The sequence below is a fragment of the Eublepharis macularius genome, chromosome 1, assembly GCF_028583425.1.
Source record: "Eublepharis macularius isolate TG4126 chromosome 1, MPM_Emac_v1.0, whole genome shotgun sequence".
Lineage (NCBI taxonomy): Eukaryota > Metazoa > Chordata > Lepidosauria > Squamata > Eublepharidae > Eublepharis > Eublepharis macularius.
In genome coordinates, this window is record NC_072790.1 from 80180926 (window position 1) to 80253014 (window position 72089).

General features: G+C 42.3%; 1 protein-coding gene across 1 annotated transcript; it reads right to left on the reverse strand.

Moving 5' to 3' along the window:
* Positions 1-10040: 10040 nt before the first annotated feature.
* TBX18 (T-box transcription factor 18) lies at positions 10041-40938 on the reverse strand. Its single transcript, XM_054978551.1, has 8 exons — positions 40436-40938; positions 38148-38343; positions 35679-35780; positions 32347-32518; positions 25516-25683; positions 23728-23792; positions 17891-17985; positions 10041-11123 (listed from the first exon to the last, which is right to left on the reverse strand). The coding sequence occupies exons 1-8, from the start codon at positions 40707-40709 to the stop codon at positions 10399-10401; spliced, it is 1797 nt and encodes a 598-aa protein (XP_054834526.1). The 5' UTR covers positions 40710-40938; the 3' UTR covers positions 10041-10398.
* Between the last annotated feature and the right edge of the window lie 31151 nt (positions 40939-72089).

Consider the following 72089-nt stretch of genomic DNA (forward strand, 5'->3'; position numbering starts at 1 on the left):
AATGAACATTAGAAAGTTTTGTGTGGCAATGGTTCTTATTGTTTTTCTATGAACAGCTCTGAATTTTTTTCCAGGTAGGGCCCCATTCCTGTTCTGTTAGTCTTTGTTAGGAAGCAAAAGGAAGTTCTTAACTGTCTCCAGCAAAATCAAGGAGTTAGATTTCATAATATTTGAGTCAGGTGGCCTTATAGAATAAGATCCCCTTTGAGATCTGACCTCATAGACCATGTACAGTCAATAAAAACATTTAAATTAAATTTGCTTTTAAAGTGGTCCCTGGCCCCAGGGAGGCCTGTCTAGCCTCAACCAGAGCCAGGGCCTTTTCAGTTCTGGCTCCAACCTGGTGGAACGCTCTGTGCACTGAGACCAGGGCCAGGCATGGTTTGTTATCTTTCCGCCAGGCCTGTAAGATGGAGATGTTCTGCCAGGCGTATGGCTGGAGCTGAGCTGGGCCCCCACTGGCCAAATAGAGGAGAAAGGGTCCTCCGTACTAGAAAGTATCCACTGCCAATTTTTTAAAGCAATTTTTAAGTGAATGGTTGGGTGACAGACTTGAACTGGTTAATTCTGTGCTGCTCTTTTGTATTTTTAAAATATATATATTGTATTATTGTTGGTTTAAATTGTTTATATGTAAGTTTTATTGAAATGCTTTTATGAAATGCTTTTCCATCCTGAGTCTGCCAATGCAGGGAGGGCAGAATAGAAACTGAAACAAACAAACAAAGAAAGAAAGTGTAGATGGAGCAGTTCTTGCTGTATTGTTTTGAGGTCACTAGAGGATAGAGGTCCTCATGGGACATGTGGAACACTTTGAAAAGGACAGTCCAGCATATGGCAGGCATCAGGACAAAGAGGAGGGGGTTTGAAGGGCCACAAAAAGCTTTACATCAAAATGGGTCCCCTAGGTTGTGCTGGACTATAGTACTAAAGAGTGTAGACTGAAGATGCTATTTTTCACTAGTCCGTCATGCATATAACTCTCTTGAAACAAACAAACAAACAAACAAACAAATGCAATAGAGAGAAATATAGTCCAGGTCTCATCATATCTCTTCCCACTCTAAATATTTACACAGGGGGCATGCAAAACTATGAATCCTGTATGGGGTAACATTGGGCTTGAAAGAGCAGTTCATTAACAAAGGACATTGGTAGTTGTGGATCCTTCACATACCTCTCACAGCACTCCTGTCCAACTCTGGAATTTTGGGGTCAAGGGACCTGTGTAGTCTTATGGCCATGCAGATGAAAGGGGTGCAGTGTGGATGAGGAAGGAGACAAAATTACCTTCCATTGACAGAGCTGTATGGAAAGAAGGGGGGGAGATTTCACATTCTCCCCCTGCCTTACTACAGTCCTTCCAACATACATGCCTTATTAACCCACATGGATCCCATAACCTAGGAATCAAAATTCTTGGGAGATAGTTTCAGGTAGGTAGCCATGTTGGTCTGCAGTAGAACAGCAGGATTTGAGTCCAGTGGCACTTGAGAAACCAACAAGATTTTCAGGGTAAAAGCTTTTGAAAGTCAAAGCTCATCTGAAGAAGTGAGCTTTGAGTATTGAAAGCTTATATCCTGAAAACTTGTTGGTCTCTATGGTGCCACTGGACTCACATCCTAACATTCTTGAGGGAATGGGAGAGGAATGTGAAGAAAAATAAACATGCTCCATGTGACCATAGACCACTGGATCCAACTTAGTCTCTCATGAGAGCCACCCTGTAGTCTGACATGGTACAGTCCAGATATAGGTTTGGATTGCTACAGCCCATTCTACCATCTCAGGAGCCTACCATATTTCTGCTTATGCCAGTCATGTTGAACCTTTGTGTGGTCTGTACCATTTCAGATCACAGTTGCAAAGGGAGGGGTGTCATAACACAGTTCCACCCCTCCAAAAAGAACCTGCTCATATAATATTATCAAAAAGTTGAGAAAGCTAGGCTTTTTCTCTCTGATGTCTAATTTTCTATGTGCTGAAAGCTTATTTGTAAAGAGGACTATTGAAATGTTTGACTCCCTCAGCAACCATCAGAAGTAGTTGTGGTAGCGCTGACAGAGGTTTACCACCAAATCAGATCCCTACTGGGAGAATGGCAAGAAAAAAGCTTTTAAATAAACACAAATCCAGAACTAGGCCTGAGAGTCATTGAAGCAGATTTATGCTATGAAAACGGACCACACCAACTAGCTATTCACATTTGCATCAAAATATAAGAGCTGGAAGGATGTGCAGGATTGCAGCTTATGTGCCATGAAACCCAAACCAGAAGCTGAGATTTTTGTTTTCATAGAAAAGGAACTTATTTTCATGGAACACACTTGAAAGGGAAGCATTCATGTGAGCAGTTTTTAAAGTGCAACTCAACCCTGGTATATCATTGGAATTTAATATAAATAATCATAAGTTTAATAAAAATCTTCTAGTAAATTTACATGAGCATCTAGTTGACTGCGGTTGGAGGCAAGCATGTCTCCAGCCAAAAAGTCTTCCAACTAAAGAGTGTTCCAGCCCCCAAACCCCTGTATATATGTATATTTGTTAATGGATGTATATATACTTGTTAATTCATATGACTATACTATATATATATATATATATTACTCTGTCTGTCTGTCTGTCTGTCTGTCTGTCTGTCTGTCTGTCTGTCTGTCTGTCTGTCTGCTTGCCTGCCACTTTTGGAGCCTTTATAAATCTTACATATACATTATATGGTTTTAATCATATAATGTTGGACTGTGAAATTCATTACATACATGGTAGAAAGACAAATAGTTTGTGGGAGGAAAATACACTAAAGCTAGATTCATTAATTAAGGTAATTTTAGCTTGGGTTAAAATGTCTCAGCCCTTCACTGAAACTGGGGTGCTGAGTAAATCAACAAAGTAAATTTCTAGCCAACTCAGGTCTTGGGAAAATCTATTTCATTGTGTTTCTGGGATGATATTATTGTTCTTTGGTAGTTTATCTACTATCTCGATGGGAACAACAGTCCACTTTTAATAAAGTGACTAAAATACCGTAATAAACACACAGCTTATATCAATAGCATCAGATTTCTGTATGTTGTATTTGTGTGTGGTTTAATTAGATGGAAGGATCACCAGGAGAGGCTTGTGTCATAGTGATTCTTTAAAGTGAAACCATAGATCAAAGTTCATAGCTGCCAAATATACAACTTTCAAAACAGGCTCAAGTGCCACTATTAATCACGGCTGCTGGAGGATTTGATGACAAAGATTAAACTGCTGTAAAGGATACTGCTGTGCATCAGATTCTTGCAACTGTCATCAAATACTTTGCCAACCATTAACAGGTCAAGAAAGTTGTCCACCATTCACTACTGGTCCCCCTCCTGCCTCACCCATATCTATTAAGTAGTCAACAGCACAGCAGCCTAGGGAAAGGATCTGAAAATGTACATAGATATTATCACCATTAAGGATTGGCTTTGTCTCAGCGGATGAACATGTGTTTTGCATGCAGAAGGTCCCAGATTCAGTTCCCATCTTCAACTTAAAGGGTCTCAGGTGGCTGGTGGTGGAAAAGATTAGATTCACAAATTAAACGGCGTTAAGTACAAAAGCACAGGGTCTTCGCAAAAGCAGACAATCCAATGAAGAGCACATTTTATTACGTCAGCCGTGTTACTTCATACGATGATCCTAAGAGCCACTGAGATGCCAAACATTCAACCTCCGTGGCTGAGAACAAATGGGACCCAAATCTTGGCCACTTCCACATGTTCCAATTTGTTTGGGTTTTCCCTGTCCCAAGGCCATGTCTTCCCCATCCGCTTCAAGAACTCACCTTTCACATGCATCATCTTCATTTTGCAAGTGCTCAAGTACCCCAGCAAAGACTGGGTCTCCCTCAAGGTGCATTGTGTTCTCCCAATTGCTACATCGATCAGGGCCCAGATGGCCACCAACTTGTCCTCTAGCAGGCTGGAGGTACCATTCACTGAGTTAGTCAAGATACCCAGACACACTAGCAGCGCCAAGGGGCCCTCTGTCTTCTTAAGTGCTGGCAGCACACCCAACTCCTCAGCCACCTATTGAAAGGCCTGAAACTGGTCAGCACATGCAGAGTCCCCTACTGAACTGGCAAACAGGAAGTTGTCCAGAGAGTACAAGATGTGTGAAGAGCCACAGTGATCCTTGACCAGCCACTCCAGAAAAATGCTGAGTTTTTAAGGCTGCTCTGGCAATGTTGCAGTGCACCCCATTGGCATGGTCTTGTCAACATACCAACAACCGTTGAACTTGAAGCCTAGCAGATAATGATCGGCAGAGTGCACCAGCAAGAGCTGGAAGGCAGATTGTATGTTGCACTTGGCCATGAGTGTCCCCAGCCCTTACCAAGCAGACCGCATGGTCAAAGAAGGCATACTGGACTGAGCAAGCTTCTTGCATAACGGCCTCCTTGATGGAGGAGTCTTTGGGATATGAGAGGTGATGGATCAGCCAGAATTAGGCACAATGCCTAGTAGTGACACCTAGAGGTTAGTCTGGGGACTAGAGGCGAGTTGAAGAGGCCCGTCACCCTGCCTGCTGCAATTTCCTTCTGACTATGACCATGTGTGGCAAGTCCCTGATGGATTTCAAGTTAGGAATATCAGTGGACACACAAGGAGTGATGCAGGGGATGTGAAAACCTTGTGTGGATCTTTCCCAAATCAGGACTGCCACTTGGTGGTTGGGGTATCAATTTAGGAGAGAACAAAGAGCTGCTGTGTCAACCAATGTCTGGGCAAGTCCCAGCCGCATGTCCTCCACTGACTTCTCATTACTTTGCATAGATGGTAACAGACCCTTGGGCAACATTGGACCTGCCATCAGACCTGGTGCCTGCCCCTCTGAAAGGGCTGCTGGGAAGTGGAATTGCATGGACAAAAGGACCAGAGTGACACCTGCAGCAAACTTGCAACAAGACTTGCACACCTCCCTCTATTTAACTCCCAGCACACCCTGCAACCCAGATCTCGCTTTGGATCACACCTCTCCATCTGAGCCTGCTCACTCCTACTGTATGCCTGAAGGTTGACCTGCACGAGCCATACATTGTCGTTGATCAGATTCCACTGTGCCTTCTCGCAATGCAATGCTTTCAGAATTCCTTGTTCATGTCAATGGCCACCACATCTCCAGTCAAGGAGCTAGCCCATAGCATGTTCCCTAAGTGGCTCAGAGAACAGCAGCATGAATATGTCAGTATAATAGCCATCCAGAATGCGCTCTCTCACCTTCTGGGACAGATGTACCTCAGGTGGTGTCTCCCTAGCAGCAAAGAGAGGCACTATCAGCAGATTTTCAAGAGAACTCCCCCAAGTGGCCTGCAACCTATTCCCTGCCTCATCATCCCTGTACCGCTGTCAATGAGCCTAAACTGTGAGGGCTGGGATGTATGCCACACCCTCCAATATTCCCCATCCTGGTGCACCCCTTCCCCTTCTGATGAAAACTTGCCTGAAGATCCATCAGAGAGGGTGAAATCACAGCTGTGTGCCTGATGCTTCACCTTCTGCAACTTCCTCCAGCCCTTCTTCCTGGTCAATGATCTTCCACACCCAGCCCAGCTGTCAGAGCTGCTGGAGATGAGGGAGGTGCTCTGAGACCTCCCCCTCCTGGCCTCCCCCTCCCCAGAGGTACCCTGGCCATACAGCTGAGGCCCAGCCAACACCCCCAAGGGGTGGTGCCACCACCCTCCCTCAGACAGAAAAGCTGAGCTATGATGTCATCCAACATCCTATCTTCCCAGTAGCTGCCTTCAGATGGGGCCTGCACACCAAACTTGGAGACTTTACCAGCTGCCTGCCCCACACCAGGGGCCGGCACCACCCAAGACTTAGCTGATTGGCCAGCCTGTCCCCTCGTCCTCTGGCCACTAAAGGCTGCTGGTTGGCCAGAGGCACAATTTCTTCTTAGGAGCCATCAGCCCTGTGAAAACACAAGCCGACACTGACCCAAAGCTTGCTTTCCTATAGTTCCATCATTATCATGACATTTTTTACACCTCCCACCACCTTTATGCCCCTCACCTGGAGTCTCAGGCAGAGGTCTGTCACATCACCTTCTGCCTGATCCTTTTAACTAGAGTGATCAGACTGAACTCGGGACTTTCTGCATGCAAAGCAGATCTACCACCAAGCCACAGCCTCTCTTCTTGCTCTTAAAGCTCTTATGAGTGGAGGTGGCTAGATCAGAATCATTCTCCTCAAGATGGAAACAGAACTTCTGTGTGCATTGAATGCATGGACGAACATTCAATCTTGTAAGCTCACCTTGCGGTCTACAGTGATATAGTTCTTTTGCACTGTTCATTAGTGAATCAGTATTCTTAGTGGCATTTAAGGGAGGGAGTCTCTCAAGTCTGACTAAAATCTACACAAAAGTGCTGTTTTCTAGATTTGGCTGACACACAGTTCTCAACCTACCCTCACATCTTTTGGAATGAGTTTAGACATGCAATAGCAAATAGCAGGGCACTCTCAGGGGCTAGTCAGCTCTGCAAGCCATTCATTCCTGTGTTCTAAAATAAAGTCCTTGCTGGTTGGCTGTCAGTATTAGAATCTTCATATGCTCTACATTTATCACATCCTTCACCTTCAAATGACAGAGAGGTCAGACAGCAACAAGTTTAAACATTATTTCTCATATCTTTCCGGTATTTGCCATTGGACAGTACAAATCACGTATTCATCTTTTACACTTGGGACAACAGACATTTGGGTAAAAATGACTAAGAATAATTGAGACCTTTTCAGGAATCCTGGCTTCAGCGGCAACCGTAGTTTGACAACCCTCTATCCTAGCTTGTGGGACTGCAAACCCCCAAGAACTTCCAGCTGGTTGCATTTATATACTAATTTTAGCAGCACATTGAAACCAGATAGATCTTTGCATTTCTTTCCCCCCATGACTTGTTTTTGTTTCTATCTTTTCCACCGTTCATGCATACAAGGTTATAGAGTCTATCCACAATTTCTTTCTATAGTATTTTGGTTATGAATTTTTTGTCACAGTTCAAGGTACAAATGCTAGCTATCCGAGTTTTTCTTTCTTCAGGACAATCCTTGTTGAAGACAAAGACTGTATCGCTGAACACACTTATGGGAGAGTAAAAACCAATGAAGCTCAGTGAGTCTTGATTCAGAACAAACATGTGTAGGACTGGGCTATTGGAATGGTTAAGTTCAGGGAACACAAATTGCCTGGCTGGCATCTAAAATACAGTTTTTGCCTTGTCAAAATACAACATCTGCAGGAGAAAACCACAGGCAGATATGTAGTAAAAATCTCCCAAAAGAGAAATGCAGACCTATGACGCTTCTCTGAAGAGGGTGCAGCAGATTTAATTATTTAAAGCAATTTTATTTTCAAAATTTAATAAAAGTATTTTTAGATACACACTTTAATATCATTTCTGTGGCATTTAAAAACAAAATACAGCTATATATATTTACGGATATACTGCATATTTGGTATTCATTATATTCTACGAAAAGCTGAATTTTGCAATCATGAGCCATTTACTATTTACAATAGGAACTGAAAGATGTTTTAAACAATACTATGTCTTTATAATATATGACATATTGCAAAAAGGCCAGATAAAGGAAATCCAAAAGAAGTTACAATGCAGATACTGTTATAACCTGTGTATATATACCCGGCTGGTTCAAATGTGCAGCAAGGCAGTGGGATCTACATCACCGTCATTCATTTTCTTTAACATACATTTTTTTTAAGATGGCAACTTCCAATTTAAAATCATCTGTCTAGAACCAGATATATATATATATCATTACATCTATTTCAAGCTTTACGTAACAGATTCCAATTTCGTTACAGCAGGATCCAATATAATCACCAATTTTGTGCTAATATTTTCACGTATTTTTGAAAAATTTAAGAATATAGTAGCATCTGTGGAACAAATACAATACTGCTTGAAGTGGTGAGATAGTTATTTGAGATATAAACGTTTTATTACAAACAGGTAAGATGAACTGAAACAGCAACATTCTAAAAGACCCCATCAGACCAGAATTTTGGTTTGAAGAAACCTTAACTTTTGGTCTGCTGTGTTTTTTCCCAGTCATGGTATAAACATTTCTGCCAAGCTAACATTAGGAATAAAATCCTTATTTTATTGTTCTAGAGGAATCCTATTCACGCTATAGTGTAAGAGTTCAGCACTGCCACAAATCAGGCTTTAGGTGGGGGGGGATCCTTAGCATGCTTTCCACTGATGGAAGGTTGATTGTCCCTTTGCAGACTTTGCTGCGTACAATGCTCCTGGGGGGGCACAATTTCAAGAACATAACTGGTAGCAATGGGAGGGGGAGTCAGGAAATAGAAAAATAAATATGCTTCCACAAATAAAATGGAAACCTCCACCATCAAGGCATATTGAGGTGTCTAAGCACACCTTGTATTGACCAGGCTCCAAAAGACCATGTGTGCACTCTTCAGGGGATGTTCAGTCCCCCTTCTCAATACTGTATCTGAAGAAGTGAGCCGTGACTCATGGAAGCTCATACCCTACTACAAATTTTGTTAGTCTTATAGGTGCCAGTTGGCTCTTGCTGTTTTCTACTGCTACAGACAGACTAATACGGCTTCCCATCTTGATCTTTCTCAATACAGTCCCTCTTCTCTGTGCACCATAAGACATGGCTGAAGATTCAGTATTGTCTAAGGCAACACCTTTTGCTTGTATAGGGGGTTTCTGAATCAAAACAGGCGTGCTGGATTGTGGTCTGTTTAAATTTTCCTGTCAAAATAGTAAAGGTTAGACTACAGCCAGCAAGTGCATATTCTAAAATTCAGAATCATTCATTGGTACGACTTGTTGGAATTTATTAAAAAGTTAGTAAGAGTCTACTCAAGACAGGAAGCTGCTCCCTCAGCTGCAGTTTTGCAAGGCCAATTTAGAAATGTCTGGAAACACTACATGGAAGAACTTAATATGTAACACAACTGTGTATTTATTCCACCTATACCCATAATGCTTTCTTTTTGTTGAACTACAGTCACAATTAATATTTGAATGAAAAATTCAAAATATATTTTCATAATGTAGCCTCACTAGTTCCAATCAAAGGATTTCCAGTATTCAAGGGGCAAATGCCAAGGACTTGTATACCAAGGTACCGTGCAGGAGAGTAGCTGACCATGAGAGTAGCAAGAATGTATACTCTGCATATACCTGCCTCATGAGCTTCGTATTTAAGGTGTGTGTTTCACACTGGTGCTTCTGCATGTGCACAAAAGCATCTCAATTTTTTTTCGTTCTGCCTGCAGCTCCTTGCAGTGCATCAGGTGCCAAGATGCCCGCAAAATTTGGAATCGCATTTTAAGACAGTACAGAACACTGAATGTAAAAAGAAGAAGCTGTAAGGGGTCCCCTGGCAATAAGATTCCAATCATCTACACGTTGGACAAAAGTACACATTTTTATTGTTGCATAAGGACAGGATGGGAATAAATGCTACTCCAACCTTGCCTTCCAGAAGCAACCCAACACTGCTTAGACACCAAGTTTATGGAAATATTTAGCAATCTTGCCTTGTCTTTTACTTTTACAAACCTGTATTTAATACCTAAAATATTAAGTCTCTGTAGAAAATCTTTATATTCTTTTCATATGGACTGAATTTCCCTTAAAATTATTTTGCACAGAAAAGCCAGCCAAACTGCCCTTTGAACTGCTGCATTTAGATTGTCACCACTGCCGTTTGCTCTTCCATGTAAATGATGTGAGGCCAGTATGTGTTCCTCTGCTTTCTAACAGTAAGGGCTCCACACTGAAAATCCACAACACTGTATAAAGCTTGAGAAGGAAAATTATCTGTCCCTTTATTTTAAATATATATCACTGTTAGACTTCTAGATGTAACCTAACCAATGAGCATGTGTTCTCTCTCTCTGACAACAGACAAATATCACATCTTGCAGCATCAGCTCATTGTAGTAGAAATACTTTTAAGGATAGCTGTTATAAATTGGTAGTTTTGTGTGTGTGTGTGTGGGGGGGGGGGTTTCATCTAAATCAGGCCTGAGTGCTGGTTTGTTCGTTACAAGATGTGGAGAATGCTGGAGGAAATCCTGCTTAATTTGTTGCATATGGCCACACGTGCTTTATAAAATGAAGAGAATGCTACCAGGAATCTAAACTGGGCTGATTCTGCAAACAAACTCAGAACTCTCAAGCATATCCAAATATCTGCCCATAGGCAAGTCAAAGGACTCAAAAACTTTCTCTGATGATTTTCCTCCCAACATAAACACCTTATAAGGTACATCACCTTTGTATAATCCAAAAAGGAATACATTGTAAAAACCAATGCACAGTACGTGTTTATTTTTCTTAAAAAAAACGCTTTATCAAACCATATGTGCAGATACTTGAGATGATGACAGCGTTAAGCTTCCTAGGGTCCTAGAGTCAAAGAAATTCTGCTGCCCCCCGCTGCTAAGTAAGTGCATTCCTTCCACAGGGGGCAACATCTGCCGATCAGTCATGGTTCCACTTGGCGACGACCCTAAGAAACTTCCTTGGGAAGAAACAATTTTCTCAGGACTGGCAGCCAGTTTAGGGGATGTGGAGAAGTTGTATCCATAGAGAGCACAAGGGCTGTGCAGTCTGAAAGTGTTGTAAGAGCTCTGATGGGTTTGGTTTGTGGCAAAGGCGTTGCCTGAAGGGGAAGGCATAATATACTGAAGCTGTGGAGACATCCCTGAAATCTGCATTGACAAACCCGTCTGCGGACAGCTAAATGCATCGCTGTCGCTGCCCGTCACAGACATGTTCACAGTCGAACTACTTGATACGCCAACGTAAGAGGGAGTTCTTGGGGTGGCAAAGGTCTCAGTGGTTTGATTGGTAAGCCTGTTGTAGGTTTCAGCCAAGGAAGTGCTGTATCTGTTAAGAGCTAAGCCTGAACGGGTACAAGCTGTGTAGTCAGCTGGAGTAAGGCTGCAGAGCTGGCTAGTGTTGGGCCCGAGATGGAATGCCGGAGAAGAGCAAGGAGACCCAGGCAGGAGATGAGGATGAGTGGCTGGTACTCCATTGCCAGTTCCCTGGAGCAAAGAAGAGGAGCCAGTATTTCCTGGAAGACAGTATCAGAATATAAAGAGTCACAGGGGAAAAAAATAGTTTTTCTATTGCATTTGTATACTGTCCTCAGAGTGAACTAAATGGGATTCTGACAACACCTTAGGTACGTTAGGCTGAAATAATGAGTTGTCCATGGCAATCAAAAAACCATCATGGCTAACAAGGGGTATGAACCCAGATTCCTCCAATCTAAGTGTAAAAACGATCCATTACACAACAGCTACTAAAATTGCTCTTGGTGAAAGGGAATCTTTCCCCTCCCTCGCAGCCTCATGTATCTGAAAATCACAATCCTTAAAAAATTGTACCACAGTACAAGTCCTAGGCATGTCCTCTTTTAGGACTTAAACGAGTTTTTTAGGAAAGTATCTATGAAACCAGCATAATAGATAAAAGCGGCACAGGAACACAGATCGAAGGTTACCACAGCTGTGGTGGGCACAATTCACACGCTGCAAACACCACCAGATATTCAGGGCTCCTATACAAACCTACCCAACTACTAAGGCCTTTTTCCAAGGAACTGCTTCGGGTGTCTCCACCAAACCTTTTTGGCTGTGGCACCAAAACTATGGAACTTTATCTCCAAGGGATATTCATTAGTCCTCTTCTGTTACTGTCTTCTTCCAAAGTGAAGACTTTTTGTTTCATTTGGCTGTCCCTCCTTCCTGCCTATGTTTTAATTACTGTTTTACGAGCTTTTAATATACATTTTAGTTTTAATTGGTTTTTTGATATTTCATAATGTTTCAAGCATCAGCTGCCTTGGTGGCCATGACTGAGCAAAAGAACAGCACATGCATTTTGTAAAGAAAATAAGTATGTATTGGACTAGGCTGTTACTGTACCTCAGAGATTCAGATTTCCATTACACAGCTTCTTATGGAAGTCAGGTTATACTAATTAATGCCCTTCATGGCCTAGGATGCACATGTTCCATGTACCAATTATTGCTCTTCAGATGCCTCTTTCTACCACACCTAAGGCTGCCTGTTTGGCACCTACCAGAGCTTTTCAGCAATGGTTTCCAATTGAGGGGATGAGGTGGGCACTATCCTTAGAAGTTTTCTGAAAGTCACTGTTTGTGATTACTTTTTATGGAGTTTGAGCTGCAACTGCTAAATGGGATGTTATTTTTTATGTATGGCTTTTAGAATTGTAAGCTACTTTGACTTAAAACAGAAAAAACTAAAGTATAAACGTTTTAATTAATTACATGTGATTAGCTTTTATGTCAGATAAGTACAAAGATCAGACAGTCATCTCTCTTTTTTTGTTAGTGTTCTCTTCTCACTCTTTCCTTATCAGCTATGTAATGTTACATAAACCACCTCAAATCTAGGATGTTAACAAGAAACTATCAATAACTATGGAATCTGGATAAGACCTCATGTATCATAGATTGCTCCCCAACACCTGGTAAATAGCAAATAAATAAATTTAAGAGACCACAGGACACACGCACATTCTCTATAGGGAGCCTCTAGCCAAGAAGACATGGAGCTGCCTCATTTATTTACTTGTTTTGTATCCCTCCTTTCTCCCCAATGGGCACCCAGAGTGACTTACATCATTCTCCACTCCTCCATTTTTACCCTCATAAGAACTCTGTGAGGTAGGTTGTGCAGAACTCAAGTTCAAATGCCCCCTTTGCTATGGAAGCTTGATCGGTGACTTTGGGCCAGTCACAAACTCTCAGCACAAAGCCACTGATCAAGCTTCCATAGCAAAGGGGGAGTTGAACTTGAGTCTCCCAGATCCTAGATTTTAGTCAGAAAAGAACACTTGCAGCTAGCAACCTGCCCAATCTCCCACTTCTACTGGTAAAAAATAGGAAACATCAAACCCTCTCCTTTCTGTGCCACGATAGGCCAGCGGATTTAAACAGGGAGTCCTGGGCTGCTGCAAAGCAGATTAGGTGAGGAGGATTCACCCCTCACCATGGAAATGAAACTACAAGGCACAGGGAAACATGGCATAACATCAGGACTCAAAGGTAATATGTATTGACGTTGTCACTATCATAAAGAAACATTATTTAAAAATTCTGCTGCACTGTGTTGGTTGGCAGTGGAGTACTTCTTGCTTGCATGCCATGCATAAAGATACATTTGCCAGCAAATGTATCTTTATGTAAATAAGTGGGGGGATAGAGAGGTGAAATATTATGTATAGTTTTAATATTCTGCTATATATTCTGGTTTTGATATTATGCCTATTCTGTAATGTTACTTTTTAATATTATAATGTACTTTTAATACTTCTATTTTTGATATTATGTTTACTGTCTAATGTCACTTTCTGTTATATATTTTGCTTTTGATATTTTCCCTACAGTTCAGTGCTATTTTCTCTTTTAATAAAATACCTAAAAATAAATAAGTTCCCCACCTTCTTTGGAGTCCGCTGTTTTCTGAGTTTTCATGTGCTTGATAAGAAACTCATTGGATTGATGGGGTTTGGGATGATGCTGTTTTTGGTTAAGTGTTAATAGAGCCTTGTTTCCCCAATCCCACCCCCACACACAAAAGAACAGTGTGTGTATGTGCACAGCTGCCCAACACTCATCTTGACACACACCCTCCCCAAGCATTTCTTTGGGTTCATAAATGTGGAACCTCATTGTTGTGTGCTCTCAAACGCAGTGAGTCGATGGTTTAGAGGGAGGCCTGTGTTCTGTGCAATTTTGTTGCCATTGCATGCAAAAACAGCTGCCTCAGAGCCACATTTCCCCACCCCTCCCTTGAAAAGAACATTGTACATTTGCACATGTGCAGCTAACATCTGACTTGTATGCACATAATGGGCTAAAACTCATGAAAACGAAAATAATCAAATGGATCAGATCCAAGCCTGCACTGCTCCAGCCAGAACAAACAGTAATGGAATGGAATTATTCCAGAACCCCTCATAAGCAAAGCTGAAATTTTCTCGGTGCACACCCCTACTGATAGGTGTAGTAGTTTTAATCCCCAACATTCATTTTTTAAAAAGTCTCTAGTCTCCTCCTTTGCCAAGATATGTCTTCTTCGTATCTCCACAAGAGAAGAGGCTAGAGACTTACTTAAAAAGAAAAGGCTGGGACATCAGAGAAACTGCTACACTTATTGGTACAAGGCAGCATGGTATAGCAGTTAATGTTGGACTAGAAACTGTCCGAATCACCACTCTGCCATCAAAGATCACTGGCTAACCTTGGCCCAGTCACAGTCTCTTGGCCTAATCTACCTCATAGTGTTGTTGTGAGGATAAAATGGAGAAGAGGAAAGCAATGTGCCAATATGGGTCCCTACTGGGGCAAAGGAGGGGTATATATGAAGTATAATAAATAAATAAAAATACAATAGTCTAGTGTTGATTTTTTTAAAAAAAAATCAAAAGTGCCCCAGTGGCGGCGGGGGGGGGGGGGGGGATGATGGCTGCTGTGGGGATAGGGTCAGGGAAAATGACTTCTGTGTGGGCCAGAAAACCCAAATTTTTCCATCCACACAGCAGCCCATCAGACTTTAGTTTGATCTTTCCCAAAGCTTTTGAGCAAAACAGGTTTGAGAAAGATCAGCAAAAAGCTGAGGAACATCGCCCCCAAAGGTTCATGAATGTACCATGATGCTGTGGGGAAACAGGAAAAAACAAAACACTTCTGCAAAACATTGAACTCTATGCAAATAATCTATGTGGAAGACACTTTTGTCCTTGAAAGTTATACATGGCTTCTTGGAAGTGGATGAGAGCCCATTAGCATGATCTTTCATCTCTAAACTAAACTACTTAGAAGGGACATTCATTTTATGCATCTGTTAACCCCAGCAATTAATACAGAAGAAAAAACAGAAAGAATGACCTTAAGGCACTTGAAAATTCTTCAGCATCTCTCTAATGTGGATGTCAGATCCAAAGCTAACTTTCCACCAAAAATATTTCTTGACACACATACTTCTTCCAATTTGCCAAATGTAACCAACCTAGAGCTTTTGCTACCAGTACTTTTACTCCAGAGCAAAGAATTTTTCTGGAAATTCTGAAACAAATAAAACTAGGTATTTTGGAGATATAATTATTTAGAAAAACTAATAGAAGGATGTCACTGCTTGACTGATTTTCTAAGTTTCTGCTGTTCTAAGCAACAAATGACAGCATGAAAAACGAAATCTGAATATTGGGCTAGGTCAAAAACTAGTGAGAATTTCTGAGAAAAGAATTTTTTTTACAGGGGTAGAGATGTTTATTTTAAAAACTACTCCACAAATTACTTAACTTGGCATGATCTTATAGTGACAGCTGTAGACAAAAATGCCTGAGGCATGATTCAAATGAAGTTAAGCACTTTTAAGTCACATTGATTTCAATGAGATTTAAATGCGTGCCTAACTCACCCATTGAAATCCAAAGTGCTTAACTTTGGCTGGATCCTACCTCTGGAGTAAAAAATGTGTGCACTGAAACAGACCAGACAGCGCTCTCACTTTTAGTGGTAGATATCCAATTTTAAAATTGATCTGCCTCCTACTTCGTCCTAGTCAGCTTCACTTCATTAAAGTTTCCTAAACAATGTTTTTGGCAAGCCATGTAACTTTCCAAAAGTCAAATTTGATAGGTCAAACTAAATCTCTTTGCAAAGAAAGCTCCTTTCTTCTATTCAATTTCAAGTCCTGAACTCAATTTTAATTTAGCAATGATACCTTTGCTAAATCTGAATTCAGAAGCACCTATAAAACAAACAAAATTAGTGGTAGAGTATGAGCTTTTGTGAGGCACAGCTCACCTCTTCAGATACAGCGAGAATGGGCATTCTAACTGTATCTGAAGAAGTGAGCTGTGGCTCACGAAAGCTCATACCCTATCACTAATTTTGTTTGTCTTATAGGTACTACTGGACTCTTGCTTTTTTCCACTGCTACAGACAGACTAACACGGCTACCCATCTTGATCTAAATCTGAATTGTCAGCTTGAATAACAACAACAATACATTCAATTTATATACCGCCCTTCAGGATGGCTTAACACCTACACAGAGCAGTTTACAAAGTATGTTGTTAAGGTCTTATAATAAAAGTCTGATCTGAGTCACGCAACAACTGTGGTTTAATAACATTTCCCAGTTAGGGTCACTGCCACCAAGCCAAGCAGGGCAAACCTCAATCAGAAGTGTTCTATAGATTCAAATAATACTGAGTCTTACTGCTCTGCCTTAAAGCATAGCCACAAACAATTAACGCTTACAATAACAATAAATCCAAATATAACAGCCACTTCAGCCATGCTTTACTTTAATCTTAAAAAAAAACATGAAAAACACAAACATTAAAACCAGGCTAAAAACATGTTATGACACCTCCTTCCTTCTGATATATTTGGGATTTGCCATTTGCTTAGAGCCAATCTGTTATAACAGAAAAATGACATTTCAGTGAAACGGGAATCAAAACATAAAAGTCAATAGAAGAAGCCGTAGATTTATGCTTCTATATCATCTTTATTCTAAGGCAGTGTAAATAGGTTGAAATCCTAATGAAGCTTATCTCTACTGAACATCATGGGATGTACTTCTGAGAAAACATACTTAAGATAGCTCCTGCTCTCTCATTTTTATCCTCTGCAAGATGAGTAAAGGTGAGAAGAGTACCTTAAGTCACTTTATGACTAATTGGAAATTTGAACCCAGATCTCTAGCCACTGTAACATACTGGTTCTCCAGCTATATCTGTACACCTTGAGCTTGCATCTTAAACCAAACTCTTAAACCAAACCAAACTATCTTAAGTAGAGGGCACCTTGGTCTGTGCTTGTAGTTTGTCCTTTACGTGTAACTATTTTCTACTGCCCCCTTTTTTCATTTTTTCAGTTCCCTGTTTATTTTTCAGTTAAAAGGTTAGTCCAAATACTTGTTTCAGTTTTTGTAAAAATGTCGTCATGGTCGGAGTGGTTAGAGTGTTGGACTAGGATCTGGAAGACCCCAGTTCGAATCCACGCTCTGTCATAAAAGCTCACTGGCTGATCTTGCCCAATCACACTCTCTTGGCCTAACTGCCTCACAGGGTTGTTGTGAAGCTAAAATGGAGATGAGAATGATGTGAGCTGCCTTTGAAGAGAAAGGCAAGGTATAAAGGAAGTAAGCAGGTAAAAAACTGCCTGGTATACAAACAGTATACACTTCACAAACTGGGATTCTAACATATTAACATATGGAATGTGAATGCAAAGACAAACTGACGGAATAGCAGTTTTCTGGCCTTCTGGCAATAAAACAAATTTTATCAAGGGAAGAGATAATAAAATACCAACTTTTCCCCCTGCAGATTCAAACTCTACAGAATCCTAAACACTTTCTTGTGTTGGCATGGTACGCTGCAAAATGCCAAAGTCATATTTTGCAATGTATGAGCATAGCAGTTACTGTGCTCCAAGTCCTAACGTTTTTTTTGGTGTATTTTTTTGTGCAACAAATTTTGGAGTGGAATTGTAAGAGTGTTATGTATTTAAATATACTGGTGACATGGGGAAATGGTTATTACATTTAATAATCAAGACTGCTTCTCCATATGAGTACTTGCTAAAATTGCTCAACGTCAGTTTGCCATGTTGTAACTAAGGGAAAAAACTGTTGCAGGGGATTGACTGGTCTGATTGAGTTATAAACACAAGGTTCACTTTCCATCTATTCAAATCAATGGACATTTTGATGCTGTTTTAAGCATGATCTATACTGCATGCACAGTGACTAATCTGGTGCCTCCCAAGTCCCTCAATGACACTGATACCTTGTTTAGCAATCCCAGGTATATCTTCAAATGTAAGTGTCCGCAGTGAGGGTCTCCAGAATGCATAAGACTCTACTAAAGCTTCCAATCCCATCCTAGGAAACAGCACAAGAACAACATTTTGTGAGAATAATCTCTAATTTGCTTCTGACGTTTCACAGTGCTTTATGACGTCTTCTCACTCTCTCATTCACATTTTTCCACACACAAGCTCTCCATTTGCATACATACCCTTGCCTTACAGAGTGGGGCTTACTTTTAATAATAAGGTTACAAGTATTTTTATATACAGTATTTTAAACTGAACAGCAACAAGCAACTGGTTTTATGCCCTCATAGTCATTTGCAATGAACTTGTTTGAGAGTAAGACACACAAAAGCCAAAAACACAGGGTGCTGGCTTTCTTCCTTCCTGCTACTGCTAAATCAAATATTTCAAAGGCTAAAAATATATTAAATACCTCCCAAATATTGCTTTTCCATATGAGTACTTCTGGAAATTGCCAGAATGCCATCTTGTACTTAGAATCTAAACAGTGGATACTATATTATACATCTGGCTGACATTTCAATGTTAAAAATACATGGAACTAGAAATGGTTGGGATACGGAACTCATTTGAAATGGATGGAGCACAGTGAGAACTCTTTAGAAACCAGATACCAGCCCTGTTTTGCGCTACATAGGCCTCCTCCAAGAGCTCTGAAAGACAAAAAAGTTAAGCCTACATACCGATACAACCAATGTAATTATGTTTACATCTTAGAGCTGGAAAAAGTGTAGGAAAGAAAAACCAAAATCATCAGAGACAGGAAGCATTTTGATTTTTTTTTTAAAAGTGTACATGATAAAAAGGATTATAGGATTGTGAACAGTGGAGAAAGAGTTGAGACAGAAATATTTCTCCCTTTTCATAGCACCGGAAATCAAGGTCAACCAAATAAATGGATTGCATATTTATTTAAGAGAGATGAAAGAAAAATTCTTCACACAGTGCATAATTAACTTATAGAATTCATTCTCTTTGGGGAAAAATCAAAACTAGAATTATATTTACCATAATAGTTTGAATCAACCAATCTTTTTTCCTGATATGCTTTTTTAATTCAGTGGTTCCAGAAAGATTTCAGAACTGTTGCAGGAAAGAGCTATAAAACATTTACTAAATGTGGACTTTAAAAATAGCATTCATTTTTCCCCCTGTGGTAATGGAGGCTTTTCATTTCTAGTTAAAACAGAGATAAAAGCCCACCTCCTGGAGAAGTCCAGCCAAGGTGATAATTTATACAAGATGTCTTCCAACAATTTCCACATTTTAACACCATCCTAATTTATACTACCAAATGGCTGATTTTATTTAACTAAGCCATCATATTTTTCTCCTGAAGTACTTAAAGAAATTTTCATACCTCCCTGAGTAAAGATTTTTATAGGATCATTTTCTAAGGCCTACATGAAGGATCTAACTATTCTCAGTATATAAATTCTATTTCACATTGCAAAACATTCATCCGGAAAAGAGTGCTTTCAAAGGATAAAGCCACTGGTTTCTACAAAACCATGTGTGAGACTGTAAATAACGTGAACAAAAAATTAAACTTTTTAGTTACAGGTTGCCTAAAGCTTCCTAAAAGAACTATAAAACAGTATTTCTGCCAAGCTATACTAAGGTAACAATTTTCATCTTGATATTGTTACGTATGCAATGCTGCAGAAATATGAACATGGGGGAGGGGACTAGACTCATATTAATGGATTTAGGCTGAGATCCAAACTGCACCAAAACCACTTCCCCATGAGTATGTCCAGCATATGGACTTCCTTGTGTTGCACTGGATACTGTATAAAGCACCCCCTCCCACAATGCCATGTCTAACATTTGGATCACAAACCAGGGCTATGTAGTAGGGGAGGTCTGGTAAATCCATGCAATCCTAAACTACTTACATGAGACCATACTTCACTGATTTTAATGGGATTAATTTCCAAATAAGTATGCTTAGGACACAGTACTGGGAAAGATTGTTGCTTGGAATGCATTAACATCAGTTACTTGTATTGAAGCTATACCAATATATACTAGCTGAGAACCTGACATACTAATGTTTAATTGATTTAGGTTGCAATCCGAACGACACTCCTGGGAATAAGCCCAGGGCCGGTGCCACGATTGAGGTGGTGAGGCAGGTGCCGCAGGTGCTGGGGTGCTGGAGGGGGCGCCGGTGACAGAGGTGCTCGCTACGGAGCTAGCATGCCTGGCCCGTGGCTGCTGCAGCCGGCCAGCCCTGCGCCGCTGCCACACGCCCCTGGCTGGGCGCAGCAGCCATGGGCCAGGCACAGCAGGCGGCCGGGGCGGCCTACGGAGCGCGCCTCCGTGTGCTGCCCCAGCCACTCACCAGCCAATAGGCCCAGCTTTGCTGTGTGATGATGTCATCATGTGGTGACGTCATCACGTAGGCTGGGGGTGTGCTCGCGCACTGTGTGTGCATGCACATGGGGGTGGCCGCGGGCGCCAGAAACCCTGGAGCTGGTGGTGAATAAGCCCCACTGAATAACAAGGGACTTTCTTCTGAGTAGAAATGCTTAGGATTGCTCCCACAGTGTAGCACTTTGCTGAATATACAATAGTAACTTCTTTAAAAAAAATTTTTTAAAAAAAGATTAGAGAAAGTGTGTAATAAAGTTTATACAGGCAGTAGTTGAAGTGAATTTGAGACTTACACTAACTTAAACAATTAGCATCTTTATAACTAAATTATAACAAACAAGCACTACATTTAAAATTAAATTCAACTGATAAAACTTAGCTGTATAATAAATCTCCTTCCTTTTCCTTGTTGCTTATACAAACGCTAGTATCAACTATTTCACTAATCATTCCCTATGCGTCATCTTTTTATTTTTATGCTACCTTAATTAATATTAGTTCTGGGCTAAGTAATCAAAGAAATCTCTACATTTTCCCCAAAATTCAATTATTGGTCTATTGTGTACATAAGCATTTAATTAGGCCATTAAAGCATATTCATGAACCTTATCTATCCACGCTGACACTTCAGGAGAGGCATCAGCTTTCTGTCTCGCTGCATATAACTCTCTAGCTGCTGTCACCATATAACAAAAGACATTTCCAGCATTGACCATTATAGCCTTTAGTAATTTTCGCAATGTCTTTAGGGGTAATATACCATCTGAAAAACATTTTATACCAATTTTCTCTTAATAACTGACAGGCTGTAAATTTTATATCCTTGGTCCATAGGTCGTCCCATAGGTTCATTGGAATAGTTTCTCCAAAATTTTCCATCCATTTTATCATACAGGTTTTGACTTGCTCCGTTTCTGTGTAGTGTTGCAACAATGTTTTATAAATTTCCCCTGAGATGTTTCAGATCTCCAGAAATTAACAGTAAAAATTCAGTTTTTCCCCTTAATTTACAATCTTGTTTATTAAATTGTTCTTTTAATTGTTCCTCAGCACCATTTGGTGATACATCAGCCATGGAATAGATCTAATTTCTTAACTCCTTTCTAATCTCTGGATTTCCAAGTACTGGTTTAGAAGGCTCTCAAAGGAACAATGGGTGACCTTCTTGAATTGATGCTATATTGAAGCAATTTTTGTCAACAGCTTATATGGACTCTTCTAAAAATACAAGACAAATTACATCTTCCTCTAATAGCTAAACAAATTTTCATTTTTGAAAAGTAGAAGTTCTCATGGCTGCAGTGATAAACTGAAAAATTGAGAGTGCGTACTAACTGCTTTGACACCAAAAGTATATATGAAGCCGCTGCACAGTGAATCAAACTATGGCTCTATCTTGCTGAGTTTTGCCTATTCTGATTGGCATTACATGAATAAATGTACCTGCCTTACCCCATTGGTCTATCAAGGTGAATACTGTCTATTTTCCTGGCAGTGGCTCAGGTACTACTATTTCATATTAATTACTACCTGATGCTTTTAACTGGACTGAACATGGGACCTTCTGTGTGCAAAGCAGATGTTCTACCACTGAGTCATGACCTCTCCTCAAGAGCAACATCTGCTTCTTGAAATCTTTTAACTGTAAATATCAACGATTTAACACTAGCCCATATGCATATAAAATATTTTTTCTACTCATCCCTCCCCCACTATTGCTTCTAACAGTCACTTTTCATTCACCAAAGTTCCCTGTCTTGCACATAATTCTTCCATCCTCAAGATTATTAAGAGAGGGCAGCTTGCATGGCAGTTGCTTGAACACGAAGCTACTATTTCTACCAATGCTGACTGCAGTTACTTAAAGTAACGTATTTGATTGATTTTTCACCAATGAATTAGTGTAGAATTTAACTCACCAGAATATTATTGATACTGGGCGTTGCAGTGGTGGTTTTGCATGAAAACATCTAATATTGAAAAAGTTTCCAGCAATTTAAACACATTACATCTTTTCCTATTATCTTCTGCAACAGAGAATTATTACTCCCTGCCTTTTTTCTGGAAACTTTTTTACCTAAGCAGGTCTACTGAGAAGTCTATTCAAACAGGATTACTCCTAGGAAAGTGTTCTTAGGATTGCCTTACTAAAGATTTACAGATTATTATTGTCCTGACTTAAATAGGCCTAATAAAAACCTAGCACATTTACTCTTTTTTCATATGACAGAGTCTAAAACAATGCAGTTTTAAGCTATAACAATTTTGTTTGTTTAATGCAGATTTATTTTAAGTTTATTTTCTGAACGTTTTAAAGTGTTCCTTTTCATTTAGAACTGTAGGGCAGAAGGACAAATTTGATGGCAAATGGTGTGGGGGGGGGGGAGATTTTCACTCACCTTTGTATCTTTCATGAAATAAATCCATTGTGAAATTAAACAAATTACAAATAAAACTAGAGCCCATTATAATTAATCTGCTTTGACTTAATTCTTGTAAAAAACACACCAATCTAGAATTTTTGTTGGTGAAGATCTTCCAGTCTTTACAAACATTTCTTTCTTTTCTCTTGATGCTATAAATATGAACAGCATGCATTAGAGAGGAGGGGGAAATACTGTTCCTAAACCTATCTAGGTAAGCATATTTAACGGCATGTCTGCCCTAAACTTGCAGTCATTCCTGTTCCCCCTGAACTGCAGTTTTGCATAGGGTAAGCAGGCAATGGATCTTTAACACAGAATTCTCAGCATTTTGTTAAACAATCATTGCTGTCAGGATCCCTGGAAGGAAGCACGATAGTTAAACTGATATAAAACAGGTGCAAATTTATAGTGCAGAATACCCTACGGTATTACAATGCTATAAAATTGCTAATGCACCGATGTATTCCCTGTAGGTGTAAACAAAGTGTTGCGCAAAAGAGAGTATTGATAATAAGTAAATATGCAAAACAGCCTAATTCTTTCCAGAGTTAGTAGCAAAAATTCTGAAAACATTTCTGACTGTGATATTACTGCTTTAGTCTCTATAAATCCATACCTAATGCTTATTTTTGAAACGAGGACAATATGCAATTCAGTTTCATGCGATCCATGTTTAGACATGTAACTTTAATCTGCTTTCATATACACGGAACATGGAACAAGGCACTTTCGATGCACTTTGCTACTGGATTTTACTGTTAGTGCATTGAAAGTGGACTGAAAGTTCAGGACTCAGCATGAGTGAAAAAAATGTAACTTAAACAACTTCCTTAATTCTAGTTTGAATGGGAAAAACAAAGTTTCATAATAATTATTCTTACACCACATTAATCTTAATGTTATTTGCAACTTATTATTTGTGTTCTTAGTATGAAATCCCTCATAATTGTTGTTAAAAATGAAATCAGTATTCTAAAACTCACCTGTTACGTCCAGAGTCTCTAAACCCTTTGGCAAAAGGATTCCTATCAATCTTGAGTCGAGTGATCTGTCAAGAAAACACAGTATAATCATAGGAAAGATTATTCACATCCATCTTATACCGGAATGCAAAATGTGTGTGTGTGTGTGTGTGTCTCCTCCAGCTAAATAAAGTTAGCAAGGCACCCTGCAATTATAGAAGTATTGTCTGTTCCCTTTTGCTTCGTCTCGGCCGTTTCCGCACGGCTTACCTCAACCCGAAACACTGCGCAACATGCCGAAAAAAAACGTGGAAGATCGCGTTTTCTTGCGTGAGTTTTGTGCAATGTTAACTTTACACAGGTGACAAAGCATAGAACAATAGTAATAGAGCAACAGTAAACAGACAGAAGTGTCCAAAGCAAGCAGCCTTCCTAAAGCATTGGGAGATGACAACAGAGTCAAGATTCTCTTTTTCAACAGGCACCTTCGTTAATTCAACTGCAAGGCAAAACTTGTTCCGCAGCTGAAAAACTCACTGAAAATCCTCTATTTATGTTACATCTGTCTTCACCCTGTAGCAGTGGAGTCCATGATGAAATGATTTATTTCATACTGCAGTGCTGGCATGTAGATACCACTGTGGTAGCACGGAACAAGAACAAAGGACACAGTCTTGGACCAAAGAATCCAAAAGAATCCAGCTTTTATTTTAAAATGAAGTTCAGAACTATTATGTTGCAAGGAAGAAAGTTTCTGTGCTTAAAGAAGAAAGCATAATTGTATGACTGCAGTGTTTGTTGAAAGACTCGATAGCATAAAGTGAATAAAAAAATATTGGATTATAATAATAATCTCTCACAATTAACTCAAATATATCCCTCAAATTTAGGATCTTGCATCAAGCTGTTCACAGGTATTTTGTATGCATCTCACTGAATACAGCATAAATCCCAGTCTTACTTCTTGCAACTGTTCAGTGTAGATAATGCACCATCACTGAGAAAACCCTGTCTCTGGTCACCAATCACTTTACCTTTGAAGGTGTGAGCACAGAGAGCAAAGCCTCAGAAGAGGATCATAACTGGGGGGGCTGGACAATATGGGTAAGGACAGTCCTTCAAGTATACAGGCCCCATAAAAGAGCCAGCACTTCGAATTTTTTCCGGAAACAGATGGACAGCCAGTGCAGGACTTACAGTGCAGAAGTGATACGATCCCTATATCCAGACCCTGACAGTAGCCTAGCTGCCAAATTTTGAACCAGCTAAAGTTTCCAGGCGGCTTTCAAAGACACACTCACATAAAGCATATTACAGTGATTATAACTTGGATGTGATCACAGCGTAGAGCACTCTGACCAGATTACACTTTTCAGAGAATGGTTGTTCTAGATGCACAGGTGTTCCTGGGTTGTACATATGAGACTGGACATTATGATGATCACTTGTACCACAGAACATGTAAAACAAATGAAAATTTTCACAAGAGCAATTCTGGCAATGGATGTCCCTAATTTTTTCTTTCACAATGACTGAAACAAGGCTTCTTTTTACTCTTCCTTCTGAAGTGCATTTATAGGCTTTTGGAGCAGAATTCAATATGCTTTGTGCTTCCCACCCTTGATTCATTTTCTGAGGACCACAACAAATTCCATTACAGAGACTATAAAACATTACAGAGTCTATTAAACAACTGTCTTTTTAAACTGAAGGTCATAGCAGAAATTTTATCTCCTCCCACCATTTGCCTAGAATTCACTGACAAGCCAATTATCTATATGCATAAATGTAAAACAAAATCAAAGTTACCTGCTGGTTCTGATATGCTGTAACAGTTGTGAAAACTGTCTCAGGAAAAGAGAATGCCTTCACCCCCTCCCCCGAAGGAATGGGTTTGACTGGGGACAGATCATCCCCACAGTCTTTCCGAATGACGTGGACACGAGGCTGATATTTGTGCATAGAATGGAGGATGATCTACAACAACAACAACGAGAGAGAGATTTGTTATAAACGATTCCCTGTTGCTTCAATATCCACAGTATTTTAGGTACATAAAAGTATAGTTTTTCTTGCTTGTATATTGCAAACCCAGATAAATTTGATGTACCACAAAACTCAACTGGGTTCAGATCAACAAAGTCCCTCTGGGAGATGATTTTGTAACTATGTGAAGGCAGAAAACACGGACTAGAAGGGGCTCAGATGGTTGGACTGCAACTGAATTCTTTCCAGGTCTGTCTGGAGATTTTCAGAAGAACTGTGGAATGTCCTGTTTGTTGCTTACTGAAGAAGAAATGAAAATTCAACCGCTCTATGGGCTAAATTTTAAAAAGCCTCAAGGAAAATCAGTGAGGTCTGATTTTTCTATATTGTAAAAGTAAGTGTGATTGTTTTAAAAATCTATACTATTGCTGTCATAAGAATACATATTAATGCTATAAATATTTGTTGTATCTCAAGATTAAGACAATTTACCACTTATTGCTAAGATTACCAACTATCCAGAGAATTAATAATGACCACCACTCATTTTTATGTGTGGATTCAACTACAAATTTGGATTTTCAAGGCAAGAGACAAACAGAAGCAGTTTGCCATTTCCTGCCTTTATGTAGAGACCCTGGGCTTCCTTGGTGGTCTCCCATCCAAGTACTGACCGGGGGCTACCGGCTTCGCTTCCAGGAACTGAGGAGATAAGGCTAGCCTGGGGTGATCCAGTTCATGGCTACAAATATGCATACTGGTAATAAATACCAGGGCAGAACAGAATGAAAACTAGTTAAATGGTTAAAAGAAAAGCTTGATATTCCAAGCCCAAACCCAAATTGTTCTAAAGAGCAAACATTCTAGCAGTCTGGCAGTACAATCCTAAATAGAGTTAAACCATTCTAAGTCTACTGAAGTTCATGGGATTAGAAGGTGTAACTCTGTTTAGAACTGTATTCTGCATGTCTTGGCGGGGGGGGGGACTTACATTCATTTTATATTTTTTATGAAATTGCTTTTAATGGTTCAAAACCAAAAACGTTGTTATTACTTTTGGAGGCCTATTAATACCCATAAAGGTTTCATGGCTACTAGCCGATAGAAAATCTAATTAAGAAGAGGAAATTTTTTAATTTCCTGTTTCATTATTGGCCACAGAATATGAAATCACCATTGTATGTCATCCTTCCCACTACCTACCATTTCTTGGCATAACATTAATGCCAAATACCATGAAATGTAATTTCTCCAATTAAAAGGAAGGGTTTTATATTTGAATAAATATGGCCTTGGCCAGTTGGGATGATTTTTCATGAATTCATTCCTCACTGGGGGACATGAAACTGTTTTGAATAAGCAACTTTCCAGATACTGGAGCTTTCACAAGAGTGAAGTCACACTTTTGACACTCACATCAGAAGCAACCAAATATTGTGCTCAGATATGTTCCTTCCATAATACAGTTTCCCCAATTTCTAGATCCTAATGCAAAGCAAGATGCCAAAAAAATTTGACTGAACTTAATGTTCAAGCCACATTTCCCGATTTAGGAGCTGTTTCTTAAAATTACAAGGAAAAATATGAAAATACCCACAACTCTATATACCAGGGGCTGCAAATATTCAATTTATATTCTGGGGAGGACGGAATATAAATCAAATCAATCAATAAATAAATTAATTAATGTAAGAGCCACATATAATAAACGTCAGATATTTGAGAGCCGCAAGACATGATACATTGAAGTGACTTCAGAGGAAGAGGTGAATTTGGGGGAGTGTCTTGAAAGTGAAATCACAGGAAGGGGTGGGGTTTGGGTGCAGTATGCTGGAAGTGACATAATTGGAAAGGGTGGGGCTTGGGAAGAGCCATCACCTGACCTTTGACAAAAGTGATATCATATTCTTGATAGGCTTCATCCCCAAAGTCCCCAGGTATTTTCTGAGCTGGAACTGGCAACCCCAACATTTTTATTGAAAATATGAAAGACATGGAAAGAAAGAAGGAAAGATGGAAAGGGAGGGAAATAAACTAAACTAAACTGTAGAGCCATGACAATACTCAGAGACCTCCGGAAGCAGCACACTACGTCTAGAAGAGCTGCATGCGGCTTCCAAGCCACAGTTTGGCCACCGCTGCTATATACGACTCTTTAGATGCATGTTGGGTAATATTACGAAATACTCCTGTTCGCTTTTTTCTAACAAATGTTCCTTTGCACCATGTTGCAAATTTAATTTTTAACATGAGAACAGGATAGCATTATAGTGTGGAATACTGTTTCTCAAGAAAAGCAGCTGTTGGGAACACTCCCTTGTGCTTTCCTGGCCTGGGACAATTCTTTGAAACTAAACTTTACTGAAATCAGTGGCATTTATTTCCGTGTCCTTAGGATCAGACTGGCAGACAAAATTATTCAGCCACTTTTACTTTAGTGAGAGGCTTGTGGGCTTGACCGAAAAGAGGGGTGGGGGGCTTATATGATTCAGCCTATTAGTGGAAAAGAGTCCCAAGGATTTCAGTAGAATATCGGCTGAAATAAATAAGAAGTTGAGGAGCTGACACAATTCATGAAACAGATTCAGGACAAATTCCACCATACATTTTTCCTGTCCCTCATACCTGTAATTACACAATGGATCTTCTGATAATCTTCAATAGACTGCTGGATTTTATATCCTTACAAAAAAAAATCCATGCACAGATAATTTGGGGTTACAAAGATGGACTAATGAACTGTCATGTAAACCTGTACTTCTCGTTCCTCTATTTTTTAATTCATGAAGCCTTGTCATGTGTACCAGAGATTCAGCTTTACTGTACAGACCACCTTGAAATCAAAGCAGCTAAAATTTAATTAATCTAGTAACTGGGTTACGCAGACTAATATATGTATAAGAGTGTGTCTATGATAAGTGAGGAAGTAATTCACAGCATTTAAATGCAGAACAATGAGCAGTTAGAACTGCATCTGATGGGTTTTTAATTATCCTGATTACACAAAAGAACAAATATTTTATTTCGTTAGGATAATTCTGTACTGTCTCTTCAGAGTCCTGCTCAAGGTGGCTTTCAATTAAATTAATATAATGAAGTTAAAACAATGTCACAATATTAAAAACAAGCTATTGGGCATAAGCATAAAAGTTATCCATAAAACAGACACAGAACATTAAGAACCCCTAATTAAAATACTGCACACACAACTTTGTAGTGGCTAAATTGTACATATACCTAACCTTACACAAGGGCTTACATATTCACACAGATTGCATAGGCTACAACTGGAAATTGGCATCTTCTTCTTCCCACGTTTCCCTTTGTCCCTTACTATAACTTTTCTCCTTCATTTCACCTTCCTACTGTATCTTCTACAAATGCAAAATGTGCAGGATCATTAATAGCTACTCCATATTTAAAACCACAACACTCTATTTTTAAAACTACAGTCTCTCCAAACAGCTAAAGCCAAATTAACAGTGACAACTGCCATCAACAAAGTTAAGAACTTGTCCCTTGAAATCTGAGGCCACAATCCAAAACACAGTTACACACTTAAGCAAACAGAAATTAGTGGGTTAAATATTCCTAACTTTGTGTTGGATTGTGGTCTAAGAGTTTAAAAGAGTTTAGATTTTAAAAGTACAAAGAAAATAAGTTTTGCTTTGTCTTGTGGTCCCAGTCCTTTCCAAACATTACTGTAATACTTTTAATTGTAGATTGAAAACTGCGACGGCAAGAGAACCACTTTTTCTAGGATGACGGTTGAGATTCTTGCAACTTTTACACATAGCCTTTATGGTAATAAGTGTGACTGTAATGCAAGAATCCAGTGCACATACTCATAGCTTTTAACATAACTTGTAATGCCATGAAAGCTAATTGTTTTAAATTGACAAAAGAATACAATACAGCTTATGAAGTCTGACAAGCAAATTAGCTTTCAAGATTGAAACAAAAGTGGAGGAAAAACTGCAAGGAAAGCAAAACTTGACGCTGCACTTGTATTCAAAGAACTAAGTTCAGATTTTCATTCTTTTGTATCGAGAATAAAACTAAGGAGCTGAGCAACAAAGGTTGGAAGGTGGTGGTGATAATGATGGAAAGAAAATAATTTTTGTTGCCACTTATCATGCGCCAAATGAAGAGCTCATAGTTACTGATACATCCTTAAACCAATTGGTTTGACTATGTATGCAATGTGTTAACGACTGCTCAGACCTTCAATGCAATTTGTCAGTATTTCTAAGAATTCAGATCTGAATGCTAAGTTATACAAAGCTACCTCCAAACTCCATCTATTCATTTATAAGGGATCTCCTTTATAAGGAACATTTCCCCCTATGATTTTATTCTACATGTGCAATAATTCAACTACTTCAAAACATTCCTTCAATCTGTCATAATGTCCAAGGAATAAAAGTGTATCCTTTGGAACAGAAATTTCTCTGGTTTGTGTTTCTATATTGTCCAGTAATAATAAATGACATTCTTTGCAATCTCCCCAATTTTAAAAAGACCAATTTATTATGCAATTTTTTGTCTTTGTCTTCAAACTTACATTCCAGTTTTCAAGGCACATTTTAGGGCTGAATCAGTTCAATGTGTATTTTGAATTGCTCTAGGAAAAAGCTACTTGACTTTCTTCCAAACTGAAGTACTTAGTAAAGAGAAATGCTTGAGTAATCCTAAAGTATTCCACACAATGAATAATAGCTTTATGGCAAGGGCTATGAAGTTTTCAACTCAGAGGGGAAATGTTATACCTTTATGATTACACAATGTGAAAAGTTGGTCTCAGCCTATCTTGGGAATGTATCTGTAGACTTTGATTATGTAGATCAAAGACGTTCATTTACCTACTGTACCCAGTGAAAAGAATAATTATAAGCAATCATTTTATTTTATTTTTTTATTCATTGCCAATTGCAGAGTTGAGAACCCTCAACTGCATCATAGTCGCCCAACTGCTGCATCCAAACAAGTCCACGGAAATTAGCACATAAGCGCAGTGCTTAATAGTCTGCATCCTCTACTTCATTAATGCCATCAATATTTAAGACCGTACTTAATTGCTAAAGTCCCTATTAGTTGTAACAATGCAACACTCTTATTGAGTTGAATGGAAACTTCTCCAAATATGAAAACATGTCTATACTCGAATGCAGAATCAAGCCCCAAAAATGCCGAGGCAAATGGCATAAAGACTATCGTGCCGAGATGTATTTCATCTTAAATAAAACACCAACTTTTGTTAAGCAAGTGACTAGCCGCACCAATTTCCAACTATTAATCTTTATTGGAGAATGGTTGCTCTGCATATTAAAAATGGGTAGCAAAAAGAAAAACTAGAACAGGAACACAGTATATGTGGCATAGACTCAGTTGTTGACAGCTTAGTTCATAATTGCACCGTTTTTTAGAATCTAGGAAAACCTGCTTTCATTTTTACAAAACCAATCATTTTCTTCTATCTGACCAACAGTATGCTTAACTCATGAACAGATCGATTCTTATAGCTGTATAGACTGGACTGTACATAGCAATTGCCCATTTCATGTGATAATGAAACCTGGTAATACTTGGAGGTCAGTGTATTGTATTCGGACCACATTTAAATAATAGCCACAACTCAGTCTCAGTGACAAAACAGGAATAACAGCTAAAAAAATTCTGATGACTTTTTCATCTCTGTGTTCTTTTATATAAGCCGATGGTCTTGCTTCTCTACAAGAATATTAAGACAGCCCTCAGTTGTTAGATATTTTTCTATAAGCATAGTATTTCAAAGGAATTAATGTGGAATTTATTACTGAATTTTCAAAACAGTATTAAGAAGCCTCCTCTCAAAGCCATTTATATATATATATATATATATATATATATATATATACACACACACACACACACACACACACACACACACACACACACACACACACAGTATTTACCAAAAGTTTGAAACGTGAGTATACTAGGGAGTACTCGAAAAATAATGGTGTATCTTTTTCCCTCTAGTTTTGAATAGAAAAGAAAATATTTCTATGATGTATTTTATCACGTGAGGTGGTGTCATAACTAAACAATCTGGTGCTTGCAAACAGAACACTTAGAATGAACAATTCCCTGCCAGTTTTGCAGAAGTAATGAGCTTCAGCTGTGAAAGGGTCTTGCTCCATAAGGCAGGTAATAAATCATTATCAGAGTGAACACAGCTCTCATGTTGTTCCTTTTGAGTACCGTTATTAACACCTCATGGATTTTTGCACAAATGATTTAGTTTTTTTTTTTAAAAAATTAGTTGGATTTTGCTCAAGTAAAATTGTTGTATGTGGAAAACATTTTTTAAGTCAAGCATATTTTTCTCACCATGCTTTCTATAAAGAACTTTCTATAAAGAACTGAACATTGACAAAATGTGCATTGACGAAATGTACTGCTAATTTTATGCTTTCCATGTAATGTGATTTCTCCAAGATAGAAAGCAGTCTTGTAATTACTAATTAATCATCATGGCAAAATCTAAAAGGATGCAAGCATATAACCTGGTCTTTGCATGGCCAATCTAGTTTTTTGAATTTGAGGTTACATCAGAGGTCCTTTTTTAAAAAAATGCAGTATTTTATACATCATAGACAACAACATACTCACATGGCCCTGGTCATCCAATTCATTGTTTGTAAGTTTCAGTTTGTCAAAGCTGATGACTTGCCTCATCCAAGTCTCTCCTGAGGCAGGTGAATCTGGGTGAATATATACACGGGGAGGCACAGGTGAGTCAGCATTACCAGCCACCATCCATTTGGAGCTGTGATAAACATACCTATGGAAAGAAACCCAGTGTATGGCAGTCACAATGGAAATAATTCACTGGCATTTTTTATAATTTGCAACAAAAAATGTCTATGGTATGATAGTAAATTCCTGTTTGATTGAGATGCTGGACGATTGTCAGTCAAATTATTGTCAAATACTTCATGAAGCCAAGAATACAACAGTGTAAATGACATCTTATATTTTTTATTTCACCAAACTACCATTTGTTAGGAAGAAGAAACTTTAAAAATTTCTTTTGTTTCTAATGCTTATTTATTTGCTTTATCTTTGTTTTAATTTCTTTTTTTGAAAAAAAAAACCCTGCTACTATAGGCTGACCTTGGTGATGTTCCAGGATAAAAACTACAGAAAAGAACTGTGGAGCAAATTTTTTACATTTAGAGCAGCTTTGTATAACATAAAATCCAATGCATTGCTAAAAGTTGATTTTAATGTTCCACCTTGACAACTAATTTGCTTTCATACTTAGCATACCTATTAAACTTAATGATTCTGAAAGTATTTTTGATATACAGAGTTTTTAAAGAGTTGGCCAAAAACTAAGTAATTGATCATGTATTTTTAACTAAATATCCATTTAATTCTCTTCCCCTGTACAGTGTTGGGGAAATTGCAATCCCAAATAAATATCTTTGCTCAAGCTACACTGATTTATCCCACTGCATTTTAAATTAAGCTACATGTTGAAAAATCTAAAATGGGGTTGCAAAAATAAATTAGGTATTAGAAATATTCCAAGAAACATGTACTGTAATGTTTACACAATGGTATTATTTCAGTAAGAAACAACATTCTATAAAAATTTATTTTAAAATCCACAAATTAAAATTCCAGTTCTTTTAGTTCTCAAATAATAAAAACAGTATTTTGATTGTCAATAACTCCACCTTCCTTTTAAAGTAACCACTGAGCACTTTTAGACAGCAAAAGTATTGAAATGAAATCAATGTCGTGTGTTCTACTTTAAAATAACCTTGTTTACATAGACATATAGCTGGAATTTGGCAGAGAATCAAATCTGATGTGATCAAAACAGACTTGAGTTCTGTTTGACAAAAATAGATGCCTGAATCCAGACCCAATGTACGCTCCATCACAATTGAGAAGCTCAAGCAAAGAGATGCAGGGTAGAGTTGCCTGCTCCTGTGAATAGATGTGGTAGCCCTTAGGGTAGAGGAGCTCCATGTTACATCAAAGACACTGAACCTACACTAACAGTGAAATCCTAAACAGTGTTACTCCAGTCTAAGTCCATTGATTTCAATGGGCTCAGACTGAATTAACTCTGCTTAGGATTTCACTGTAAATCACTGGAGTGTGGTAATTTACTTCAGTGATACAACTGTGATCCAGTCTTACCTATTTTTAAATTATCTGTCATGTTTCTATTTATAGAATTCATTTATATGATAGTATAAATATTTACCATCCCTTTCTGATATTTACCATAATAGTAAGAGATTAAATAATTCTATGCCACACATGCTAACAGAAGCAAGATTGTGATCTTTGTGCAGAATCCACAATGCACAATTCCAATGAAAGATATATTTATTTTAAGGGAACCTCTAGCATTTATGTTCAATATTTGAAAAGTATTGTGTCACAATTTAGGAAGCAAGTGGATATTATTCAACTAAAGATACACAATATCCTTACATACAGAAAGACTGAAATATATGTTAATAAAATGTTATCTGCATGAGTCATGAGCATTTAATTCAATGAAGTTTACCCATTTTAAAAGATATCATCATTTGGGAATCATGCCCAACTTCACTAACTTCAGAAATATTCAGTCTAAAATGTGCAAAATATATTTGTTCATAACTAACCTAACCCACAAAAATATTATTCTAATCAACCTTAAACAATCTGAATGAAAAAGATGAGTCACAGAAATCAACAGGACTTAAAAATGCTTAATATGAATCAAGCAGTCCATAGGTTTTCTTTTTCTGTTTCCATAACAGAAAAAAAATACATTTTCTTATCTCTGTAGCAAATGCAGATGAATACAATTATCATATGCTTCTGTAGTGCAATCCATAATCTAGTAAAATGAAATACCAGGATATAAAGCCATCTTGGTGTTAATAAAGAATGTAGCCATTTCAACACAAATTAAAATTAATAGCTTAATTGAGGTATTATGTCTAAATTGGTTAGTGAACCAAGTTGACTAAAAAAAAGCAATGGACTGGATTCCGAGAACACTACTTGGAGCATTGCCTCCTCTCTTCCTTCAGCTAGAGAACTTGTTCTGAAGAACCATGTAGATATACATCCCACAGATTTCAGCATTGCACTCTTTCATGAAAAGACCACAACTCCAAGTTCTGAACAGCTCTAATGTGTAAATTGATTGGCGGGAGAGCCCTCCAATCAGGGATAGCTTCATCCCCTTTAGGAATACCCATAAACATAGTGTGACAACACTGTAGTTCAGAATATTCCATGACAATTAATTCCATTGTCATCTGTCTGAGAGTTTGTTAGATGTAAAAAAGTTTTATTAATGTTATGAGGACCTTAAGGAAGTCAAGGGTACAAAAACTTCAGGGCACATATAAAATGCATGATTTGTGGTGGAAGTATAAGCATAAGGAAATTGCCTTCCATATATTAAATAACTCAGGGTTTTTAGAGAATATCGTGAAGCAATTCGGGGCATTTCAAAGTGTTAAACTGTATTTTAGCATTTACTTATTCATGGTTAATTTTTATGCAGAGAACGGATAAAAATTGACCAGTTACAACAGTCACTAATAATGCTGTTCTTTGACTTGGCTAGCACAGTGCTTTATACAGGTTACAGACACTCCAAATGAACTGTACTGACTTCAACAAGTCTATGGTTAAATAAAGGGTCTGGAGGACTGTAACTTATGTGACAGGAAAAAAATTATTTGAATTCTCATCTAAAATGCGTTCAAAAATATGAGCCAAATGTACAAAGCAGTTCAGTGTTAAAAAAAATCTCTTGATTGTTCTCACGTGCTTGGCAAAGAACACTTATTTTTTATGCAGCGAGATGAGGATAGGAATTTGGAAGAGTTAACCACAACCTTCTGTTAATTTCCAAACTAGCCACGCTTTTTTCCGGTCTCCAATACTTCAAGTTTTATAAATTGTAGTTACTATACCTGTATCTTTTGTTATCCACTGGGACAATGTCCATAGCAATATAATATTGTTGATGTGGATCTAGACCTGAAATTTTCACTCTCATTGCAGGAAACATCCGTCTGAACACAAAAAAAAGAGTGTTTAATAAAAAACAGACTTGGAGACTTGTACAGAAACAGAAACATGTTTGTAAAAACAGCTCCAGCATTTTCTCATTTAAGATTATCAGCAGGAATCTTTATCATTATAACTCACTGATTAATAAAATACTTCTTTATGTAAGTCTCAACAGACTTCAGATATGTTTTCCCCCCTCAACCAATGTTTTCAAATACCTTCAGAATACCACTATATTCGAGTGTAGTTTGCTGATTAGTAAAACATTTTCATTCTAAGATTCTGTTTTAGCAATTTAAACTTTAGTAATATCAAGAAATGTACTCAAGTAGGAACTATTATTCACACAAAGCAGAACATTAAGACACCAATGCCTTACTTATTGACTTGAAAGGAAATTTTCACTGAAGGTAATAACATTTATTTCCAAATCACGGGCCCTGATCAAGAAATCTGTATGCCTAGATGTGGGGGTTTTTTTCCTGACGAAAAGGTTACCAGCACTATCATGGGAGGGACAGAGCTGATATTGCCTGAAATGAGTTTCTCTTATCCCTGAATGAACCTGTCAGAGATGATCGTACTAATTATCAATTTCTTCAATGGGGCATTAGCATTACAGAAATACTTGAGCCTGCAGGCTCCCACATCCCACTATAATACTAAACATGAATACTTAAAAAATAACCCTACTGAAATCAGCAGGACTCACTTCTTAGATCTGGAATACAAATAAAAGTCTACGGCTATGGAAGACTTGCTGCATACCTATTAAACTATATCAAACAATAGGTATCATAAAAGGTAACATATACAGGATTTGCTTAGCGTAGTCAAAGAACACATTGATTTCGGGTAGCCTTGTATATCTGAATCTACCAGTGGATATAACCCAAAGTGTTGTTTTATATTCAAATGATGATAATAGTTTTTGCACTAATAGAGTGAAATAGAAACCAAATATTAAGGAGTACATGTCTACTTTTGCTAGGGTCAAATTGGGACAGTTATGGAACAGTTAATTTTCATAAATGTCTCACATCTACATATAACTAACTGTTAATTGTGTTTACTTATTTATAAGGTTAGGTTTGAAGGAATTTTATAACAAAGACATGCTTTTTGTTATTTTGTAAGCAAAAATACAAATTCTATTTTCTTAAATCTTTTGATGTTTCAAATGTCTGAAATCAAGCCTATATTTTAGAAGGAATTAAATATTATAATTAGCTAAATAAGAGGGCAAACTTAGCTCTAGCCAGCTAGTTCATGCTGTTATTTCAGTGCACCTGTAAGATAAAAAAAAAAACCTTTGACAGGACAACTTTTAAGACAAATGTTTCCTTGTGCTGTTTAAGACTGCACTTCAATCATTAATAAAGCCCCTCTGAAAATGTAGAAGGTAACATATGGATTCAATAAAATATGTTTCTGTAATTTCTAATAAGTTCAGATACTTTTATACTATACAGGTTTTTACCATGTGTATCCCTTGGAAAGGGAAGAAAAAGGTTCTTTTTAGAAGAAAGCAGCATTCATACCCTTAACCCTAATGAACAGGAAATCCAAAATTCCAGAGATTTCTGTATCAACTAAAATTATCGTTTCTGAGCTGGCTTATAAATCAATTTTCTTTATTCATTCTGACGCATTTGTGAATTTGGGATTCTGTCTGCCATCTTCAGAAATTAACCATTTAAACATCCAGCTTCTCCAATGTAAGATTTTGTGTTTTACACAAAGCAAAGCCAATCTAAGTAGCATCTTGAGTTACTGAAGCTCAAAACAAAAGGATATCAATAGTTATTTCCTAATGTTTTGAATTTGGTTAACTGTTCTCCAATAACCCTTCTAAATCATTCATTGATATGCAATAGGCTAGAAATTGTACATTTAAAATATTTTTTAAAATACGGAAAAAGGTATTTCTGGGGCTTGTTCTACAAAACAGAACACACAGATTTACACTCCAGGATCAGTATTAATGAGAATGGCTTAGAGTTACACTGATCTCACCACAAAGCGATTACCTTGAAACGAAATGTAAATCAGTTGAGTGGCTTTCCAATTCTTGCCAGCGTGTAAACACCCTTTTTGGAAACTACCACTAAAGTACGTGTTATGCGTTTTTAAAAAAAAATACGATTTGCAAAATCAAGTGGACCAATTTGACTGGATTTGTTTGCACCCAGGTCATAACGCCTATTAAGAATAGGGTATCAACTGGCAGTCGTCAGCATTGCTGTATTGGCGCTATTCCCTTCCTTCTGGAAGGCACTGAGCTCTACGTTCAGATTTGAATTCTGGTCATTTCCTCAATACATGTGCATTTTTTGCAGCCGAGGCCGATGACCTCCCCCACCCCTTACCTTCCCGCCTTGGTAATGATCATCTCCGTGCCGATCTCGTGGAAGCGCTTCCAGAGCTCTGCGCCCTGCAGGTCCACCCGTGGTACTTGTGGGGCAAGCAGAGGAGAAGCGGGCCTCGAACTCGCCGCCTTGGCAGGGCCTCCGGGTGACAGCGGGGGTGATGCGGCCCTCAAGAAACTCTCTTCGCAGCCGCCTGCTGGGGGGAGTCGAAAGGAAGAGAGCGCGTCACGCCAAGAGACAGCCCCCGAGGCGCCAAGTCCCGGGCCAGGCGGCGCGCCTGCCGCCATCTTTGGTCTCTGAAGTAGGCGAAGCCTCCGGCCTGCTGAGCAATCAAAGGCGCCTGTCGGGGCGGTGGCGGCGGGGGTCTTCCCCTCCCCCTCCACGCGCACGTGCCTTCTGAGCCTTCCCACCTTTTGGCGCGCCTCGAGTTCTTCACGCCTCAGCATCATCAGATACAGAAAAAACACAAGCGGGTGGCTGGGCACGAGCACCTATTTGCTAGGCAGGAGGCGAGAGTGGGTCCCCCTCAGGGAAGGGCCATTTGATCGCCAAATGGCGGGCATGAAGGGCCCGGAGTAGAGAACAGCTCGAGAGTGCCAAGCCCAGTGCAAAAGACGAGGCAGTGTGTGGACTCTCGCGAAGGGAGGCTTGAAGAAAGGCAGTCCTGGGCGCGAACCCCCTTCGCATTGGAGAAGCCCTGTGGAAATCCTACTCGCCTAGTAGCTCGCCTCCCAGCCATTTAAAATTTATAGCCCAGCTTTTTAGGGTATCTCAGCCCTGAAAAGGCCCGTATTTTACAAACTTCGTCTTTTTAATAAAATAAACAAGTTTTACGTCGATTTGGGGCTGGTTTGGGTTACTGATAAGGAGCAATCCAAAGAAAGTGAAGCGTGCCTAAATTCTATGAAAAACCACGCGATTTAAGCATTAGGTCGTGTGTTCGCTTACGCCATCGTAGGCTTCCTTCGTCTTCTATAGGTGGGTTGACCCTAATAAACTTTTAAAGTAGAGAAGTATGGTGGTTTCAAGACATGTTAAAAATAAATAACTTCACTGGAGTTTAGTCTAAGTAAATGCGCCTTGGAAAACGACCTTTACTGCAATCTATTTCCGTCTAAACCAATCTCTAAACTATGATCAGTCTCTTTCCTTCTTTTTATGGGGTGAGATTAGCAAAAAAGCAATCCCAGAAGGAATATATATGGCAGTTACTACATAATATTTCATAGATTCATCTGTATATTACTGTATGCCACGTGGTTGAAGATTTAATAACACATGCAGCTCCCTCTTTTTAACATAATGTTTTTATTTCAAGCAATTAAAACTTAAATATATTTAAAATAAATATTACGGGGAAAGGACAGGTTAAACCATATAATTCATTACCATAGTTCAGTCATAATCCATCTTCTACCTAAATGGGGCATTTAAGAAAGAAGCCTCTCTCCATATTATTATTATTAATAATAAAAAGACTTCTCAAAAAGTGTTCCCACAAGTATCAAAGTAATAGCTAATACTAAAAAAACTGGCGTGAAAGTTGCCCCCATTAAAGGAATTGTTAATGCAATTAGGGAGAAGAAGGGTTTAAAATAAGTGTATGAGGCCAAGCGGGATTTAGAAATACCAGGAAAGTTCAGTTTAAGCGCACCTCAATGCCTCTCCAATCCGTGGGAAAGGAACCCAGCATAGATTTAGGTTCGGGTTGCAACTTGCAATGAATTTAAACAGGCCTCGCTTCTGTTGGATCGGTCCACATAGCAAGGATAGCAGAATATCACAGGAAGGCTTTGAAAGCAAGGGGGCGGCTGGTGCGGTTGGGGATATACACTCTGGAAAAGAAGGAACCGAGCAAAACTGACTGTCCCCGGAAGCCAAACGCTTTCAAGAGAACCAGTCCGGGGAAAGAACTGGTAGCCCGGTGCATCGCCAGCACCCCCAGACAAAAAGCAAGGGGGGCGTCGATCCAGCAGAAGTTTCAAAGTAATTTACTGCTAATGCCCAAAGTCTTGTTTCAAGACTCAAACCTCGGGATCGGCCGCGACTGCTGCCCGGAAGAGGCAACTTCGGCCGGGGGTTTGAACGCGACTGCTGCTGCGGGAAAGAGCGCGAAAGGTGGCCTCGGCGGGTGCCGTTTCCCGGGCCAGGGCAGCGGTGCCCGCGTCAAGGAGAGGGGGCGGGAGGGGGGAGGCAGCCGAGAGCCACGGACGGGAGGGGGGAGGCAGCCCGGGGCCACGGACGGATCCCTTGGGGGCTGGGCTGCCCAAGGCGAGCGAGCCACTCACCGAGAGGCAGAGCCCGGGCGCCGCAGCTCCGCTCGCCGTCGGCCGCGGTGCCTTCGCCGTCCACTCCTTCGCCGGAGCTGCGCTCGCAGCCGCTGCTGCAGCCCTCCTCGGCCGGCGCCTCTTCGCCGCCCGCGGCCGCCTGCTTCCGTCGCTTCTGCGGCTGCTGCTGTTGCTGCTGCTGCTGCTTCTCGGCTCCGATGAGCGCCTCCACCGAGAAGGCATGCGCCTTGAGGCTCAGCATGGGGCAAGGCGACGCTCTCCTCTTCTCGGCCATGCTCGGGCCGGCGGGCTCGGAGCCCTCCTCTGCCTCCTTCCAGGCCGCGCCGAGATCGCCGCCGCCGCCGCCGCCGCCGCCGCCGCCGCCTAGTCCTCCTCTCCTCTCCTCCGGCTTTCACATCCGACTTGCAGCGACCCGAGAGGGGCTGGAGCGCGGCTTTCTCCCGCAGTTCCTCTCGCGCTCCTTTCCCGAGCCCCGACGACTCCCGGTTGCAAAAGAAGCGCTTCTTCTCTCCCCCGCCGCCGCCTCCTCTGCTCCTGCGAGCTCTGCCTCGTCTGAGGGGCCAAACAGCTCTGACATGGGTAACAAACGCTCTGCGGACACAAATTAGGGCTTGTAATTGAAATTTGTTGCCTTGATCTGTCAGCACTTCCAGGCAGGAGACCGGTGGGAAGAACTGGCTCATTAGTGTCAATAAAGTGACTGGACGGGGCGGAGCCCGGCTGGGAAGAACGGTGTCAATCAAGAAGAGACCCCGGCCAATCGGAAGGCAAGGATTTCTCCCCCCCCCCAAGCTGGGTGCTTCTTTGGAAGGTCCTAAAAGTGCGTGGGAAGGGGGGAAAGAGCCCAAGGGGTGTTTGTCGCCCTCACTTCCTATGGCGGCCCAAACCCCCTTCCCTTCCTCGCTCCAAGCGAAGGTCTTTTACATCTGTAAAATGGGAGTAACAGCGACCAACCTCTACGGGCTATTGCAAGAAACATAATGTCTGCCTACAGTAGCCGTTCTAAGCGGTGCCCTCCACCACATCCCAAACAAACACCGAATCAAGATAATTACAAATAATTATGATTTTGTTTTCTTCCTCAGTGGGGAAAAGTCCCTCTAACAATGTCTCTCCCCTTTTCAGTAAATAAAATGCCCCTGGATTGATCGATCCGTTATGTAATAATCCAAGTAGAATAAGAGATTCCTATCAAACATTCAACTGGGTCGGAAGTTCCATTATGTTTACAACTGCACAGCTTACTAAGACATAGATCACAATGTACTAGGAAATTCTCTTACGCGCACTCTCAACCTCCCTAAAAAGAAGGGTTCCTGAGCCAAAGTACTTAGCATAGCATTACTGTCTTCCCGAATAGGGCTTGCAGGAGCACTTCCGATGGGAACAGGTCCCACATGTCCTGCAGTCTTACTTTCAGAGTTTGCCAGCGCAATCCTAAAGCCACTTTCCTGGCCTGGGAGTAAGCCCCACTGAATAGATCGGGTCGAGGTGTTTAGGAATACTTCTATAGTGAGGGTCTGGACATCAAAAAGCCAACTTGGGCACAATGCCAGCCACGGCCCTACTCTAACACTCCCTTTAAAAGCATTTGCGGGTTGAAAAAGTTAATAATCCCGTTCATCAGCCAATATATGGACTACACGTATACAAACAATAGGGGACGTCCATGTCGACCGACTTCTCATCCATAAGCACCTTTCTTTGCAGACATAATTTCCCAAAAGGTCGCTTTTAAATCACCGGAACTAAATACTTTGTCGAAACTAAATTGTATGCCTGGTTGTATTTGTCAAAATTTTATCCCTTACATTTACATACATTGTCTTTATCGAGAGATTGTAATTTTATTTTCATCATTTGATTAATGTATTCACCCTTTCACTAAAGACAATCGTTCAGATGCACGCCCACCGTCTTCCCTCTTCGGAATATTTTCCTTTCAGTTACAAAAATATAACAACAGGCGCGCTTTCGTCTCTGTAGTGGCTGTCTTTAAATTCACGTTTTTCTGCGAAAACTGCTTCTTCGGCACCAGTTATATAGTGCTGGAAATGAAACTTACTGATTGGAATTTACACACACACACCCCTATGTGATTATAATATCACAGTAACAAACTAAAAATAAATCAAATGAGATAGCATAGCTGACCTTATCCTAGTAACAATCATATAATAACTGTGATCGGGTCACAATAAGCCTTTTAGAAATGTAGTATTCCTCTGAACTAGGTATACTGTTGTAGATTTGGAAGCAGATATCCACCGCAAGCTGCTTACTGTAGGCAGACTATTCCAATCCTCGTTACTTTTATAAGGCTGCCTTTGATCAACTAGACTCCAGAACGCGATCCTGGTGTCCTTTACACTAAGCAAGAGACCGAGATGCTGGCCCGAGCATCGTTCTAAGCATAGGGACGTGCAGTTCACATTCCGCCCCGTTGAAGTGAATAGAATACTCTGGGTGCAGTTTAACAGCGCCGTCCGAAACAAACAAGAACTGAATTATGCGGTTTTTAGGATTCGCTGCCATAGTTATCCTCCTTTCTCTTTTCCAAACGTGAAACTAACAAACTCGGTTTAAAAATAAATGGAGTTCCTTCTGGAAAGTGTTCATTTTCTTATAGAAGGAATTCCTGTTTGCCTTTTAGCCCACTTTTAAGCAATAGCAGAGGCACTGTTTCCCGTCTGCACTGTAGTGAGAATCTCTCTCTCTCTCTCTCGTGTTCCTTTTTATAGCAAAATTCGAAGCAGTGAGCAGTAAGGAATGTTTTTTTAAAAAAAATGAGTTTGGGATTCTGGAAAAAATGATACATCTTTGGAGACTATGCAACGTAATGATTAGGAACGTTCTGAAGATGGAATTTAACATGTCACCAAAATGTAAATCCATCTGTAGCCGCAGTGACTTGAGTGAGAAAGGTCAGAATTTACGAGAGAAAGAGAATCTGGAAGATCAAAAGATCTGGAGGTAGATTGCTTTTGCCTTTCTTTTCAAGCAACGTTTTCACTTGCCTGTTTTAACACATAATCCTAAACACGCGCGTCGTGAAGTAAGGGCCACTGATTTCCATGCCCTTTATTCCAAGTAACCTTGTAGACAGAAAAAGCAAGCGCTACTGACCCTGGGCAAGTCCAGAGTTAATTTCTCTCTTCCTCTTCTACAAGAAATGACAGACAGACAGACAGACAGAGACATTTCACTATGAACTTCCCTGAGTTAAGGCTCAGTGGTTCAGAGGGGACAGCCCGACTGACTGCCGACCCCAATCTCTCTCTTTCTCTTAATCTTGGAAACAAAGCCTTTGACTGGCGGGTGTACAATTTAATGAAATTGACAGGTTTCCATTTTAGTTCAGATATTGGATTTCCCTAGGCTGCGCTTTAAATCGCTCGCCAGGCCTTAGCACCGGCAAGTCTATCTTTTTTTTTCACCCAGCCGAACTCAAAATAAGGTCCCTGCAGCACCATCAGGCTTATTCCTATGTAGCCCTCCTCTCTGAAGAAACAAAGGAGAAAGTGGCTGCGGAGGTGATTTACCGCGCTGTGCTATGTATTTTTACTGCCAATTCGGCCGGTTTACTCCCATTAAATGCCCACACATTTACTGCCAGAGACTTCAGCCAGCCAGCCAGCCAGCCATGTTCCTGATCCGTTCCATGGTAGTACTGGAGGGGAAAAGGTGGTTTAGGCTGCAATCCTGAGCTCACTTAACCGGGGACTGAGCCACACTGCTTTCACTGGGCACTTCGCTTTCATTTCAGTGTCCTGGTCTTTGGTCTTCTATATAAGTTGGCCTGTTTACATTGACTCCCACGATCCAAGGTATTGATGTTGACCTTGGAAGCCCTCTATGGTTTGGGAGCTACATACCTAAAGGACCACCTACTTCCTAATGAACTTAACCTACCACTGAGGTGGGAGGCCCTGCTGTGGAAATCTGGGAGAGGGCCTTCCCTTCCGGGTGGTGCCACCCAAACTCTGGAACCCTCTCCCTACGGAAATTCTCTTGCCCCCCCCCCCCAGTGTTGCCATCTTCCACCAGCAGGTGAAGCCTTTTTTTGTTTCATTCTGTATTTCCTCAGTGATCCCTTCTCCCTGCCCAATATTTTGTAGCTTTTTATGCTGTTGTAGGTATTTTAGCTCTTAAATGGTTTTAGTTGTTTAACTGTTTTGGTTGGCTTTAATTGTTTATAAGATGTGGTTTTATTATGTATATTTTAATTTGTTAGCCACCTTGGTGGGTGATTATGAGGGCAGAAAGATGAGGTAGGAGTTTTGTAAAATTAATAAAGCATGAACTTTATTTTATATAACCCCTTTTTTTGTCCTCAAAGCAGCTTACAGTTTTCCTCTCCTCCATTTTATCCTTACAGTAGATTAGGCTGAGAGTGTGCGACTGGCCCAAGGTCACCCAACAAGCTTTCATGACGGAGTGGAGATTCCCAGATCCTACTTTGACTCTAACTACTGGCTCTGGAATGACTGAGCCCTATTTTGTTGTAGTTTGCTTCAGTTCTTTTTATGTGCTAATTGTAATGGCCATTAGCCCTAAACAATAACTATTACTACTACTACTATACCACCACCACCACCACGAACATAACTCCTCACAATCCCAGAAGTCAACCCCAAAGGCATGGAATTGGCTTGTCTGGGCCCTTTGGCACCTCTCATATTTGGTAAGAGTGGTCCAGTTCTTTTTTCGTCTGCACTGTGTCAAAATGCATCGGGATTGTAGAGTGCCGGCGCTTTCATCGCCAGTGCCGTCATCGATGATGTTATAGGCCCAGCCCTTTTCTTCTTTTTTTTGCACAAGCTATGAATCGATTTATGGCTGGAATGCTGGATCAATCTATTTCCAGCTCATTGGGGCATCGATCCTACACTGAATTTAAAAAAAATTAAAGGGTGGAAAGCAAAATGGAGAGAGGAGGAATGGAATGGACGGGGAGGGAGTGGCTGAATAGACAACAGTGGCCAATCACAATGAAGTGGGCTCGCAGAGGGTGGGGTGGGGGCAGAAGCCAGCTAAAAGATGGGATAAAGAGCATGCAGGGAGAAAAAGCAGACTGTCAAAGGGATTTTGAAGTCGGGCATAAGCCCCGGAAAAGCCTCATAATAGCCAGAGTGACTACTCATGGTGGCAAATTGTGTGCAGATGGTCACCAAAAATGCTGCAGTATGGGAATTGAACCGGTGAAACTGGCAGGTGCAGAAGGGGTTTCAGTCGGCTTAAGCCAGTGTACATCATATAGAGTGATCGCACTTTCCCTAGTGACCCCAACACAGTTCAGTTCGCAACTCACTGGGCCCTAAAAGTATTGGATGTACGCCTCAGAAGATGGAGCGTTTCAGCCCAAGTATTTCATTTCCTGAGATTTCCACCCAACAGTTCAGACTTCAAGTGTATAACCCGAACGATTTTCTTACAGGATCTGATCTTGACCCTTCGTTTGTTTCTTCAACAATTGGTACCCTCCACGAGGATAGGTAGCTGGGTAGCCGTGTTAATCCGCAGCAGAACAGCAGGATTTTCGCCCACTAGCACCTTGGAGACCAACAAGATTTTCAGGGTGTAAGCCTTCGAAAGTCAGAGCTCGTGTCTGAAGAAGGGAGCTCTGACTCTCTAAAGCTTACACCCTGAAAATGTAGTTCGTCTTTAAGGTGCCGCTGGACGAAAATCCCGCAATTGATGGCCCCGTACTCTAATTAAAGAATTCGGTAAATACATTCAACTAAAGTAAGTTCAGCCTAAACCAGTTGGAGGTCCCCAAATAAATAAATGTGCTTGGGATAGGGATAGGAAATGTGGCGCGTCCGGATGCTGTGTTGGTAAGTCTCAGCCAAACAACTCTGCGTAGGAATCGGGTGGAAAGCTTTTTGTTTGCGAACTGATTTCCCAATCAGCGGGACCCTCCTTCAAATAAATATGTGTGATCTAAATACTGGCATAAAATTCTCAAATCAAAGCTTATCTCCAAATAACATGATTATTCCTTTGTGGGGGGAAATTAAAATATTCCCTTTAAGAAGGGAGCAGAGGTCCCAGGTTTCCTTGTGCTCTTAAGCTATATATTACAAGCCAGTTTAAATGATAAGGAGCTGATAGGGCATACTACGTAGCACCATCCAGTTTGCTTTGAGCAGAGGAGTGCGTGCCCCCAAAACGATTTAAAACACAGATCAGTCGCTTTTCAGTTCGCTTAACTAGTCCCAGGCGCTAAAAAGTTGGTGCTTTTTGACTTGTCCGGAAAGCACCTCGAAAACCGGTATCTCCTTTTTTTTTCTTCTTCCCGAGGTGTAAGTGTGGCCCTAAGCCGCGCCAGACTGTCATCTGGCCCCCCGACGTGCCTCCCAAGGCACCCCTCCTTCCCCCCTGAGGGCTTTGCGGCTGCTCTTTTAGTCCACCTCCTCCTCGTCTGTTCACAAAGCGCTCATAAAAACCCCTTCAATCAAAATGGGACTTCAAAGGTCGTGCTGCCGATCCAGAAGTATTCCAGATCAAAACTGAAAGGGGGCTGTGGAGATTGGGGTGAGGGGGAGGCTATTTCACGCGGCAGACGGCTTCCCCTCCGATCTCTGCGCTCCAGCGCCCTTCTTTGGGACTATCAAAAAGAGTCCAGTAGCACCTTTAAGACTAACCAATTTTTAGACTAACCAATTTTTAGACTTTAAGACTAGCCAATTCTTAAAGGTGCTACTGGACTCTTTTTGATTTTGCCACTACAGACTAACATGGCTAACTCCTCTGGATCTTCGGGACTAGACTCAGCATTAACTCCCGCGGAGTTCCAGGGCGCATTAATGGGCGCAGTAGAAGCGCAGCTTTCTTTGGGTGACCCGATGTTGCCCGTTATGTGTAGGTTACGCTTAATGAGTTGGATGCTCTAGAATACTTTATTGGGAATGAGCCCCATGAGGAAAAGGGGACCTCATTCTGAGCTGACCACTGTAGGATGCTCCCCGTGACTCCCTTCCACCAAGCCTTCCTTCAACCAAGAAAGACTTTTCTCTACCGAAGGAATCCTTTCTCCCTTGAAGGAAAACTTAGCAAAGGAGAGTCAGAGGATCCAGTCCCGTGGAAACCCATGGAATCCACTCACTTCTCCTGCCATGCCAGACACCGGCATCGTTTCTTGCCTTCTGGTTCTGCCTGAGCTGCGCCGAGCTTTGCCTGCGAATAAGTCCCACTGAGATCTTTAGACCGCCTTGGTCAGTGACGCCCATCAACAAATCATTGCAAAGAACAGCAGCCTCGCGGGTTTCAATGGCGGCCGGAGGAGCGTCGCCCGGCCTGAAGATACATTTGTCTCCCCTTCGTTTCAACGGACCTGAGATCGACAGAACTTGCTTCCAAGGCAAGGTGTCTGCGTCTGAAGAAGGGAAGGGCGCGCTTAGGACGAGCCCCTCCTTCTCTCCCCCCGCCCCCAACTTAAGTCTTATTTTCGAAGTGGTTTGCTTTGCATTCACCGGCGTTGGCGGCACGAACAGCTCAATGCGGGATGTGCTCCCCCCTCCCAGACATTCTCGCCCGCTTCTTCTCATCGGCTAGTGCCGGACTCGATCGGCTGGGCAGCAATTTGGCCTCCTACTGAGCACGTGAAAGACTGGCGCGCAGCACAAGGGAACCAAAGGACTCCCGATCAGTTCCTGCCACGCCGGTGTAAACTGAGTCAGCGCCCTCGATTTGCTCCTTCCTGGCCTGTATAACTGAAGGGAAGGGGAGGCAATTGCCTCCGCAAGGAAAATGTACGATTCCTTCTCATCTCTTCGAACAACTGGCTCTTCCTACACTTTTAGTCAAAGCAAATGGGAATGGCCTTCGCCGAAAAACGGCTGGCCTCCTGAGGGTTCCCAACGGGAGCATTTCCTTTGGGATGGTCAGGTTTGCGATTCTGGATCCTTACACTTCCGAAGAGAGGTGTCGTCTGGATCGTCTTTCTTACACGGCTCCAGTCCCTGCGCTAAGCAGCGCCGTAGGAAAATGGGTCTTGGCCGTCTGCAAAGATGTCCTTTTATTGATTAAACCAAAGGCTTCAGACATCCCTTTAAAGGGGGAGACCCACAGGACTGTCGTGAGATTTAGGATGGGAGTGAAGCGCTTTAAGCCCAGCCGCCAGAGGCCTCCTCGCCATCGCCCATTGGCCTGGCCCTTGAAACCCCCAGGCGCCCCTGGCCTGAGGCTCCCCGGTGATCTGGACTAAGCTGCCCCGGCTGTGCCACTCTGGGCACGACTCCAGAGCCTTGGAGCGCCTGGCCAGCTTCCAGGAGCACCGAGAGCTCCTGCCAGCCAACGGGAGGTTCGTTCACTGCGGGCCCTTTCAAGCCAAGCCCGGCTCAGCATCAGGCGTGTGGGGGGGGGGGGATGACGCGAACTCCGTGGGACTTTGCCCCCCACCATCCACAATCACATTAGAGCAAACCGGATTTCGGTGGGTGTGGGCGGCACTGCACAGCTCGCCGAAAGCCCAGAGTTTTAGTGAATCCTCGGGTCCTTCCTAGCAAGAACCATAGGGCATTGATCCCAACGGGACTTACTTCCCCGGGACTCGGGCAGAGGCTCCGGCTAGGGGAAATGAGACCTGAGCCGGAGTGCCGAGAGTTTCCCGATAGATCTGCGTCTGAGCGCCCCCCCCCCACTCCACAATTTGATCTGAGTGTCAGGATGAAGTCCAGCCGCTCAGCTGCTGCTGCCTGCCCTAGGCCTGGGAAGGGACTGTACTTCCCCAAATGCGAGTTTGGTATAGTGGTTACCCCCAAACAACGAGGTGCCGCCTGGAAAGAGACCAAACGGGCTCTCCCCAGGAAGGCCAGGGGAGCAACTGCGGTCGTGCCTTCTAGGCAGTGGGAGCGCGCCCTTCCCGAGCGAGAGCGCAGGACTCTAATCTGGAGAACCAGGTTTGATTCCCCCCTCCTCCTCTTGAAGCCAGCTGGGTCGGTCAGGGCTCTCCGGAGCTCTCTCAGCCCCACCCACCTCATAGGATGTTTTGTTGTGGGGATAATAATAACATACTTTGTAAACAGCTCTGAGTGGGCATTAAGTTGTCCTGAAGAGCAGTACATAAAGCGAAAGTTGTTGTTATTCTCTAACGAGTTCTGCCGAATTCGGAAGCAAACGAATGAAGGCCTGGGTGCGTCTCAGTGCCTAGAGCCCAGCTGAATTCCATTCGAAGGTTACATAATTCCATCCCGCCCGAATTTCGCATGGTTCCGTTTCGCAGCCGACGTCCAGATCCCTGCTGACTAGAAGGCCCAGAAAACTCGAAAAACACGTTGCTTCCGGAAGGGCGAACGAAGCCGTGGGAAAGGAAGAAGGGAGCAGAGAGCGCGAAGGCAGGGCGCGCAGAAGGGGCTGCCAACCCGACGGTCTCCCTCGAAACGGAGGCCTTAGCCGTGCCGGGCACCTGCCGGCCCAAAGGAACCTTTGCCTGCTGAAATAAATGGGGCTGAAGCGCGTGTCTGCCTTCTGCACACGCCCAGAGACACCCGGACAGCATTTCCCAGGCTCCAGGACGAGGCCTGTCATCCCAGACCGGCTGATCCTCTCTCCTAGCGAGCCCCCCCCCTTAACACTGGCGCGCCGGCGCAGAGGATGCAAGGCCCTTTGTGTCAGTCCCATCTGCTCCTGCACCGATCGCTCTTCCTCAGAGACTTTGACTGGTTGCCCAGGGACCCCCGCCCACCTCCCGGGGCTTCCTTCCCAGGCAACCTGCCCACCCACGTGCGACTGGCGATCCGAATGGGACTCGCCTGGGCGCCCTTCCCTCCCCCAAACAACGAGGTACCGCCTGGAAAGAGACCAAACGGGCCGTCTCCAGGAAGGCCACGGGGGCAACTGCAGCCGTGCCTTCTAGGCAGTGGGAGCGCGCCCTTCCCGAGCGAGGGCCGCGCGGGGAGTCTCAGCGCCTGAAGCGCGGGCCCGCCCAGATCTGTTCACGCGGAGCTTGCTGCTCGCTGGGCATGCGCCGCAAATCGTCCGTGGGGATCCTCGCCTTCCGGAAAGTGAAGTGGAGGCTGCGAGGGCGCGCCTCCGCCTGGCTCAAGGGAAGTCGCCTTGCAGGTGTTGTGTCCCTAGAGTCAAGGTCACTATAAACCCTGTTAGGTGAGCTCCGAAAATACTCTCAATTGAATAGGCCGTCATCACACTACCACCACCACCTGACTTTGTCACAGTCCTCCAGATAGTTTGGGCTGGAATTTCTGGTCCCGCCCTACTCAACTTTTACCCAAGAGTCAAGGAGTCAGTGCAGTGTGGCCTTAGTATGTGGCATGTTCCAAGTAGTGTGACTGCTGTTAATTGTTATCGCCTAGGCGTTGAGTTAGTCCTTTTGGAACCGTGCTCTTATCACTACTGGAATCAACCTTGCACTATTCCTATTCCTGGAGATAGATCAAGATGGGTAGCCCTATATTAGTCTCTGTAGCAGTAGAAAAGAGCAAGAGTCCAGTAGCACCTAGAAGACTAACAAAAGTTGTTGTGGAGTATGAGCTTTCCCGAGCCACAGTTACTTCTTCAGATACAACTACTGGACTCTTGCTCTTTTCTACTATCACTATCACTATCAGTATCACTATTGCCACCGCGATTGGGGCTCACCTCCTCCTACCTGGTAACTGTTAAGTTTTCTATTGTTTTTTGGAAGAATCCTTCTGAACGGGAGAAAAGCCCTTTCTGCCGCCTGCGTTCAGGACTGGCTTCCCATCCCCTGAAATGCGTGGAGGTCCCGAGTCAGCGGGCGAGCCGAGGAATGGCCCTCGGGCGTTTCTCTCCTCACGCACGGACTGGAAGGCCGCGAAATCAAGCCCAAGGCCCAGAGGCAGGTCAAGGACGAACAAGGTTTATTGCCGCCCAACATGGGCGCCCCGAGTCAGAGCGGACTTCTTCAGAGGCTCAGGCTGGGCACATTTAGCCCCTTGAGCATAGCCGGCTTATTTCTGCGCGGGCACCGAGAGGCTTGAGCAGCCACGGAACCGAACGAGTCCAGGAGGTGAAAAGGAAGAGCGACTCAACCTGCTCGGGGTTCGGGCAGGATCTTAAAAGCTCCCTTTTCTGGCCGGGAGCGGGTGGAAGCCTCGGCCCATGCCGCCGGCTCCTTCCCCACTGCCCAGGTAGTAAAAGGCCGGCCGGCCGGCCGCCACTCGGGCGCTGGAGCTCCCCGCAGGAGCGGTTGAAAGCTGGGCAGGCGTCGGGAGCGCCTGCCTGGACCCCCACCCCGCCCCGCTGCGGCAAGGCGGCTCTCGGATTACACCCGATACTCTCCAAGACGCTCTACCTACTCCAGCCGTCCGAGGCGGGGAGGGGGGGGGGGATGAATCATGGAGCCAAGAAACATATTGCATATTGCATATGAAAGTCCATATGAAAGTTATAAATTTCGTTTTTAGAGTAACTATTGTAAACGCGTTTTTTATAGGCTTCGCAGTGTGTATGACATCTGTAATGTTAATTTTTGCAATATACCTTCCTTGAAAGATACCTGGGTTTGCGGGAGCCCCGGGGGGACACCGAAGGCTGCAAAGCCAGGGGAGACCGAGGGAGGGAAACGAACCAGCCGAAGGGTCTGTGCTTAAGCCTAGGGCAGCCTGAGCCCCGTCGTTTGCCCCACAGCTGCGGCCTCTGTGCGCCACCGAAGGGCTCCGAAGGCCTCCGCAGAAGTTGGGCAGACCAGCGCCAGAGCGTCGCTGCTTCTGTGCTGAGCGCCGAAGGAGAAACGGAACCCTTTCGGAGCGAGTCCCAAACAACGAAGCACCCCCAAGTGTCCAAACGTGACCGTAACCTTCACGGAATATCGTGGGATCCCCCGCAGTAGGAAATAGGATCGCGCTGCTCCAGCCCGGCTTATTTTAATGCGAGAGATCTGAACGGATTCCGGGGCCGTTCGCTTTGCACCCACGGATCGGGTCCCGCGCCCGGCTTTGCACGGCGGGTCGCAGACGCAACCGCCTCTACCTTCCCGGGGCTCCTGCTTAGCCTCCAGCGAAGTCCCCCGCCTTGGGCGGAAGTCCCCGGAGGCTGAGGGAGGTGGAAGGAGCGTCTGGAAGCGGAACGTGTGCCGACAACTGGTTGGAAAGCCTGCCTGGTCAACAGCAAGGCCCGTCTCTTCGGCCCAGCGGCACCTCCCTTTCTGCACCCTGTCAGGACACAGCTCTGAGATTTAAGCCGCTTTACAGAAGGGCATCCACAGTTAGAGGAAGCGAATTATCCACCAACATGAAAACGATGCCATACCTTAATCCCTCTTTAAGGATCCAGAGGAGTTAGCCGTGTTAGTCGAAAGCTTATGCTACAATAAAATTGGTTAGTCCTAAAGGTGCTACTGGCCTCTTTAAGGAGTGTTTTATGTAACATTATTCACAAGAATATAATATTCCAAAAAGAGGGGTCTGCAGAGATAGAACCCGTGTCCTAACTTGCAAGGTTAGCAACAGTGAAACGAGGACTCGGAGAAGAATGCTCATTTTTAATGACTAAGACGGAAGTGGGGTAAGGAATAGACATTTCGGGACAAAACTCGCTCCAGAAAGTGTGAGCATGAAAGGAAGGGCAGGAGTTGTAGTCGGGAGGCGCCTGGGACCCTGGGAACCGGCCTGGATCGCGCCCAAAGGCTTCGGGCTTGCGGGGCGCCTGAGGATTGCAACCCGACCGTTCTGTGCCAGCGGGCAGCAAAGGGAGGCGGGCACCGGAGGCTCCGACTGGGCCAGATCGAGGAAAGGATCGGGCCGGGGCGGCGCGGGCGGCCCTGCAAGAGCGGAGCCGGTCGCGCTCTGCCTGCCGGTCGGGGGAGGCTCGCACCTGGCGCGCAGGTGTGCGCGCGCCGGCCTGCTGCGCATCGGCTTGCTTGGCCGCCGGGGAAGGGGGTTTCTTCCAAGCAGGCGGGCTCCGTCGAAGGGTCGCTGCGGCTGGAACTGTGCGGCTGTCGAGCGAAGCGGCAGGAGCGACGCCCGGCCTCCATCCCGCTCCAGCTCGCGCAGGAGCTTAAGCCAGGACTCGCGGCAAGGGGAGCGCCTGTTCCGTCCCGTGGCAGGGCCATCCTCCCACTCAGCGGGGATCCTCAGGCGAGACGGAGCGGAGGGCAGATGGGGCGAACCCTCTTCGCGGCTCGAGCGAGGGAACGGGCTTCTTCACCCCCAGGCAAGACACGCCTCTCTCTCGCCCCTCGTTGCCGCCTCTGGCCCGGCAACCCCAGCCTCGGCTCGCGGAACTTGCTCTGGGGCCTCGCGGTGCCTGGCAGGGGAGGGGGGCAGCAAAAGGGAGGGGGGGCAGCGTTCCTAAAACGACTTTATTCTTTCGTTTGCAAAATATCCGCTCTTTGCCAGTCCGTCTTGACATCGTGTGTGTGTGTGAGAGAGAGAGACAGAGAGAAATTCGATCTACCTGGGGATGTGCGCGCGCGTCTAAAACCAGCTGAGAAGTCGAACAATATCCAGATTGCCTCAAAGGCTGTGCGAGTAAGAGCGAGTGGCCGGCTTTTTATTTTTTGAAAGAAACCTGGGAAGACCTGCCTATGCCCTCCCTTCCACTTCGAGAAGAACCTCCCCTCCCCAAGGCTCGGGCTAGCTGGTGCCGCTGTGCGCACTCTGCCCCTCAACGTTGCTCCTCAGTTTGGAGAAGCGTCGGAACAACCAGCTCCGTAGACCGGAGGCGAAACACCTTTGCTTGGAACCCATCCCCATCGTTTCCCAAGCAATCGACTCCCGTGCAAAGCAAGCCTAAATGTATTCTGTAATGATTTCAGTGCAACGATTCCAGTTGCATTCCGGCTGCGATTCTGTGCGCACTTACTTGCGAGTAAGCCTCACTGAACGTCGCGGAGCTCCTTTAAAATGCATAGGACCCGGATGCAGCTAACCCTTAACTCAAAATAAATGCCATTAAGAGGAAGGAAGTTTAGTGTCAAAGAAACCGGTGTCGGGTCCGGTTATGTTTTCTGTTCACCCCCCAAAAGTTTCTGCTTTGGTGAAATTATGCGAACGACCCTAAATATATTTCGGGTTGGAAGAGGGGAGACGGGGGAGCAGAAGCTGCAGCGCCTGGCCCCTCGCCATTGGCTGCGGATCACTGACACAAAACAGCAAATATATTATTTAGCGTTGGTTTTAAATGCCTCTAAATGCGTTTTGATGGGGAGTAAACAGACCCACTAACCGAACCATTTCGAAGGAAATGTATAGCGGAGCATTCACCCCGAGGCCGAAGTCGGATGGATCCCTTTCTGGCTTCACTATTCCTGCCTTTGAAAGGGATGGTGCAAGAAATGATCTTAAGGCCCGGCAGCCCTTCACGCACGCGCTGAGCTCAGAAATTCCTCTGAACTCTGGCACGGAACCGCGCCACACCGAGTTCCTCCTATTCTGTTCACACACCACTTGGGAAAACCGGATCATGACCCGTGTGTTAGGCTTGAAACTACACGTGTGGCTGCGCTTGTCTCTGAACGATTCTGAACGATTGCGACCCACTGGAGTCCGCCCTAAGGCTGAAATCCCGGAGACACATTTCCGCCCCATCCCGCGCCAGCTGCCCTGCCTCCCCTCCTCCGACTGGGACCCGAAATATATTTGGGGTCGTTCGCACCGCTTCTCCAACCCAGAAGCTGGACGGATGTTACTTCTGGGCAAATAAGGCCGCAATCCTGTAATGCAAAGTACATGCAGAGGATCATGGCTGCCAGTTTCAGTTCTACACACCCTGTAATAAATAGTATTGAAGCTAACCGTATTTGCGTTGCATGAATCCACTTATGTTCCGCGAGTTTGCGTTTTTTAAACAAGCAGGATCCCCCAGAGCGGATCGGCAATTTGGACAATGACCGTAAAGATTAGTGGCTTGGCGAACAAAGTTTTTAATTTTTTTTTTAAAAAAACCAAGACCTCCGGCTCCCCCAAGCTCCTAGACACACGTTTTCTCTCCCCGCTTTTTTACTTCACTTATGCCTCGCCTTTCTCCGCAAGGGGGACCCAAAGCGGTTTACATCGTTCTCCTCTCTTCCATTACACCCTCACAACAACCCTGTGAGGTAGGTTAGGCTACGAGTACTGGGGGCCCAAGGCAGAGCAGGACTCGAACATGTGTCTCCCAGGTCCTAGTCTGGCACTCCAGCCACCACACTGAAATGGCGTCTGAGCACGCAGAGAACATTTCGCTCCCGTGGCCCATTTCAACTATGTCAGCCTCGCAAACCCCCTTAAGCCGCGTGAGGCTGTCCTTCAGCCGCGGTCTCGGGCTTAACATCTTGCCTGAGCCGCGGCTCTTTCGAGCCGTAAAATCGCGGCAGGACCCTGCCCTCCCATACACACAAACCTCAGGCCAAACCCACAAGACAAAAAACGGGATCTGCCAAAGTTCGCTAAGCATAAGCCCTATAATTTGTTTTCAGTACGGAGGCTGGAATCTCTGAGGGAAAATGCCTCTGAGCATGTGGATCTTCTCTTGACCACACAACTGTATCTAATCCCCCCCCCAACATAGCACGATGTGGCCCAACTGTCACACAGGCCTAGACGACACCCCCCCCCCCAGCAAAGCCTGGCTTCCCTGGCCAGCAAACTTACAATCAGAGAATAGTTCCCACTAACGAAATGCACACACCCTGGCTGCACCCCCCCCCACACACACACTCAAAGGTGAAGGTGCGGCTTCTCTTTGTTGGGTTTCTGGGTCTCCCTCCCCCAGACTTAACTTTGCCTGGAGGGCTGGAGCCAGCGGCCTGAAGATGGAGCTGCTTCAGGGGCTTCTTGTATCTGTCCGTCTGTCCACGTTATGTACAGCCCGCCTTTCTCACTGAGACTCAAGGCGGATTACATAATAATGGCAGAGTAAAAGTCAATAGGAACCCAATAAACCCAATTCCCCCCTGGACAAAACACCCGGCTGGTTCGCTTTCTCCCTGCCTGTACAAGCCAGCCTCTTCCCGGTCTTTGTAAGATGCTCGGTCCGCCTGCTTGCGCCAGAGAGGCGGGTGTGGTTCACCGATGCTGGCCTGCCTGATGCCCCTGCCCCAAAGAATGGTGCCTTGGGGCTACTTCTTGGTCGGAGCCTTGGCTGGTAGCCGAGGGAAAGGGTGGCGAGGCCCTCGCACCGTCTCTCTGACCTGTTTTTCATGCTAGGCTCGAACCTTTACAAAACGGGCCCACCGGCATTGCCTCCCGCCTGTCTTTCGGGCTTGCAGTGGAGCGTCGCTGTTCCAGTTGGGGGGGGGGCGCAATTTACAGTCCTTGAAAACCAGCGGAGATTTGAATCTAAATTCTGTATGCCCTTAAAAATCTTTATCTTTTAAAATATGTCTCCCAAATACTACGCTTCGCTTCCGGTTTCGGTTTTCAGACTCAGCTTTGTTCCAATTCCGTCTATAGACAAAGCGATACTTGTTTATTTATTGAGAACATTTCATATGAGGCCTCTCCAGGAAACCCACTCCAGGCGGCTCACAAAGGCGTATATGATAAACATTCTAAAACACCATGCATTCATTAAAATTAAAAAAACGACCACAGTCCCAGCCATTAAAAAACCCATTTAACAACCAAACATCAAAGAAAACAGCCTCATCTTAGCATAAAATATATTTCGAAAAATCGCTGCTTACACTTCTGTGTCAAGGGGGCTAAAGGCTGCGATCCTGCAGCTGGGCAGTCAGTTCCACGGAAATCACTTTCAAGGCACCAGGGCTAGGATCGGGAGGGAAAAGAGCGACAGCGCCTCACCCTGAGCTCCAGATCACATTACGTGGAAGGAGGAAGACTCAAGGCTGCCGATGGGATGTCTGATGAGTAGAGGAAGTGGGAGCTCAGGAGGAAATCGCTTGGCTTTCAACGGATCTCAGCGGGACGCTTTTCCTAAATCGTACCCATTAAGCTTCAGATGAGATAACTGAGCCCGAGTTTTATATCGGCCAGGAGCTGGCAACAGTTTACTAAAAAAAAAGTCCGCCCCCCCCCTATATATATATATGTTACATTGTGTGATTGCATATACTTTCAAACACACACGTTCGCAGGAGGAACCTTCCGCCATCTGGTCGACAGCCTCCAAGAGCCAAAGCAGATTTTTTCAGCATGCAGCAAACGTTTGGCATTCTCCCTCCCCGCCTCTCAATCTGGGTACAAGAGCACAGTCTGATTTTTCTTATCATCTGCAAGAAAGGATTTTTTTTAAAGCTTTCCAAAATCAAATTCCTTTGCCAGACCGACAGACTTCGAAGCGGTCAGAGCAGTGCCCATCCTTTCCCCGGAGCTCAGCACCCGACGACTTCTCTTCGGGGGTGCTGGAAAGAATATCGAGTGGGCTGGCTTGGCATGGGCTTGGCATAATAAATTCGGCGATTTAAAGAATGTATTGGCGTTATCGGAGAGGAGACTGTCTATTTTAAAAGGCTTTCTGAACATTGTGAATTTCCCGGGACTGAGTCGCAAAGCCCTTCTCTGATTTGTTTGCTTGACAAGTGCGAAGGACTTTCCAGAACGGCGAGTGCGAAGTCGACATCGCTTCGGAGGCCGTCTGTTATTCCCCTGCTGTTCAAATGAGTGTTGGTTATTGCGCAGGAGGAGAAGCGGAGAATGCAGACGGCGCGGGCGATCTGGCAGCCCCGCGTAAAAGGGTTAGGAGAAGCACACTGCAGGCACAGCGGGCTTAAGCCGGACACGATCTCGCCACCGATTCCCCACTGCAAGAGTTCCCCCCTCCCCAGTCCCCAAGCAGTTGGGCGGGCATTTCTCGTTTCCTGCCGAATGTCTTCTTTCCCAAATAGCCACCTGTGGGGCTAGGAACTTGCCCCATGGACGCCTGGGCAGAGCGCCTCCCTCCCTTGACTGCTGGGTCCTGTTAACCAAACCGCAGAGCTTTGCCTCTCTCTAGACTTTTCTTAGCCTTACGAGGAGCGCTGGATCTTGTAGGAAATTAAGGAAGCACTGGAGATGGAGGAGATAAGAGCAAAGGGTGAGGGGCAGGCCAAGGGAAAGTTCAGGCCAGGATTACTAAAACTGGACCCTCCATATTCAAGGGAAATGTTTCTTGGATTTACAAGATGCAGAAACAAACAGCAGGGCTGTCCCCATCGAGTCCTGGCCAGAAGTTACCCAGAGGAACGTGGCTAGCCACAGCTGGAGATCAGCAGCTGGACTGAGTTGACCCTTAGTCCAAACCCAAACTCTCATGTTCTTCTGTCCATATACTGTTCATATTAGTGCTTCCCTCTGGGTTGGTCTACCTGTCATCCTTTGCGCAGGACCAGTGTGGCACTACAGTGCACAGTTAGCACAGAAAGATGCACCCTTGTTTGCCAGGCCCTGCATGAAACACAGGGGACTTTGCAAGCATGGGGTTGCTGTGTCCATTAGGATAAATTAGGAAGCATGTTGGTGCAGATACTGCATATACACATCAGAGCGTACAAGAGATCTAAACACAAGTACACCTGATAGCCACTAATGTTCAGGCACGCTCCAGGCAAATCATCCAGAACGGAAATTTGTTTAAATTGTTTGCGCTTGAAACTTTGGAGGGGGGGGGGGAGGCTGTGTTGATTCATGGAAGGCAGAGCATTTACACTCCTGCCTCTGCCCATTTGGACTGGCAAATGGTTCTACAGCTGCATAAACGAATGTGCCAACACTACCCTTGTAAGTTTAACAGGCAAAAAGTGACGGGGACTCACAGCCTGCCTGCAAATATACCCCACGGTGCATAATGACACATCTGCTTTCAGAAACTCTGCCCACAGAATCCTGGGAAAGCCCCAAGACATCACCTATCAAGCTGTGACATTTTAATATACTAAATAGCAATTTAAAGTCATTTTAAAAGGTGTCTTGGATTTATTAGTTAGTTTTCTCTCCATTTCTGCATTCTGAACAGTTGGACTTGTCGTAAGTAAAGCACCTGGCTTTATGGGTACAAGAAAAAAACAGCAACCCGCCCCAATAAAAGTCTCCCCTCCATTTCTTGAACACGCAGAATGTACAGAACACACAGAGTGGTGTGGAATAAAGATTTTATTAGCACTCATGTGGGATAAACTGCATAATTCACTCATGGTTTTGCCACTTTTAAGTAATGGAGCCATCCTAAAACTTATTAAATCTTTATAACTGGCCCACTGTGTATTACACACACAGTATCTACGCAGCGCAAAGAGGCAGGAAGGCTTACTAAAGAATCATCATTTGCCACTCTTTCACAGGTGCTATAGCTGACAGGTGTGCTTCTGGTGCCCCCAAACGTGATGATGCCCAGCTAGATTTCATGCCATTAGGGATGGCCAGGATCAGTGCGGCAATGCTGTTTCAGTGTTGTGTCTGAGTTCCCACTGGTGTCCTCCAGGAAGCCACAACTGAGATATGATGGATCTCTTTGGTTGCAGGGTCCCTTTTTGTGACCTTTATTGATTCTGTTGGAACTAGGCTTGTGTACATGAATTGCATCATGGCAGCTCTACTGGAACACTGACCCTGAATGACAGAATTTTCAAGAAGCCAGAGGCAGCATAAGACTTTTCAGGACTGAACTCAGCAGACTTGTGAATCCAGTGGGTACATTTATACTATAAACATGACAGTCCTTCCCATAGAACTCTGTGAGGAGGGCTAGAGACCTCAACAAACTACAGTTCCCAGGATTCTTGGGAGAAGCCATAAAACTCTTACAACTTTTTTAGTGTAAATATACCCAATGTCAAATTTAGTAGGCAAGTGGGAAGGACCAGTGAGCAGGCTGGTGACCCTGAAGATTCAACCAGTAAGATCAGTCCACAATTTGCCAGATAATGAGCTAGCAATGAAAAGGAAGTGAGGCCTTGTGAAGTACTACTACCTGTGCATATAGCCCTGTTCATATCTCACAGTGAATGCACGTACATTTGTTCATAAGAAAAAGCCAACGCACGTTCATTTATAAAGAAACCAGAGACTTAGTAAGTGTGGGGTTTAAATCACACATTGAGCTGTACGTGTGCTGAATATAACACGAGAAATACTCAACGCACACACAAAATCAAGTCTGTGCTCTTGTGTACAAGGATGTACCTGCATTCCTTGTCACTTGTGCGTCAGCTGATAGTGGCAGCTGTTGGAGACTGAAGTGCAGTTCCCTTTCTGGCCTCTGAAGGCAGTAGCACCAGGCAGAGGCCCCAGAGAGTAGGGCTGATTGGTTGGCTCAGTCTTCCGAGACCTGTAGTGCCTGACAGACCTAACAGGAAGTAGTGGAAGCTCAGGCAGGAACTTTGGCTCTGCGGCGACACTGTGCAAGCGTCTTAATGGAATCATTTACATTTTCTCCCCCTCCCTGCCCCAGCACAAAGATGCCAAAGTGTAGTATGCATTACACAGCTTGTATTTCTCTCTCCACAGGCACATTGACATTGATGGAAGTTATGCACATGTTTGAAGAGGAGAAAGGAGCCTTAGATCGTTTCCTGATCAGAGTTTACATAAGATCAAAGGAAGTCTAATAGAATTAAAGAAGAGCCAGATGGCACTTTGTTTACGTTCCCTAAGACAGTGCATGAGAATAGGAAAAGAAAATTTGGCAGCATTTAATGGGCATCAAAGCAAGCAAATCGCCTTCCAAGATGCAAATGTTGACTCCTTCCCTGTCTTTAGAAGTAGACCATGGGTTGGATGCAGAGCTGAAGAAGGTTTTTTTTTTTTTACTATGAAATATAAGGACTGTTTCTCTTCTTGTAAAAATAATGAGTTTCTTTAGGACCAGGCAGTGCTATAGGTTTGCTTTTAAAGCATCGAAATATGTGGGTTCCTCTCCCCTTTATGACCACTGTGTAATCTAAGCTTCCAGTGGAAGAAATATTGTATAATGAAGGCCAGGGAGTCTTTGATCCTTGCTGTGAACATTTTTGTGATGTTTTGACATAAAGGACACAGGATGCTTCATGAGGGCTTTTTTGTTTCTTGTATAAAAGGACCGTTTCTGAGTCCTTAGAGGATCTAAAGATTATTGGCCTCGTTATCATCAGCCCATCATTGTTGACGGTTGCACATGTGTTGAATCAGATTATAAATGGAGGAAGATTACACTGTTCATGTCCACCTTCTGCATTAACCCCACTAACCTTTTCCTATTCTGTTGTCAGAATATGCAGGCAAATCATGTTAGATTACTTGTCATCGCTTTAGTTCATGTTGATTATAACAGGCTCTATGAAACCTCATAAGCTTAAGGAATTTCAGCAAAACGATTTTCCACTAACCTAACAGTATCGCTACAATGATTGTCACTTTTTAACTGAATCTAAACCTAAATCTATTGTGGGAAATCACAATAGCACAGAAATACTGACATCAAAATAGCCTTAGCTACTCTTCATCAGTATCCTTGCAACTGCAATGTTGGCCCTAACTCCTGGGACAATTCTCTGTTTTATGATAGATAGAAATATCAGGCTGGAAAACATTCCTTGAAAATTGCCCCATGTGGTATGTCTGCTAGTCTGATTTCCTATAGAATTTTTTTGGGAGGGGAGAGCCTACTTACTAATCAAAGTTCATCCATTAATGGGCATGTTCACATGAAACCATTCTTCCTTCTACTTATAAGATGACAAATTAGCAATTATTTTGGATTTCCACTGATATATTTGTCCTGCATTGACATTATATTAATCCATGCATGTGTGTTATGTTAATTTAAGTACTTTCGGCCACTGCAGCCATTTAATACTACGATGTGCTATGTTTTAATGGTTGAGTCGACCAGCTGTCCATGACAGCATTTTTTGATCCACAACATCCCTGGTTAGGCTAAAAAAAGGGAACTGACACATTAATCCATCTCAGTCTCTCAATTCATAACAAAATAAAGGTAATAACCTCAGTTTTATTCATTTAGATCTGACATTTGAGCTGTATTACTACCCTTGCCTTTGTGTACTATGTATATGTGTATAAAAATTAAGTTACAGAATCAGGTTTGGTTTTTCCAAAGCCACAAATATTACTTTATGTTACTTTGCCAAGAACACTTTCTGTTGCTTACATGTATCTATTTAACTAATATGGAGGTTGAAAATTAAATAATCTCTCCTCAGAGTGACTCCAGCCCCTCTCCACGAAGAAATATTCTTTCTTGTTGCAAGTCTGCATGTTGGGAGGGTTAATTTTTCTTTTTTTTTCTTTGCATCCATAATAATTGCATCTGTCATAGCTGCAGCTATGCCGCTTCCAAGTACAATACACTTGCATAACATTGTGGAAACTATCCATGCATAAGATAGATACATTCATAAGATACATTCATAAGAACCAATTAGCCAACTGAAACCTTCAAAGGACTAAGAGAAGATAATATTCCAGGAAGGATACAGTGAAGGCACATAATGGGAAGAAGTGCTGTAGCGAATGATGACTGTAATCATCCATGCAGAACGGAAGCTTCAAAAGCTTGCCTGCAGATTCTGGGCTTCTATTGTTTATGGGAAGCATCAAACTGTTTATATTTCCATTATTAAGACAGCAAAAGCAATGAACATATGGTCCAGACCTGTCTTCTAATTTATTGTAGAAACGGAAAGTCCCTTCTACAATGGACCACTTCTGATTTCTGATTCCTAAACCGGACTTTAACTTCTGATTTCCAGCGTTCTGTTGTGTGGAGAGTACAAAGCATACTGCCTTGGGAAAGAAAACAGTATACCATTAGAAAAGGCTACACATTCCTGTCTATGGTACAAAGTGAATGAATAAAAATGGCCTCAATTGCCTTACAACCTCTGTCCCTTCAGATAATATTTATTGATAAATGTTAGCCACCTTGAGTTTGTTGATGGAAAAGGAGGGAGACAATTTTAATAAATTAAATAAATAATGGCCAGGTTGTAATTTGAACCAGGGACTTCTCAACTAATTATTTTTGTTCTATGCCATCAGTTCTTTCTTTTCTGTGAGAAGATGGACTAGAACACACATCTTCCAGACAGCAGCTCTATCGATTGGGTTACAATGGCCTTTCCCCCCTCAACCTCAAGTCTTGACTATGAGTTTTGGCAATGTCATCCCCTGACTTTTCATTACTTAAAAATGTTCAAATTACTAGGGGGAAGGGGGAAAAAAACTCTGTTTGCCTTTCAATATTTCTGTCCAGAGTTAGAAATATGTAGCACTTTCATCATCCCCCAGCTTTCAGTTAGTGGCTATAGCTAGCAAGGTCTCAAGGGGGAAGTTTTAAAGGCCGCTATTATGCTGGATAAACTACTAAAACACTAGCCTTCTAGGCCAAAGCCCATTAAACTGAAGGAAAAAACAACGTTCCAATGGCCTTTTGCCTACTCCCAGAAATTTAATTGAATCTGAAGTAGACTTTCAGAGTTAAAGACCCACAGCACAAGATTCATTATTTGACATAATGATGTCAAAATGAGTTGGCCAGTTGGTGCAGCCAAGGTGATAAAAGAGCACACTAGTTAGCCAAGGGGTGGTCAGATACCTCAGGTGAAACTGTGGATGGCACTCCATTGGGCATCAGGAAAGGGGGGCCTGGATCTGAGGAAGAATGTTGTTTCCAAAGGGCCATGCCTTATGTAATTCTGCTTGCACAAGCGAGAACAGGGCGACGGGAGTTATGCCATTTATTGCAAAACCTTTGAAAATATAGTTTTCAAAACATTTATGCAACAAAAAAGTTATTTCTCACACATCTACTCAGCACTGTATGTAAAAGAAGAAATATGAGGCCAAACCCTAGCTTGCCATCAATTAGCAGACCGCAGTTGGATTAACAACAGTGCTGAATGGAATTGCAATTAAGATCATAATGCCTGGATTCCTGCATGATTGTCTTATAGCACCTCGCACAGAAATGAGCCTGCTCTGTCAGGAAGGCACCAAAGTCTGGATTTTGAGATGAAAGGTTGGATTCCATGGATCATTTTCACTGACAGAAGGGGGGCAGTTTTCACAAATTTCACAAAGGTCTTCCTTTCCATGGAAGACCTCCACCTACCTCCACATGCTCTTCCCTATCCCTCAGGAGCAGGATTTCAGGGGGCCTTTTGGGCTCTAGAAGGAGGGGGTATATGGAGAGGAAATGGATAGGTCTTCCATCAGTCAAGCCATGTTATGTTTTAATATAGCCCAGCCTTATCATCATAAATTCTAGTGATCAACAGTAGAGGATCACTGGCAGTGGTTGACTGCATGCCCTACTTCCAGCCAAAGAATAAACTATGCTTAAATATGTGTGAACTCTACTTATGTATGTATGAATGCTGCTTATGTATGTTTATGGACTGGTTATCATGTTAGTTTATTGCCATAATATGTGTATTATGGCCATAGTGAGCCAGTTTTTTGAGTGACTCATTCATTACACAGATAGAAGAAGTTCAAAGTAGGGGGTCACTTCAACCGGACTTTGCCAGTGGTCTGTGCTCATCATGAACAATTAGATGGTCTGGAGTAGGAAGTGCATCAAGAGCAAACAGTCCAAATTGTAACACACCTATTTGGTTGAGCTATTTTAGGAGAGAATGTATGTGTATGACAGTGGAATATATTCCGTAGTATTCAAATACCCTAGAGCAGTGTTCTGAAACTGGGGTCTGTGAGGATATTCTAGTGGGTCTGCAAGTCTTTTCAGAGGACCCAGGCTAGCTCGCTGATATGAATTCTCACTTGGAAGTAAATTCCACGGAACATTGCTGGTTCACAAATGCATTTCTCGCTTGAGGAATCAGTGAACTGACTCCAGTGAAAAGTAAGGCATAAGGGGTGGTATGTAAGTTTCGGTGAGGTGCTCTGTGAAGGCTCATTCACACATGCATGACATTGTAGTCATGAGGTAATAAACATGGATGTATGTGAATTAGCCCATGGAGACTTGTAACTGCAGGATTGTTGTAACCAACACCCCAAAGTATTCTGAGGAGAATATTCAGCAGACTTTCACATTTCAAAAACTTTTTTTTTCTTCAGGAGACAAGAAAGCCACCCAGCCAAAATAAATCTGTTAGATCATGGATTAAACTGGTCTTCAATAACTGGAAGAAATGAAGTGTCCAACTCTCCCTTTTTTCTGAGAACATTTTCAAAAAACAATCCTGCTTTTCAAAAGCTCAATATTATGTATGTTTTAGCAGCATTTCTTCTTTAAAATGTTGCTAGAAACCTCTGCTTGAGGATTAGTATAATTTATTTCTAATAGTTTCCAGGAATTATAATGTGTTATTTCCTACTTTCAACAAGTGAACAGCCATGATGGATAAACATCTGGATAGACATCTGCTAAGGATAAACTACATATGAGAAGATCTTCTTAACTGTCAGACGCTGGACTAGATGATCTTGAAAGTTTCAGAAAATTTCACAAAGTGCATACAGGTTCCTGGTATTCACATAGTTTTCTGTAGGCAGGCCAAGGGAAACTCTTGAAGGTGCGAAATCTTTTCTGCAAAGACTCTTCTTTCTGTAAACCGCTTTACCATGTTGCCTACTTGACAGTTATTTTTGTTCACATTGATGTCATGAAATTGGTTCAGAAATCTTTCATATGGAGAAAACCTTACTCTGCTTTAATGATCATCCAAGTCCTAAATTGCTGGCTGTCTCATATCCTCTCAAAGCTCCCTGTTTTCAATGCTGCGTGAAACAGGTTGCTTGACTAGATGGTCTACTAATTTGATCCCTCCTAGCTCTCATCTCAGTTCATGTGGTCAATAACTGCTTGAACTAGGTCCTTTTTAGTGGTGGCCCTGGCCCTTTGCCCCATGTCAGCTATGAGAGAGTTAACTACGAGATAAAATACAAAAAAATAAATCCAATTAAAATGGAATTTAGAATTTTACTTACAAAGAAGTGAAATGGGGCAAATAAAGCTTTTATAGTCAGTAACCAGGATTTATAACTAGCCTTGGCCTCTGCATATTTTTATATTAATGTGTGCTTATTGTTGCCACCCTAAGCAGAGCGACATGCTGCTACATATGCTTAAGTCAATGGACTTAGAAGGGTGTAATTTTGCTATGTGTTTAATGTGCAAATGTATACAAACTTTTCCACAATAAACCACATGAAGAATTTCAAGTACAATTGGAAAACATGTGAACTAGCAACTTTGTAGAAGCTAAACAAGTTTGTATCTGGTCAGTGCCTACTTATACTGCCTTGAGCTCCATGAAAGAAAAACAAGATATAAATGTAAAAATAACACCATTTCTTCTTTGTTTTCCAGACTTCTGCACAAATATTTTCAATGTAGTTAGTTAAATACAATGAAAAAAAATCCCAAAGCTATGCTTTCCAGAATTTTAAAAATTCAAATTCACTTTTTTTATGTACATGCCTTTTGAAAGTGACGTTGAATACAATGACATGTGAAATACAATGACAAGTAAACTCATTTAAGTGCAGTTATTATTAACCAGTTTCCATCTTATTTTAAAAATATGTGCTAGACTTCTTGTGGAAAAAATATTAAAAACCTTCAATAAAGATATCAAACTAAATATTTTGGTAAACATTTTGGGTTCATCTAATACGCACTGAGAGCCATATCCCAACAGAAATCCCATTTTTGCCCACATTACAGTATGAAGGTACTGTGTCAGATTACTCTCCTCCCCCCGTTTATTTAATGTGCTAATAATAACAGGGTGAAAAAAACATTGACTGAGTTCCATAGTCATGCCCAGGCATTCTTAAGGGCCATGCTCAGAATGAATGCTTAGAAAGTTCTCATACTGCATTTTTTATTCAAGTTAGTCTACCATTATTAGTATAGTAAGTTGTCCAAAAGTCTCTAAAAGTGTCACTCTAAGCCCAGTTATACTCTTCTAAGTCTACTGACATTAACAGCCTTAGAAGGGAATTTGCTTAGGATTGCACTGCAAATCTCTGCTGGCATTACACTGTCTTAATGTTGGCCCTGGGTTCTTCCCATTTTCTTTCTTACGTATATTTGAAATAAATGGGGCAGACTCTGATCATACTATTTGGAATCAGGATATGCTAAGTGGTGTGCAGTTCTGTGTTTAAACACATGGAATTATCGCTGTCATTAAGGATGAATGGACTTACCTTTCCATTCTTTTATTATTCTTGAATCTCTCTCTGGGTTTGACTCCTGCCCAGTGCCATGACAATTAGGAGAATTTTAAAAATTAATTCATTCTGGAAATGGATCATACATGTTTGCCCAAACTTTTCACTTCTTCTGTTCATTTGCATGTTGTTTCCATACAGTTCACATGCACACTGATAGAACACTGCAAGAAAACACACACACTATCTTTATGTGGTTGTATGTAATTGCATCAAGATTCTTTTTATGCAGCATTCACTGGTGTTCACATCACACATCAGTAAAACAGTACACAAAGAGCATCTCAATACAATTGTATGAACTGGTTTTTTTTTTGCAGTGTTCTGTCAATGTACATGTACACTGATAGGAAAGATGTACCTGAATGGTAGAGATTGAAAGCTGTGGCAAATGGCACATTCAGAATGCTTTATATAAAATTCAGAAATGTTTAGAAAGACTAACAGAGAATTACTAATGCACTGGTTCCCTACCAGAAACAAAACCAGTTAATTCAGAACTCCAAAATCCAGGGAGAACAATAAGATGTGAAAATTCTGAAAGCATCCATAACCAAACCATAACATGAAGTTTGGCTCTGAGAGACAGGAATTTAGCTGTCACTCTACAATGTACAATGTTAACAGTACATGCAGAATTTGCATCACAACATACAAACAAGACATTTTCTGGCAGCTGTAGCATCTTTAGGTGGCTACAATGAAAATCTGTAAGGCCTGGTATGTTGCCCAGCACAAAAAATGAAGAAAATATATTGATGGATTGCGCATTAAAAATCAATTATGTTTTCAATTTGAAGCAACAAACTTAGCAGTAACTGTGCTCCCCCGGAATATGTATAGGCCAGAAGGAAATCTGAGGAGTCTCATCTATTGAGTGAATTGTCCCAGGTTACTCACCAAATTTTATTCAGTCCAGTCCAGTTTATTACACTTATATCCTGCCCTCCCCACAAGTGGGCTCAGGGTGGTTCACAACAGAAATTAAATACAAAGTTAAAAGTACAGTTAATACACACAAAAAAACAGTCACTACATAAGGTGTCAAATTCAAATAAAAAGGCTGTGCTAGAACCATAGAGTGCCAACAGTACAAAAATGCAACAACCATCCGCAGGGCAAGACTTTCTACTAAAACCCTCCCCTTGCTAGACCATTTATCTATGTTCTGAGACACAGATGAGATATACAAAAGTAGCTGCTCCAGAGTAAGAAGGATATGATTGTTGTTTACAGAGAAGAACACTTATTTGTCCAACACACACAACAGATAAAAGACTTCCCCAGAGCAAGCTGAGATCTTTGGGTTGACTTGTATCTTCAGCTGGTGACCCAGGAAAGGAATAGAAATATGAAAAAGCTGAAAAATATAAAAGACCTATGTTTAATCAGAACTCTTTTCCCATGGCTTCTAGTGAAGATTATTACATGTATAATTACCATGAGTTTTCTATCATCCATTATATCTAAAAGGTTAATAAACCAGATCTGGAAAACTAAATGCTTTTTTTTAAAAATTGAAAAGTGATTATTTTAATTCCATGTACATTAAGAAGAAATCCAAAGGAACAGATAAGTATACTACAAGTCCTGATTGTGCTAAAACCATCTGATAGTGCCTGTTACATACAAATAAAATAAAAGCTCTTGGTTTGGATGAAAACATCTTCACAAAATTAGTGTCACAATCACTACAACAGCTTCTTTTGGGTGTGGTATCTTGCTTATGTATTTATTTATCAAACATGTATACCACTTATATGCTCTCTGCAGCTAATAACAATCCAAACTGTAACACTACAAAATTTCAGGTGAATGCTGGCACTTCACTCTGCTGTGAACGTATACTGTGAAGCAACTGCTGTAATGCTGGCAAAGGGAGGGCTGCTTTGGGTATTCTTTAGCTGAAGCTGTTTTTTAAAAGTCAAAAAGGACTGGGTAGTTATTTAATAATATTTGCTAATGCCAGAATGCTACTATATTCACTATTCTTTTAGCACAGTAAAGTTTGCTAACATCATTTTAACTATACCCAGGGCTTTTTTTCTGGGAAAAGAGGTGGTGGAACTCAGTGGGTTGCCCTCGGAGAAAATGGTCACATGGCTGGTGGCCCCGCCCCCTGATCTCCAGACAGAGGGTAGTTTAGATTGCCCTCCATGCCGCCGAGCAGCACGGAGGGCCATCTAAACTCCCCTCTGTCTGGAGATCAGGGGGCGGGGTCACCAGCCATGTGACCATTTTCAAGAGGTTCCGGAACTCCGTTCCCCTGCGTTCCCCCTGATAAAAAGCCCTGACTATACCAGCGCCAACTGCTTTATGCTCCACACAGCCAAACACTTCTACTGATCAGGCTAATTTTTAAGCTGTCCTCAATCTAATAATTTCCAGTGCTGCACAGGAGTTGTCTTGTGTGAGACTTTATGTTGTTTCAAAAAGAATAGCAATGATCTTGAGGAAGGATTCTTGCTTTTTTAATTATATAGGATTACATTAGCTGAAATTACCACATGACTTTGCCAGTCACTGAGATGATGTTACAGCAAAATGATGGTTATGGTGGAAATAGCATATTATTGCTAAAGTTATACCAGGTCTCAGCGCCAGACAATGGTCATTTCCACACACATTGAATAATGCACTTTCAATGCACTTTAGCAATCCTTTGGAAGTGGATTTTTTGTTCAACACATGGAAAAGCAGTTCCAAATGCTCACTAAAGTGTATTGAAAGTGGATTATCCAACATGTGTGGAAGCAGCCAGTACCCCTTTACTTTCTGCATGGATACTGTGTTTTGTAATTGGCATCAACTATCTGGACACTAACTAGAGACTTTTACCAGCCTTGCTAGGCCCAAACTAGACAGGGAGAGGGGAGAAATACATGTATATTTTATATAGGAGTCTTCTGTTCACATCTAAAGCGGGTGGGAGGCTTCGTAAAAAACAGATATGGAGCACAAAGTTGAGGGGGACTAGACTGGACCATCTGCTCTGCCTTACCTCAAGGTGCTCCCTTGCTTTCAGCACTTTGAGTACTTTTCTTACCATCAGCTCATTTCCAGGATTGGAGCTGAGCTTAAAAAAAAGTGTTGACAGCAACAGAGTGCTGAGGTAAGGTGTGGAAGATGTCAGGGTTTAGCTTCCTTCACCTATGTATTCTTTCTGTTTATGTTAAATCCTCCCAACTACCACTATAGATGTGAATGGATAGAGATATGTAAGTATATATGGATCTTTCCACTGGATCTGATTTGGTCCCGAGATTTATAGCTGAAGACATCAGAGTGAACTGGTGACTTTTTACATACTAAATAAATTATCATTAAGTGACAGAGAATTATTCTTCAGAAAATTCTGGATGCAGTGAGAATGAATTAGCTAATATTCAATGATGTTTTCATGGCCACTGTAAATGGGAAACCTCCCCTATTTAGTTCTACTGCAGGAGAAGAAAAGGCACTTTAATCCCAAACTCTAAACTATGGGCTAGGAAGGAGAGAGAGAGAGAGAGAGAGAGAGAGAGAGAGAGAGAGAGTTCAGATTTGACAGCTGGGTTTTAATAGTTGGAGGTGGTCGGTTAGAAAGCAGAGTAGTTAATTGAAGGGTTAGCTTAACAGGTCAAATAAGAACCTGTATAGGAATCAAATGTCTCATTAAGATCCCCCTTTAATACCTGCATTGCTGAGTGAATAAGGTGTTACAAACATGCAGTCAGGATACTGCATATATTTGTTACAATGTTAGTAAAGTTTGCCTGGGAAGGATTTTTTTTTTGTTGTTCTTGGTATGTACAGTCTGAAATCCGAAAATCCATATTTCTGTGTTACCTGTTCATAGTTACCTCAGTCTGTATAATAATAAATAAGCTTCATTCCTATACAGGTTTTTTTTCCTTATCTCTGTCCCCTCAGTTATTGGCTACGGGCTGAAATGGGTTTTATATCCAAGCTAGAATTCTATCCCAGAACATTATTCTTGCTGGGATCCCTGGTAAGGTGGGTAAGTGACAAATCCTGGTCTGTTGATTGATGAGGTAAAGTTGAAAGGACTCACACATGGGACACACAGTGGTATCCTATTCCTATCCTATATCTATCTTGTATAACAGATGAGGGGAAGATGCTGTTGGTGTAAGGATAGAGACGGAGAGCCATTCTTTCTTTCTTTCTTTCTTTCTTTCTTTCTTTCTTTCTTTCTTTCTTTCTTTCTTTCTTTCTTTCTTTCTTTCTTTCTTTCTTTCTTTCTTTCTTTCTTTCTTTCTTTCTTTCTTTCAGCAATGCAGAAGTACTCACACTGCCTAGAACTAATTAAAAAAATCCTCAAAATGGAAAGAACTGCATCTTTTCCATATGTCAGGAGGTTAAATGAGTGTCCCTGCTGAAGCCGTATCAACAATAGGATGAGAAGAATGCAATAGTTCTAACAATAGTAGGATAATATGTGTCCATTTTCACTCTATGGCATTGGCCGCCATATCAGGTGGCCATCGTAACTATATTACTTCAAATAGTATGGGGGTAGGAATGCTTTTTTAACACAGGCAAAACTATTGTGGTTCTTTTCTGAGAAAATGCAATTTCTTGTCACTAAGACATTAGGCAATTTT

Bases quoted from the DNA above. Each gene is read 5' to 3' on its own strand.
- TBX18 (XM_054978551.1), bottom strand. From the start codon at position 40,709: ATGGCCGAGAAGAGGAGAGCGTCGCCTTGCCCCATGCTGAGCCTCAAG. The intron at 38,344-40,435 runs GTGAGTGGCTCG...GACTCCCCCCAG, and splicing joins CGCCCGGGCTCTGCCTCTCG to CAGGCGGCTGCGAAGAGAGT. The intron at 35,781-38,147 runs GTAAGGGGTGGG...TTTTGTGTTCAG, and splicing joins ATCATTACCAAGGCGGGAAG to ACGGATGTTTCCTGCAATGA.